Consider the following 72,089-nt stretch of genomic DNA (forward strand, 5'->3'; position numbering starts at 1 on the left):
GTCTCTCCTGGCAGTTTTCCAGCTCTCTGCTTCCAGAGGTGGGCAAATGTGGGAGTCTGAAGGACTCTACTGGCGTGACAAGGTGCCCCCATGACTATGTTGGGTGTCTGGAGGCTTTCATGCAAGAGGCAAGGTGGTAAAAGAGCAAATCCTCCTCACCTTATTCACACTAGCCCTGAGTGGAGAAAAATTTGGCTGAATATATTGCTTTGAAGTTACTGTCTGATCACGATTCACTGACTGGCTGCCCCAGTTATTAGAATGCTTCTGCCACCTCTTGCTTCTCTTCACGTTTCACACTTTAATTCCCTTCCTCCCTAAGCCTTTTGCTCCAGGTCAGGGTCTGGCAGGGATGGATTCAGTTGTGTAAGGGCTTTGCTGGTGCCCCTTAGTCAGGTTCTCACACCCTATAGCCACTGCTGCCCTTCAGAGCTCTGCCCAGGAGTTTTCCTCCAGGAACCTGCAGCCCTGAGGGTATGATTGGTAGGGAGATAATTGTGCTAGGTGTGTGTTTGTGCACAGAAATGATTGTCCTGGTGCAATGCTCAGTGCTTGCACGCTGGTGCTTCTGTGCCTTTTCCCATGCTGACTGATCCCTTGTCCAACCTGCATGTTTCTTTGTATCAATAAATCCAAATACCAGCCCAGAATTGTTCATGGGGGGAGTTTTCTACATGGATTACAAAGCTTTCAAACACAACCAGACTGCAGATCCTTGGAGAGAACCTGTGTTGTGGGTGTCCCCCTCCCACGGTCTCCACCCCTTGCCGGATGGATGTCCACTTGGTGTTCACTTACAGGAAAAAGCATTTGAACTGGAAGGATATGTTTGCTTTTTGTGTAAGGGAAAAGGGTAAGAAATCCCCTCTCCTAAACCATTAGCAGCTGTGGTCCCACTACCATGGGCTTGGGGGATAAACCCAGACTTTTCAGACAGGAGTGATATCTTACATACCTGTCCTGTAGGCCTGAAGCCTTGGCAGGTTGTCTTCACCTACATCAGTTTGTCTGATAAAATATACCCCCTGTACCTCTACAAAACTTCCTTTCTAGAAAGGTACTCTGCATGATTTCCAAGGGTTATGGGATGAATGGAGCAATCCCCAACCTTTGATGTGTGGAAAAGCAGCAAGTTGTTGCAACATCCTTTGTTACGTTCCTGGAGTTCCAGGGATGAAGATGGTTCTACAGCCCACACCTCTTCCTCCTCCTTTACAACTCCTGGAATCATGGAGCTGCATCTCTTTGGATTTCTTTGCAAGTTGCAGTGTGAAGAGAAAAAAAAAACCCCAAAGCCTCCATTTGAGAATCCTGCATCAGCCCCTCCCTGCAGCCCTGCTTCAAATGTCCATCTTCACACGCTCCCACGGAGCCAAGTTGTGGCAGCAGCTGAAGCAGCTCCACGTGTCAGGTGCTTAGGGATGAATATTCACAGTGCACTTCCCAGTGGAATGCCCAAAGAAAGAAATTAGAGCAAGACAGAGGAACAAGGAGAAGCCAGGTTAGGATTTTTTGCTCCTGATAGCCAGCACAAGCCTGCAGTTAGCTGAAATGTCTTCTTTTATCATGAATCACTGGGGTTGAGACAGGGAAAATATAAGGCAGGCTTGTATTTTTGTATTATTTTTGTAATTGTGACATTTTGCCCCTTGGAATTTAAGTAATGGGAATAATCTCTGATGAGTTTGCCAGCGTTCAAAACCTTGTCGAGCTCTGAGCTGTGCTGGCTTTCCATCCTACCTGTGAAGATTAAATATATTGAGTTAGAAATCAGTTTATTTTCCACCAAACAGCAGCATATCTGAGCTGATCATCATGTCATATGGGAATGCTCTGAGTGGTTTGTGGCTTTCAGGAGCTCATCTGCATACAAGATAAAAGTACATTTGTTTTCTTTTCTGTTATACATGATTATAATGTTTTAGCCAGTGGGATATGATGCTCTGCTTCAGAGCAGGCAGCAGTGACAGTTGTGTGGCTGTGACTGTGTAAGTACCTGGGAAATCTAACAAAACCTTTCGTGTTTCAGAGAGTCGAAACATAAAATGAGAACACAAGGTGAACTGGGAAAGAAAAGGGTTAACCATTTAGAGGACTGGGTTAAACAAAATATATCTGTGCAAGAGTCTCCCCAAGGAAGTGGCTGAGACCACATCGCTTGGATCATTTAAAATTGGACTGTACAAAGCAATAGAGAAAATTCTGCAGGGAACAATCCTTCACTGGCAGGTGGGATGGACTCAATGACCTAATAAGTGTTTTCCCTCTCTAAGTCTACAAGATGAGTCTATAACTAGTGCAATATGGTTTTGCCCAGAGTTCCCATGTGTTGGTTGTGAACAGAGCCAAGCTGCACCAAACTGTGTCTTGTTTAAGTTAACTGTTTACGTGGCTCTTTTGCCCCACGCTGGTTCCTTCCTCAGCAGACTCCCTCCCCAAGCAGATGATTCTTTTATGCTCACTTTGGTTTTGGTATGTAAAGCATGTTAAATCCCATTCTGTGCCATATATTTTTCCTTAAAATAGATTAGGAGGCAGAAAAAAAAAAGTGCAAGTGACGACCCCCCCTGACTCTTGGCTTGGGAAGGACTGGGAGCACCTGGATCCTTGACCCAGTTGTCCATCAGGCAGTTCTTAGCATCTCTGCAACCACATGGCAAAGCAATAGCCCTTTTTCTACTGATGTGAAGTGGCAGCAGCTGGAGCCTTGCATGTCCTGTGTGGCACACTGTCACCTGCCTCGGTAGTGACACTTGGGTCTCAGAGCTCAAAGGGCATTTACTTTTGATTGAGTTTAGCTGGATGAGTTCAGAGTTTGTGTTGTTTGTTCTCTGCTCTCAAAAAAATGGAATTCACTAAGTCAAAGGCACTGGAGTTGTGCAAATGACAAATTCTGGGCTTGCCAACTTACCTGCAGGCAGAAGATTCAGCCCTGCCTGCAGTCAAGGGGAGCTCTAGGAGCTCTCTGCCTCTCCAGGATCTTCTGAAGAAGTCCTGGCCCTGGCTAGCCCTGCCTGGCAGAGGGCCTGCTCCTAATCCCACACGAGAGCAAGTGCTCCAGACATTGCATTTGGTTCCAGGCTTTTATTCCCCACTCTGCCTCAGAAGCCTGTTGGCAGAAGACAGGCACTGGGTTTAGATGGGCTGCTGGATGATGGGCCTGACAGACGGGATCAAAAGGTTGCTGCTGCAGAACCTGGGCTGTGCTCAGCTTTCTGCTGCTCTCTGTGCTGGCTCTGGCTGGGAGAGGTTTGGGCAGAGGTGGCCAAGCTTGGGACTCCTGAGTCCTTCCCTGGCATAGAGATGTTCCACAAAAGAAACCAGTGTTAAGGAGAGAAATCATCTTAAGCCATGACAGAATTGGGGGGCTTCCCAGGTGCTCACAGGAAGGGGGAGGTAGGCATGGAGCTCAACAACCTGCAGTCACTCCTTTCTCCTGGGATGTCAGCTGCTTGAAGCCTCATTGCATCCCAAGGGATAAAAGCAACCTTCTCCTGCTTAACTAGGTGGCAGCCCTTTGGGAAGAGGGAAGAAGATGTGACCTTCTTCTGAGGTCTGACCTGTCTGTAATACCTGAACAATTCAGGGTGTGAAATCCTGTGTGTTTGCTGCTCCTGTCATAACTAAGGGTTGTACCCTCACCTCACAAACTTGAAACCTGGAGAAGCCAAGGGTTAGTTTGCTGGTTTTAAAGGGCAACCAGGCATTGAAGTCCTTCTCATTTCAGTGAGCCAGACCCCAGAGCTGCACGATGAAGGTCCACCTAAGCCCGTGAATACTCTTGGTTAAGGTTTATCTGAAAGTTTAGAGCTGGCCAAAAGGAAATATGGAAGTGAGATGGAAGTCACAGCTTACGGGCTTAGGCACGTTTAAAAAATGAGCTCTAACTGCTGGGTGAGAAGACACCCAGGGACTCTCTGGTCTAGCAGAAAATGGGTATCCTACGTCCCCTGGCCAAGCTGCCTGGGCAGGCCGTGGCACAGAGCCCTGAGGACAGAGGACCTCAGGAAATCTCCCTCCAGCAGGAGCCTGCAGCCCTCCTGCCCCGAGAAGGAGGTGGCTGGGTTAGATCAACAGCAAATTGTGGCGAGCTGAGATGGAGCAGGAAACTGGAGCAGGAGATAAACCAAAACCCCTTCAAACTCCCCACTCCCACTCACCCACCTGAACTGAGAAGTGAATCAGGACACAACATGCAGTTGCTTCTTGCCCAGAGCCACAGTCTGAATGGGTTTTGTGGGGTGACCAGCCTGTGTGTGGCATCTCTGCCTGATCACCATGAGACCCACGGGCCTTCCTGGCTGGAGTGTTCAGTGTGGCCATGGGAGGGATTGCCCCAGCAGGGTGTGGGACACAGGAACCCACCTGCTCCTTCCCAGACACCTGGGATCCCCTTGGTCCCATGCAGGGGGCGGCAGAGCTCCTGCCAGGAGGAAGGGTTTTCCACGGATGTGGTGGTTGCTGGAAGAGTCCACAAGGAGCAACATCAGATACTGCCAGGCTGCCTGTGCTGCCTTCATCACTGACACTATTCATTTCTCCTGCTTGCCCTCATGTGAAGCTGTTTTCATTTTTATCAACCCAAGCTAGTAAACGTCCCTGCCCCTTGCTTGGGTCACCAGCCTTTCTGCCTGGCCTTGTGCTCGTTTGCTGTGCGCTTCCAGGTCTGTTCTGGAAGGGTACTGGGAGCTCCTCTTCCACTGCTGAAGAGCGCAGCCCAGCCTTGGGGCTGCTGCACTGCTCCTGGGTCTTGAGCAGGAAAGCTTCAACCCTCTGCTGGTTGTTGCTGGTTTTACTGGTTTTGCCTTCTTGGAGAAAAACAACTTTCCTCCCATCCAGAGCTAAGGGAGAGATGGCGGTGACCGGAGCGCGCGGAGCACTGACAGGCCCCGCGTCTGGAAACGGTCCAGCCGTTGGAAAGGGCATGGTAACAGGACAAGGAAATTCGGATTTGGACCAAAATCTCCCCCTCCTGCCTCCATCCTCCAGCTCACGCCATGATTACAGAGCTCTGCAGTTGTGTGAAGTGTCTCCAACGTGAGTCATTCATGGCAGCACTCAGCTGTGCACGGAGCGCACGAGGCACGGGGCTCTCTCCTAGGAAAGCAAATTTCCCTTCACAGCTTTTTAGACCTTTTAAATATTTGTTGTGATTATGGTACTAATTAAATTCAGCTGTTGCAGGTAATATAACTCCTAACAGCTTTTTTTCTTTCTTTCTTTTTCTTTTTTTTGGTTATTTTCTCCCTTTTAGAGGGCAAGTGAGCAGCACTTAAAGGTATAGGGCCCCGTCCGCTGGGATGGCTGCTGGCAGCAAGGCAGGGCTTGGATTGAACTCTGAAATCATGGCTTGCACTCTGCCAGCTCTCCCTCGCCCAGTAGAGAGAGGGATGGAGGCTCAGGGCTGTGATGGGAAGACCTGACCACTCCCTGCCTGGATTGTCCATGCTTGAAATCCCAGCAGACTGAACTGCCAATGCATAAACGGGAAGGGGAAGTGTCCATCTGAGCTCTTCCCTAGCTTGCTTTGGATCTTCCTGGTCCTCAGCACCACCACTTCTCCAGCTTGCTGGTGCAGGCTGTACAAAGCAGAGGCTCCCCTGCCAACTCCTCTCCTTTGTGAGGGTCATCCAGCATCTAACCCTTGGGCAACGTGGCTCAGATTGGTGGGCAAATTGCATAGTCAGAAAGTCGGTGTCTTAGGAGAAAGCTGCATTGTTGTGGTCTTGTTCTGATGCTGCGGCCGCGTCGTGTGTGGGGTTCAGGGCTTCCTGGTGCTCACCTCTCAGGTTGTCAAGGAGAATTTCTGCATGTCAAAAATGATTCGAAACGCCCCCTCTGTGTGTCCTCCAATGTTTTGAATTTTAAAGAGTAGCCCCGGGGCAGTATATTTAAAACATGATCTCAGAGAAACTGGTTCATTGCATTTGTAAGCCTAGAGAGCTCAGAATGACAACGATAAATAGACATTAAGGTTTGTGGAGTCACACCGAGGTCAGGCGTCCCCCCTCTACCATCCCCCCTCCCCGCCCCATCCCCCATGATCTGGGCCAGTATTACATTTCCTAATCCAAAGCCAAGCCTGTTTCTTTGTGCTTTCCAACTGCTCATCCCTTCAGCTCTTCTGACACGGGCGCCGCGGTCGCTCCGGTTGCGGGAGGGCAGTGCCAGGGCTTTGAAAACTGGGTACCCCGACCCAGGCGCTGGGCGGTGTTTAACCATCTGTACAAAACCCCTTGATCTTCAGAAGGCTGGAGCACCTGTGAGCACTCCCCAGCCTTTGAAAAAACTCAAACTGCCGCGTGAGAGACGCGGAGATTGGGATGATAGTGAGTGATTGAGTTATTGCAAGTTAATGAGTTGCCGGGCATCTGCCAAGCCGCAGCAGCTCCGCGTGTGTGTGCGTGCACGCACGCTCCCATTCCGCTCAGCCCTAGGACTGCAACTAAAATAGTTCCTGTGGATTTGCACTGGTTTGGCAGCAGTCCTGACGCACTGATGATAAGCCTGAACCAGTGGGGTTTGGAGCACTGGAGTGTGACTGTCTCCTCTTGAAGCCCAGCTGGGTAGGGTGCGTCCCAAGAACAGAACTGGGTCAGGGGGATGCGGAGCGGATGCAGCTCATACATACATTAGGTGACCTGGCCCTGGCTTATTTGGAGTCTTGGAAAAATGCAATGAGCTCGGGGAGAGTTGGAGCCCCTCTGGAAATGTGAGTGGAGCTGCATTTGTATTTAGCAAAGAGCCAAACTGCCCGTGCAAATGTCACTGGAGAACTACACCTACAAACCCAGACCTTGGGCCTGCCTTCAGGTGCTCCTGGTGATGGTGTTTGCCCTTAGGGTTTTAATGACACTGATGAAGAGTGAGAGGCCTTTTGTGAGAGTCAGTCCTGGCTCCTTATTCCAGTTTTCTTCCAATGTGGCTCTGAGCTTTTGGTTGAAGTCCATCAACTAGTGAAACAGGAAGAAAAAAGCCTTCTGGTCTTGCTTTCAGATCCCCGCAGCTCTTGGCTTTCCAGCACTAGTCTCCTTATTTAACCATCCCATGAAGAGTCAGGGAAAGGAGGACCTGTCTGGATAATAAGTCATTTTGTCCCATGTTTAAAAGAAACTCTCTGTGCTGTGAAGAAGCCAAATAGCATTTTTCCCCCTATAATTTTTAAACTTTGGGCACCTTTGCAAATGACTCTGCTGGCTTGGATGGAGCCCGGGAGTGCCAGAACACCATGGGAAGAGGCTGCTCTGTGATACTGCCAACCTGAGGAGGAGGAAATGCTGGAAATCCCCTAAGCATGCCTGTTTTCTTGAGATTCCCAACTCAATTTTGCAAACTCAGAAGATTTTACATAATTTGGTTTAGTCGGTTCAGAGGTTTAAGGCACTTGGCTACACATCTGGATTGCATCTTGGGGGTGGGTTATCCAAAAAAGGTCTCAGACAGAACAGTTGGAAGTTCAGCCATTGCTTCAAAATTGGAGGAAAACAAGAGCACAGGAAAGGAATTTCTACCTTGTACCTGGGGTGCTGGACTCTGCCTTTAGACCCATGAACTGTCTCTGTAATTGCTGGAGCCACCAGGTAGTGAAGGAATGGCAGGGAGTGCATCGGCCAGCTTGATCTGCCAGAAGCCACCAGCATCTGGTCTGATACCCTGTTCAGGGCTGGTGAAGGAGACTTAAACTCCCTCTTTAATCACCTACCTATGCCACCCCAAGGTTTGTGGAGTAAAAACTCCACCAGCACCAAAATCTGACACAGAATTTCTCAATGTGCAAATAAATCTGCTGTCAGATGCAGCAGGGGAACCAGCACAGCTCTCTGGTGATGGCTCCTGCACAAGCACCAAAGGCCTTTATTCATGCTTCCCAGTCTGCAAACGCCGGCCTTAAAAAGCCCCTAAATGAAACGTTTCAAGTTGAAAAGTCCAAGTGGATTCAAAATAGAAACGAAGAAAGTTAATTTTAAGAGCCCTTTAATTTTTAGCCTGTAAAAGCCAAGAAAGTTGCGTATTGATGAGACAGTGCCTGGAGACAAATGAAACCCAGCTCAGCACCCCACCACTGCTGTTGACTATCCTTAGGTCTCGTTTTTTGTCTTCAAGAGCTGATAGAGATCAGCACCTCCGAGGTCTGAACCTTTAACCATTTGCCATGTTTTGCCTCACAGGCAGCTGCACTTCAGCGGTGGGTGAAACGATTCCTCTCTGTCTGAAAGGGCAAATTCTTCCCTTTAGATGTTTGTGCTCACCTCCCATTAACTTTGGTATGAGCTGAGCTCATGCTTTCAAGAGCAAAATTTGGCTTATAATTTCTGCATGCTTCGGGATCCTTTGGGTACCATATAAATGTAAGATACTGTGATTCAGTGCTAAAGAGCAGAGAAAATGCAAACCCCCAGGAGACCCTGTAAGAGAAAAGCACATAGAGCTTTTTTTAAAAAAACATAAAATACATTAAAAAAAAAAAAAAAAAAAAGAGAGAGAAAGATTAAATAAAAACCATTGATGTTGATTGCAAAGCTGATTTCCCTGCAAACCAAGGATGAGAGTGCACATCCCTTACTTAGGTGATGGCTTCTTTGACTCCGGTGAGTTACGGGCCATCGGATCGGGCTGCAGTTTTGAAGGCATTATTGAAAACGTCTTACCTCCTATATTTCCTGGTTTTTAATCAAACTCACTACGCTGCCAGAGGTGTTTCATTTACCAGGAGAGGGGTCAGCAAGGCAACCCTGAGCAGCAGGAAATCGCAAATGCAGAACAGTTCCTCCACGCTTGGAAGCTCTCCGAGGGCAGAGCACGCTTGGATGCTCGTTATTATCATCTCCCTTTGCTGCCCCCCTCCCAAAGCTGGGGCATCCTGCTCTCTGTCCTGAGGTGCCAGTGGGGTGTGTGTGGGGGAAATGAGAGGCTGCTGCATTTGGGGCTTTTGGTTATTATCTTCTGATTTCACTGACCAGCTCTGTGCCAGTGAAAAGAGCTAACAGTGCATGCCTGTTATAATTTTAGTTTCTATCTGCTGCCATTTTATAGTTTCTTGGCTTGTTACCACTGTCATAAAATTACTTTAATACATTTCCCCATCTGTTATATTTTTGCCTCTTTACAGGGGGACATTGCATGATGCACATAAGCTAATTTAGCTTTAAAGTTACTGTATGACTGTTGTTTATGGAAACGAACATCGTATCTGCAGAACAACATGTGGCTTCTCTGTCACACCGAGGAGAAAGCATGAAGTCAGCAAACACAAACATCAGCAGATGGACATGGCTGCCCCCTCCTTTGCCCATACCTTTGGTATGTAGGTTCACTTACCTAAATTAGAGCTGTAATTGCTCATTAATTTAGCCATCCACTGCCCAGTTGAGGGGTCCCCCTCTCCACTGCAGAGGTGCATCATGTCTGCTGGTGAAGCCACCCAAGCTCTGTGTGCAAACCAAGCCACAGAGAACTGATTTCCCCCCCAAAAAATGTCCTGCTCCCACCACAGAATCTGGGCTGTGACACAACAGTTTGAGTAGCAGAAAGGTCTGGGGGTGTTCTGAGCAGCTTTAACAAAGCTTTCTGAAACTCCTCCTCGTTGGTTTTTTCCCACTTTTTTACCCCCATTTTTAACTGCAATTTGTGCTGCCACTTGTGGCACCAGCAGTCCACGTTTTTCAGTGCATAAGAGATGCATATTAAAGACTTGGTACTGTAAATGATTCATATCATTAAATTGGGCATTTCACCTGTGGTTTGGCAATGCCAAGGGGATTTCTAAAGACACAAAGTCTTGTTTTAAGAAAGTGATGTTTCAGAGTCTTATTTGTGTAAAGTTTCTCCTGCCCCTTCACCTCCCCTTCCCACCCCCATTATAATACACTGTACTTTTTAAACATCATTTTACCTCTACAGGAGGGAAAAATGATTGCTCTTAACATTGGGCCAGAGCCTGTTTCCCCCAGAAAAGCCTGGGCATGGGACATGAGGCAAAGGTCTTCTGCCCACCTGCAATCACCAGTGGCTGTGATGGAAACCATGAGAACATTTATGGAAGGAACCAAATGCACTGTAAGACTTCAAGGAATGATATGAATGCGCTGCCTCTGTCAGGATCTCTGAATAACATGGAAAGCAATTACATGAATTGTACATTTTCTGTTCAACCTCAGTACATAACTAAAAAGTATGGATGTAGACACTAAGCTGTATTTTGATTACAGATGTCTAACTGGAAAGCCTGCGTGGATTTTCAGGCTCTACAGTTGCCCAGCTACTTAATGGCAACAGTTTTGGAAAAGGAACTCCAGGAATTCCCTATTTAAAATTATTCTCATATCTGTTGATTGTAGTAAAAAGACTAAAAAACCCATCAGAGAAGACATGTCAGTATTGCTTCTGACCACAGCAGTGCAAGATCCCTCCTGTGTCACCTCTCCCATGGCTTCATTTCTCTGGCTGTAGGTGCTGCTCTAGTTGATGCTGCCTTTCAGGTTTCTCTCCAGGAAAGGGAACAAACAGAATCAGACATAAAATCATGGCTTGTAGTGGAATTTAGCTTGATGAAGACCTCAGACTGAACTGGCAAGTAGGTTTTGCTTGAACTCTGCAGCCCCTATGTTCAATTCCTTAGTAACTTTTTCAATATGTTCTATTACAGTCAGGCAACAATATGGGAGTTATCTTGCAGCTAATTTAACACCTGTAAATTCCCATGACTGGTAATGAAACATTGTATAGGCTAGTGGATGAAGCATTTGCTTCATATATCAAAGGTCGTTAGTTCAGGATTTCTTAACTCTGTAGCTTTTACTATTTTTATTTTATGGTTTTTTTAGCTTTTTTTGCATTTGTGTACTTACAACCCGATTGATTCTTCTGCTTTCCAACACTGAACACACACACGCAAAAAAGAGTATCATCTGACTTGGGACATTGAGACTGAACTCCTTATTGAAATCTTGAGTTAACCTGCTTGAAATTCTACTTTCAAAGCTTCCTCTCCCATTTAGTCACATCAGACTGGGAGGCAGTGTAAGAACAGGGAAACAGGGAGGTGAGCATCACCCTGCTGAGCCTGGGTCCCACGGGAGGGGACAGTTGTGCTCAGCTTAGCACTTATGTCACCTCTAGACCAGACAACCTGGTGTTTTTCTATATCTGAATTAGTCTCTACTTAGTTGATACATCTCCTTACTGTGCATACTTTGCTGCCCTGCTGGGACCACCTCTGCAGGAAAGAGTAATGGCTTTAGGCAAGCTGTGTCTCCCAACATTTAAATTATTCCCTCTGTGGCATGTTCAACATGTAGACACCTCTTTAGTATCATGTATTTTTTTTTTCCTGGATTTCCTAGGTTTTCTTGGGTTTTGTTACTGTAGTTTACAAGTGTTGGCTGTTTGCAGGCAGTCATTGGAAGGCAGGCTGTAGTGAAGAGGAGACACAATCCACCACAACCAAACCACCTGCCAGTGAGGGACGTCCTTCCTCACCACCCTTGGCTGCCACTTGGTGGAGCTGGATGGAGACACAAATGCCCCTGATTTATGGCTGGTCTCCACCAGTGGCTTTCTTTGGTCAGCTGGTCACAGTTACACAAGCACCACCACTCACCCTGCTCAGCTGCTGAAGGTGCCCTTTCCCTCTGCTAAGACCAGGCTGTGTCATCACTGTTGCACTGTCTAGGCTAGAAAGAGCAGACTTAGGGAGTGCTGAGCCCCACAGCCAGTTCTTCTGGATGTTTTGTATCGAAAGTGACCTTTTCTCATGGTCATGGCTCAGGTCCACCCCAGTAGCCAACTTTTCAAAACACAACCAGCACAAAGCAACACTATAAGGAAACCAAGCAGCTTCTGGAGGTGAAATCACATGAACTCTGCATCCAAATGTGATGCTGCAGCTTCTGGGAAATGCTGAGCATGCTCTTCTTCACCTTGAAAGGTCTTGGCATGGAAGCTGTTTATCAAAATAACCAGGCACTGAAATACAGCTGAAGGTATTGCCAGAAATGTTGAATGAACCACTGTTGTTTCCAGTCTGCCTTGGTCTCTACTGGCTTTTCCAGACAAGGGCAACCAGTGGGCTCAAAGAACAAGCCCTGTACACAGGTATCACCCAATTGTAGCTGCAGCTCCTGTTAGGTTGCAACAAGCACTGCCCCACCACCAGTACACTTCAAGCAGAGTTTGGACATGTGCAGCTCACCACAAGAGTGGGACCTTCCCCTTGATTTCCCTTGACAGTGATTTTAGACAATGTCTTTAGTAGTAGGTGCCACCTATCAAGGCTCCCTTCCTGGGACATGGCGTTTAATGATTCTGGTTATCAACAGAGAGAAGGAATTCTGGGTGTATTCCTGAGACTCACTATTCATTTAATCTGAAATAAGCTGTGCTTTTTATTAACATCTTTTTGCTGTAGCATTTTATAAGATATTGGGTTCTTTGTAAGACACACATGCTGTTTTATATTCATATCTGCGTCTGCCTCAGAGCTGGCTTTGTGATGCAACTCATTAATTCAAGATTGAAATGTCTTTCTCATTCTGCAACCCTTAGATGCCAGATATTTTCTGCAAAGCTGATTAAAAACGCAGTTTTGTGCTTCATCATTCACTGCACCACCACACAGGCACATCAATGCATTCCTGTTGCTTGTATATTCCACAGGAGAAGGCCTTACACAGCTTGCAGAGTGAGAAAAACACCCCCTGAGGCACAGGTCTTTTTTAGACAAAGGGAAAAAAAATAATTGTTAGCAGGTCAGAGGTGCTCCAAAATTAACAGCAGCTTCTCTCTGTATTCTGAATATATGCAAGAGCATCTATGCACAGATAATGTCCAGTAATCCAGCCTCAAATAATAAAAAATATGCCAGAAACAAGACTGCTACAAACACTTCATGCCAAATGGCAATAAAGCCTGGTTGTGTGACGGGCTCAGCTTTTTGATGGTGTGAGCTACTGCACCCATTGCCTTAGGAAGAACCATCCTCCATGCCCAAGCTATGGCTCACCAGGCTCAGACACTTTTGTGGCTGCACTGGTGGTGTCAACAGGATGGTGGTGTCCCCAAAGGATGCAGCACCAGCCAGGCAGGGACCTGGCATCTGAGTATGCCCTCAGCTGGGAACATTGCCCTCTCCTCCCCTTCCTCTCCTCTGGGAGATACATTTGGATGTCCAACACCATGACTCCAAGAGCAGCATGAGTGCCTGGGCACGCTAGGGGGAACCTTGCTGCCCCAGGCTTTGGCATCAGGCAGGGGTCCCAGCAGACATGGGGAGGAATGGAGGAACTCCCAACATCCACTAGCTGGGAGCCTGTTTCACCTCCTCAAGTACCACCATCTCCATTTTCCCAGCCTGCCTGCTGCTGCCATAGGAAGAAATGATAGTGATAGCCCTGGTTAGCACAAAGCTGTTGGCTAGTGGATACAAATTACCTTTATTAAAAAAACCCAAACAATTAATTGCAATAATGAGACTTCAAACCATCTCAACAAGGTCCCTTCTGGGCTCGACTCAACCCAGTGGCTCAGCCCCAGGATCAGGCTCTGACAACCACAGCTGCAATGAATGGTGGTTTGAGGTTCTCTTTTATTGAGTTAATCTTGTTTTTGTTGCCATTTCCTCAGATATGTTATAAAAAAGCCTGAAACAATAGAGGGCAGCCCTGCCACCCCTCCAGCAGCAGAGCCAAGGCTGTGCCAGGGCTGGCCTGAGCATCCCGCTGGAATTCAGACGGTGCCTCCCCTTGCAAAGCTTTGATCTGTGGTTTTCAAAGCGTTTAAACCGAGATAGAAAAACTGGTATTTGACAATGTTTCTGTCTGTTTGATTGAACTTCTCAAATCTCTCCATTCCTCTTCAGCCGTCCCGAGCCCAGGAGCTAAAAGCCAAGCTTTTTCCACAGCTTATGTTCTTGTAAAAACAGCTCCAAGTACACACATTCTGCTCCTCGCTCTAGTCGGGCTCCACATGCCAAGTCAAGTATTTATTTTCATTACTTTCGAGACCACCAAAATTAATGTATCTTTCAGACAGGAAGAATTTTATTTATTATGGTGGATGGGAATCCAAGAGATGAAAGAAGAGCAACGTGCACCTCGCAAGCGGCCGAGGAGATGGCCCGACCTGAGCTCTCTTCCCTCCCCAGCACCAGCCCCCACCTGCCCTGACATGTTGCTGTAGGGATGGACCACAGCACTGGGAATCCCCCCCCCCCAACCCCACCATAAATCCTTCCTCAGTAATAGTAGTGAGGGCAAATTCTCATGTTTTTTTTGAAAGGCTTCCCTGTTTTCCTAAGTTGCTGGTGTAGCTGCTGGGGGATGGTACAGCTGGGTGGGGTGGGAGGCTGCCAGAGGGAATCTGCTTGTCCCTGGGGAGCAGCACCCAGAGAGAAAACAGATTATTTTTCCCCTTTTCCATGTGCTGTTCCTTGAACTCTACACCACGAGCATTTCCTCTGAGGTGGCAGGTGAAATGGCCAAGCCAAGCCGTGTCTCTTCAGTGCTGGCTACAGCCCCACTGGTTGGTCCCTTTGATAAACTTCACTCAAACTGCTTCAACTGGGATTGCAGCATCACTCTGGGATGTTGATGGATGTGTGATGGATCCCAGCATGTGTTTCAAGTCATTTCCAACCCAACCTGCTCCACCTGCCCTGGGCTGTCCCAGGGTGTGCATGTCCCTCCAGGGTTGGCTGCAACTGGGAGGACACATGCCCGGGTGCTTCCTTTGCAATGCATGAAAGGAAAGTGTGGTGAAACTGAAAGGAAACCAAAACCCATGAGAAACTAGGCTTGGAAGTTCAACATCTCATACAACAGCTTGTTGCTTCCTCCATGAAGCTGATGGAAGCTTCAGCCAGGTCCTCAATGCATTAACAAAGCCCCCAGCCTTCAATATACTGGCCTGAAATAATGCCAGTTTGGAAGACCTTGAGATACTGGATCATCAGTGTCAGATCTTTTCCAGGCTGTATTTGTTACTACTTCTTATTGCAAAATATTCAGTGGCACTGTAATTTTTATTTGCTTTCATCATCTCTGATAACACCCCAAGCCTGGGTCCCAGTTCTTCAAGAGTGCAAAGGAAAAAGAGATGGATTGGACACCCAATAAAAGAGAATTTGGGCTCCACAGTCAGTTTGAATTCAACTTAATTGTTTATTATTCTGAGGTCTCTGAAGGATAAAGGATAGGGAATAAAATATTTCTACCACCTCAGCCTTTGTGAGAACATTCACAACCTGTCAAACACTAAGCTCAGTCACTTTGAAATGATCTCACAATTTGATTTCATTCTATTTCAGTTGTGAATTGTATATTCCAGGTCTCACAGAGGGTGAGAAGCTGGGACCAAGGGAACATTAAACCCCCGTGTTGTTTGTTGTTGTTTTTCGTTTTATTTTTCCTGAGCTCTCCAGCCAGCTGTGCTGCAGGCAGGTGCAACACAGGCTCCCAAACACCCTGCTAACATCAGGCCCGACCTGGAGGGATGGATCTGAACGGGCTTTTCAGCCTGCACGCTTATTCAATTCGCTCTGCGGAAACGCTGCCAACGGGGGGACGTGGTGCCAGAAACGTGGTGGGTTGTTGTTTGTTTTTGTTTTTTTTTAATGCAAAGTTGCAAAACCACAAAACTCATTTTTACTGGTGACCTTTTTACCACTAATTGTCAGGGTACTTTTAAAAAAAAAGTTACTTTGGTCAGGACTGAAACGACGTCCCAGAAACGCTGCTCCGGCAGCTGCTCCTTAACCCCGCGCTGTTTTCCCAGTGTTTGCATCCAAACTAGACTGGATCCTGCTTGGATGAGTCAGGCAGCTTTTTGGGTTGTTGTTTGGTTTTTGTTGTGGTTTGTTTGGTTTTTTTTCTTGCAGAAACAGCTTATAGGTTATGAAATAGATTCCCAAAAATGTAGATGGCAGTAGGAAAGAGGGAGCTAAGAGCAGGGGTGGGGGTACGGACAAGGAGAGGCTCCAGGGCTGTGTCTGCACCAAATCCTGCAGGAAGGTGGCTGGTTTTTTCCCCACTGCTTTTGCTGTTTTTTCCCTCTAAGAACACACAGGTCTATTTTATTTTTTTTCTGCAGCTTTTTTAGACATGGACTAGTCAGTAGCTACAGCTGGACTCCCTCTCCCTATGAGAGTTTCGCTAAGTTTCGATCTCCTTTGCCCAGGTTTTAATATTGATTTATTCCCTAATTTCATTCAAATTGGTGACCTGTAAGAGGTGTATTTGTGAGCAGAGCTTGACCTACTTTTTCCACCTCCTCTGCTGACTGTTTTATGAAGGGATTTAGCCAAGGCTCAGCTGGGGGCAGTGGGACTCTCAGCTGGGCGACCTTTCAAGCCCATCCAGTTCTGCTCTCTCCATACAGCTCCATGGAGAATCCCAATTTCAAGGTAAGAAAGAAGACCAGTCTACTTTAACAAGTCCCAAGAAATTAAAACAACTTCATGCTACTCTATAATTTTTGCCATGTTGCAGTTTCAGCTAAATGGTGTAAAAGCTGGTCTTCTTAAATAGCTTCTATGCACTGAAATACTTTTATACTCTGGAAATGCCTAAAAATCTAGACACTATTTACATAATAATGTAGAAAAAAATCAGCCAAGCTGCCCCGTGGCACAAGCTGTGGTCTGCTGAGATTTATGGTGAATCTCTCACCACTGTCAATGGGCCCAGATTGTCACAACAGGTTTCTGGTGCTTTTGCAGGCAACAAACTGAGACATTTCCAGCCAAAATGAGAAAGAATCACAGTTTGCAATAAAGCATCTGATGACCAGGAGCTTGAAGGTTGTGTTTGATCACATCCACAGGAATCCCTCAGAAGGAAGGAAATGTCCCTTCCATGAGGGATTTTTTTATTGCTGGGTTTTTTTGTTACTCTCAGCCTTTGTGTCTAAATAAATAGTCATGTGGCTCAAAATTCCTAAGGTGATTTCCTCTCCCACTGCAAAGCCACGTCTTTGCTAAGCTGCTGCAGGAGGACTTGTTTGTAAACAGGGGGAGAAAGCACTCTGCTCTGCTTTTAATTTCTGGCAGCACATCCCAGTTTTCTCTTTTTCTTTTTTCCTCACTTCCCAGTATCTTTAATTACCTCTGGAAAACAGTCTTGGCCTCTGTCTTGTGCAGGCTAGACTATAACAGTGTTCAACACTCAAACCCAGCCCTGCTGATGGGACAGTGGCTGGGCCACACGTCAGCTCTCCCATTGGCATCTTGGCCAATCTCATCTTCATCCCCGTCCCATCATGCTGTGTCCTCACACCCTTGTCTTGGAAAGCTCTCTGCTTTCAGACACATGATTTTAGCAGTAAACAGTTTATGGAGTTATTTACAGCTCAATTTACCAAGCATCCTACTGGAACACCAAAGGAATGCTGCGGCTGTCGGGTGTGGGCAGCAGGAGAGATGTCTCCTCTGATGCATTCTGAACCCCTCTACTCCACAACCATCTAACCAGTCACAAGACAAGCCTTACACACAGGAAAACTGAACGTAGGAAACAACAGGAATCCAGAAATGCAATAAAAAAAAAAAGCCCCAAATGGGTAACCTATAATTTTCAGGGTGTTTGGTTTTGTGGGGTTTTTTTCTTCATTATCCGAAAGATCTACCCTTGAGCTCTGCCAGAAGCCTGGGTAGGTGGGCAGTTTGTCAGGGGAAAAAAGCACTGTGCCACCACTGCCCTGTGCAGAGGGAGATGCTAACAGGGCAGGCTCCTCAGCCCACACCAGTGTCTGGTTGTGCTTGGACTGGATTTTGAATTTCCCTTTGAGTCTGAAATTTTTCAAGGAAGATCTCCAAAATCTTTGACATTTTGCTCTCCTTTGAATGCAGGGAAGGTTTCACCCTCAACGTGAGTAGATACAAGAGAGCCCAAGGCAACCTGGAAACATGTAACAGGTCTCATATGATCTCTGTCACAGAATGGGACTGCTCAGCATTTTCAGGACAACTTTGTTAATTCTGAGGTTTAATTCATTAAGGGTCAGGATGTGGAGCTCCTCAGCTGGCAGTTTCTAGAAAAGTGCCAATGGCCTCTGCCACTGGCAGAACACTTGACAGATACTTAACAAAGCACCGGTTCTGTCAGAAGTAAAGACGGAAATTGCTTTTCAGGGAATAGCTTTAAAAATGAGCTCCCCAAAGCTTCAGCAGCACCAGTGTTGGGATCGTTTCTGTTTAACATCTTTATTGATGATCTCAATAAGGACAAAGAGTGTATGATCACTGAGTTTGCAGATGCCACCAAGCTAGGAGAGAGTGTTGATCTGCATGAGGATAGGGAGGCTCTACAGAGAGACTTGGATAGATTGGATCATTGGGCTAATGTCAATCGTCTGGGCTTCAAGAAGGCCAAGTGCCAGGTCCTGCACTTGGGCCACAGCAACCCCAGGCAATGCTCCAGGCCTGGGGAAGTGTGGCTGGGAAGGGTCTGGCAGAAAAGGACCTGGGGGTTCTCATTGACAAGGGGCTGAACATGAGCCAGCACTGTGCCCAGGTGGCCAAGAAAGCCCATGGAATCCTGGCTTGTATTAGAAATAGTGTGACCAGCAGAAGCAGAGAGGTGATTGTCCCCCTGTGCTCAGCACTGGTGAGGCCACACCTGGAGTGCTGTGTCCAGTTTTGGGCACCTCAATTCCAGAGAGATCTCGAGGTGCTGGAGCAAGGACAGAGGAGGGCAATGAAGCTGGTGAAGGGCCTGGAGAATCAATCTGATGAAGAACCCTTGAAGGAGCTGGGAATGTTTAGTCTGAGAAAGAGGAGGCTGAGGAGAGACCTCATCAGTCTCTACAACCACCTGAAAGGTCATTGTAGAGAGGTTGGTGCTGGTCTCTTCTGACAGGTAATTACTGATAGAACAAGAGGGAAGGGCTTCAAGCTGCAACAGGGCAGGTTTAGACTGGACATTGGGAACAATTTTTTCACAGCAAGAGTGGTCAGACTGGAACAGGCTGCCCAGGGAGATGGTGGAGTCACCATCCTTGGGTGTGTTTGAGGGTCGTTTGGATGTGTTGTTGGTGGATGTGCCTTAGGGGAGAACTTTGTAGAGCAGGGATGACGGTTGGACTCAGTGATCCCAAGGGGCTTCTCCAACCTAAGCAGTTCTATGATTCTATGGCCTCATCTGTGGAGCTCCTCTAGGCACTGGTTCCTCCAGAGACACAGCAGTGACCCTGTACCCACAGAAGAGGGACAATCACCCCCATCAAGACCTAAGGCAGAGCACTGCCTCTCCAAATCACAACCGTTTTCACAGACCTAGTGAACAGATGTTCTCTTGATGGTGTGACAGGAGCCCCAGGATAGATGGTTGGACTGGGTGAATTTGCAAAGAAGGGCCCTTTAGGCAAAGCCCAACACTGGCTGTAGAGTGTTGGGGCAGCACCATGCTGGTCCTGAGCTCCACATACAGCTCAAAGTTCAGCAAAAGCAGACCCTGGGTGCTGGCACAGCAGCTGAGGAGCAGCAACGGCAGCCAAATGGATGAGGTCTTCAGGCTGCAGCTGCCCAGGCTCTGCTGCCTTTCCCTGCCCTGGGAGGGGCCATGGGGCTGTTCATCTTCTCCACTTGTTACGTCACTCTGATCAGCATGGACCTCTCCTGGACTCTGGTTCACTCTAAAACCATTCCAGCAAGAGCGTGGTTCTGCCCAGCTCTGCCTGGATTTTAGTACAACACGCCAGTGGCACCAAGGAAGTCTGACACCCACTGCACACACACAGCCCGTGCATCCAGCTGCTCTGTGTGCATCTGGCTCCTGCTATGCTCTTAGAGACGTGCTTGCTTAGCAGCCTCCTGGGTGAGATCCTTGGCATCCCAGAGCCAGGCAGAACCACCAGCCCACCTCCCTGTTGGGCTGGGATCCTGCCCCCTGACATTAGGAGGGTTGCATCAGGTTTTGCCAGCTGTGGATACCGCCCACAGCTGTTGTGTGTGACCTCTCCTCCCTACACTGTCTGAATTTTCTGGGCTTTGAGAAAGCATGTACTCACATAAACAAAACCAGACACAGGAGGAGAGGAACCTGTTTAAGATTTGAGATGACAATCCTGCCCTCAGTTACACTTTCTTGAACAAGAGCAGATTTGGTTAGTAACAAGATACAGACCTAATTCTGATTATTTTTACACCAGCAAAGCCAGTGGCTCTGGGAGAATGAGAAGTGCTTTACACTGGCACTGGTGCAACACCAACCACCGCTGCTGTTCAGTGCCCTGGACATTTGCTCTGCAATGTGGTTTCAAACACTTGTGAGAGCTGAAAACAAAGAAAGAAAATACCAGCCTCGTGCAGACTTGAGAAATGAAAAATAAAATGTCCAGGAAATCCCTGCAAGGTTTTGGACTGAACAGGAAGATCCATTACAGAACTTTTTCAACTTCTCTTTTTTTTCCCCCCAGCTTCCAAGCAGCACAACTCCAAAATGTTAACAGGCAGGGCAAATTGAGCAAAAATAAAATATTCTGTGGACTGGGTTAGAAATTAAGACAGTGTTTATTTTTTTTTTTTTATGCTTTACACTTTGGCCAGCATTTATCCCGAATGAAGGCAGCAAATGTTATTAGATTTCATGGAATGTAAATAAACAGTTATTGGTAAATACATTTTGGTGGTCTGCTTGTTACACTGCATGTCAGGGAAACTATAGGGAACTGGCAGGAGTTCAGACGTCTTCAAGGAACACAGAAAACAGACATATTTTACTAATTATAGCTAACAAAAACACTCTGAGATTACAGTTAAATTACATTAAAACATAACTTGTTGGCAAGGGCTGTGAGCATAATGCTCTGCCTGTATCTTTCTGTATAATGTTTCATCGGAACAGAGCAGTAACATCAGGAAAGCCTGGCACAGACCAAGCCCCTGCAGCCCTTGGGGGCTGGGCCAGCTGGTCACTTGGGTTCCTGTAATAGTTTCTGCAGGTCTGATGCAGTTTTGGAGGGGGCTGAGTCCTGGGTTTGCCTCCAGCAGGTTGTGCAGAGAGGTGACCTGGTGTCTGCACAGATGGAAGGGGAAAAGAGGCACCTGCTGAATGCAAGAGGCTGTGGGGTCCCAGGGAGGGCAGAAGCAGTGGGAGCTGGAGGGCTGCAGGGATGTAGCTTCCAGCAAGAGCTTTTGTAGCCACACCACCTTACTTGGGTGATGGGAGCCACCTCTGGCTGAGTCTTTGGTGAGGCAGCTGTTGCGGCTGCACTTTTTGCTTCTGGCTGCTGGGACACTCTGCAACACATCTATGGGACAAGGAGAGAAAGAAGTGATATCTCTGGTCTAGAGTCTTCTGTGGGGCACAGAGTCCCGTTCCAGCTGTGTCAGGACATGGGGACCTCCAGGAATTGACCACGTAGCTAAAATTAGAGCCATGCCTTGACAAAAGCCAGGACTTCCCACGTGCATTTCAACTAACCTATTTACCTCCTTACAGACATGGGACTGGGCAGGTCATCCCCATGCATGAGATGCCCAGGCAGCCTTTGTAGCACAGCTGCTAAGGGCTTGGGCAGCCTTGGTCATCCCCCAGGAGAGTCTCAGGCATGTATCCCTCACTGCTCCCCAAGTTCCCTCCCACCAGTGGACCTGGCCCACAGCCCTTCTACCTCACCATTTCTACAAGAGCAGACCCTTCCCAGCCACAGGAGGCAAAGGAGACCTTTCTGCAGAAATCATTCTCTTCTAACAATATCCAGGGTTTTCACAACAAATGAGCTGTAGTGAAAGCTGTCCCCTCTGTCCCCCCCTCTGTCCCCTCCAGAAACCCACAGCAAATGACTCACTGCCTGGGGGGGGGGGGGGGTGTGCAAATGAGCTGCAGAGATATGTGTACTATGCTCAATTAGATTTTAAACTATTCATTTTTTTTAATGCAGGTCACCTGACGTAACTTGAAGACCTTAGGGCACCTTCCAGCACCTGAAGTGGCTACGGGAAAGCTAGAGAAGGATGTTTTACAAGGGCTTGGAGTGATAGGACAAAGGGGAATGGTTTTAAGCTGAGAGTAGATTTAGATGATGTATTAGGAGGAATTCTTTGCTGTGAGGGTGGTGAGGCAGTGGCCCAAGTTGCCCAGGGAAGCTGTGGCTGCCACATCCCTGGAGGTGTTCAAGGCCAGGTCAGATGGGGCTTGGAGCAACCTGGGCTGGTGGGAGGTGTCCCTGCCCATGCAGGGGGGTTGGAACTAGATGATTTTTAAGGTCCCTATGATAAACAAAGATGCATGTGAGCAGTATTTGAGACACAGAAAAACAGGTGCAAAGTGTGATTCTGTTCTCCCATGGTTGTAGATCAGGAGAGGCCAATATTGTTACTTTACAGAAAGTCTCTAACCTGGAACAATTTCCTTCCTTCTGCTGGTGGGAGGTGAGCACCGAGTGGTCCCTGGCACGGTGATGCAGTGGGGCTGGTAGCTCTGCTGTGCCACTTGGATTGTCCATTTTAAGCCCAGATAAATCAAGGTGGTCATTTAATCCGACCATTTCATCTGACCACAGTTTAGACTACAAGAAAGGCGTGTATCATTTTGTCTGCCAAGTAAACGAAAGGGGAATATACAGGCTTATCTCCCCAGAATATTAATAAGACTCCAGCCCCTGTGCCCCACTTCAGAAACAGAGGGTTCCCGGGGCTGGGTTATTCTTGCATCCTCATGTAAAGAAATCCTCTAATGAAATCGTGCTTCATGATTACCTCATGGTAATCTCTTCCCTTGGACTGTCTTTGTGTCACATTTATGGCCCATTCTTTGCTGGGAAGATTTTTACAGGGGATCTGAAGTTTAAAAGAAGACAGATGACAAGCTGTGATCGCGAGGAGGAGAGGCTCACCATATGGAACCAGAAAGCCCTGGCTGCCTCCAGCCCTCCTCCCCCCTCCCCTGCCGAGCTTCTCTACTTCACATGGTGCTGTTGGGATTTGAAGATCAGAATACAAATTAAATTATTAAATGAGGAACAAAAAAAAAAAAAAAAACAACCCAAAACCAAACACACCAAAACTCAGGCTTTTCCTCTCTATCCTCCCATGTGATCAGTAATTATAAATCAAAGTGGGAGAACAAGCCTGTTGGAAGCTGGCATTTGGGATACAGCCCAGTTGCCCACAGAAGGATATAATGCTCTGGTGACACGTATGTGCCTTTGCATTCTATGGGGGTTCATACATGAGCTGGTTCTATAGAGAAATCATTTTAATGGCATATTTATTATATCATTTATTAGTCACTTACTGGCAGGAGCAGAAGCATCACTCCTCAATTCACTGCAGTTCTCCAACGTCGGACTCCCAGTCATCCAAGACCATGGGGTGTTCTCCAAAACAGCCCAACGACCATCTGATCCTTTTTGGTCATGAAGCACTGCAACTTCAGTGTGTCAGCCTCACCTACAGCCTAGGCAGTCAAAGAGAAAGGAATTCATGCAGCTCAGCCAGGCAAAACCTGAGATGTGCTCCTCTGGGGGTTTATTTTGGTGCGGCTGAGGCCGTCCTGGGGCAGGAAATGCACTGTGATCCCTGAGGGGACTTGCTGCTCATGGTCCAGCTGTCAGCCCTCACACCTGCACCCTCTGAGAGCTGTGGGGGTTTTGCACTTTCAAAAAACCCCAGGAACACACTGCTGGTCCCCAGTTTTGAAAACATTTGGCCCTGTTTTCAACATTGGCCTTGCAAAGCTCAGGTTCAGCTGCTGACCTCAGTAGCCAGACTTAGAAAACAAGCACTTAGGCCCCTTAGTTCAGCTTTGGGCTATGGACATCCCATTAAGGCACCCATGTTGGAACACGGGCTCTTTGTAGCCAAAACAAATATCTGAATCAATGCTACACAGGCTTTAATCTAAACATATAATGGAGCCTAACTCAGCTATACACTGTATTCCATCGACAGGTCCTGGAGATGGCAAACTGAAGCCTGCTTTTATAGTGTGCCAGCTCAGGGACCTGTTCCCAATTTGCAGATTTGGCCTGTTGCATTGTAAAAGATGTTTAATATACTTGATGCCTGTTTGTGTTAATGTTTACCATTGAAGTTTTTCATTATTTGATGTTATATTTGGCCATAGCATTAAAATTCCATTGGACCGACTGAAACCTGGTGTCAAACCAAAGCCAAAGAAGCGTCTTTGTGATAGACCTTCAGCTCCCATCCAACCATGGTTAAAAAAAATAATCTATTGTAGGTGTTTTCTTTGTAGCTTTTCTTCCTCATGCCAAAGAAATAGCAAACACTTTATTTATTAGCTGTTGTTTTTATACAGGCAGTTCTGGAAGAGTTGAGCCCAGAGCCGTGGACTAGCAGGGAGGCACAGGTCCACCCTGTGCCAGGGTCAAGGGTGAGTGAGGATGGCTGCAACCTCCCTCTGCACCCTTCTCCAGGCCTCCTCATTTGGGAAAAACAGGACTCCCTGCAGCCCTTACTTACAAATCGTGCACCCTGGGGACAGCTGAGGGACTCCACTGCTTTTTCTGCTGCTTACAAATTGCTTATTGCGACTTGGCTCATGATCAACCTTTGAAACCCAAACAAAAACCAATTGCCCACTGTCCTGAGAAGCCTAAAGCCCTGATTCACAGAATTCCTGAAGCACATGCCTAAAATGTGATCGTTACGCTAGGACAGGCTTAAAATGAAGTGCTTGCATTGACTCTGCACCTAATGGGAGCTGGTCTGACCTGGGGGTCTGGCTCTTGGTCCTGCCCTCCCCTCTCTCAGCATGCCTGCCTCACCTCCCAGGCTGAGGGTAGGATTTTTTCATGGAAACTCAGTGATACAGGATCAACAGTCGATCCCCAAGTGCCGTGGGGAGTCACAAGCCCTGGGGGGATGCTGAGGACTCTCAGCACTCCCAGACTCAGAGCCTGGAAATCAAGCACACGCTCACAGAAAGCCTGGCATGGCTCAGCGAGCCCGGCGTGAAAATAAATGAAGGAGGTTTGCCTGAGTCCAGATGTGTCTGAAATTCAAAGAGACCTGGAAAATATGATGGCCTGGCCGAAAAACTGGGAAACAGCATTTGCACATAAAGCCATGAGGGTAGTTTTGAGACAAAAAAAAAAAAAAAAAAAACAAAAAAAAAGGCAACAGATACTCTCTCAGCTAGTTGAAAGGGGAGCTCTGCAAACAACCCATTTTTTGGTCCTCCAAAGAGCTGCCGAAGCAGACAACAAGGGTTCACACTGTGTCCCCGTCCCAGAGTATTTTCTCCAACCTTCTCATCAAAATTATGACTATATTCCAGTGAACTTTACTGTGGGTTTTCTTGAGGATGGTGTTTTTTGATTGTAAAGATTATAAATTAAATTATGTAGATGCCCTCTCCATACATAAGAGCATTTATTTTGACAGTTTTAAAACGGCCTGTTTTGATTAACGAAGCCTTCCCACTTAGGTCCAAACTGGATTTCTTTCTGAAATGGGAAACAAAAATCTCTGCCTGCAAAAAATTGTTCAGCTTTAGTTCAATGCTGAGGCACTAAGAAAAAAGCTCTGCAGCATTATACTGAAATAAATGATATATACTTATAATATATAGCAGCAGTTCTGAAAAGCACGCTCAAGCCTGGGATTACTCACATGAAAATATTCTCTTGAAGGGGTACACCAGAAGTTTGACACTTTGGGGAAAATGAAGCCACACTCCCAAGAAGTCCCAGTGGTCACAAGCCACTAAGACACCCCTGGTTAGGGCCAGATGGAGATTTTAGCATTAGCCCATTAGCACAACTTACCAGACTGTCTATAGCTCTGAGTATGGATCTCTTAATCCTGAATGGTGTCATCTTAGTATTTCACTCTTGAAGGAGCTGATTTACTGAAAGCCTCTGAGATGCCAGGGTTGTTGGCTGAAGTGCTACTGGTGCAAAAATGAAGTAAACCAACTTTCTCCCAGTATTAGTATTAACGGTAGTAATTGGGTGATGCTTTACTAGCTCCTCCCACACCAGCCTCCAGTTTTTTACTGTTCATGCTGAAATATACTGTTCAAAGGGGTGAAGAGTTAAAGGTTTGCTTTGTGACTTGCTGCTTCTCCTGGCTATGAGCTGCAAAAAATATCTATTAATATTTGGAATTTTGATAAATTGTTCCCTTTAGGTAAAAACCAAACGAAACCAACACCTTCAACACTGTAGGTGATGAAGTGTACAAAGCTGCTAAAGCTAGTGCTTCTCTTCTCTCCATCACTGGTGGCTTCTCCTCTCAGCAGGCACCTCATTTAGGGCACCTCCTGCCTAGAGGTACCTCTAGGTTCTGGAGTCACCCATTGTCTCCTGGTGCAGCTGGTGACCACCTGCACTTGGGTGAGTTTGAAACCACAGAGGCTGAACATCATTTTCCTCTCACTCTTCTGTACTTACCGGGCATTGGTTTCAGGAATGAACAACTTGCTTACTACAGAATTAACAGACCATCCACTTCCAGTAAGGCTTGGAAAAAATCAAGTGATGGGAAGTTCATTTGCAGCAAGGAGATGTCTTCACACTCTGCTAATGCCCACTCCTTTTGCAGAACCACAAGAAGTGCAGGCTGGGGACAACAGGCTTTTGCAGCCATAGCAAACTGCCTTGACCACCAACCAAGGAGCTTCTGTCCTCTTGAGCTGAAAAGCCCACCCTTCATCCAGGTCTGACCCCCAAGAGGCTGTTCCTTGCATGATACAGGCAAGAAGAGAAGGGTCCACACTTCTTTACAAGTAGCAGGCACTACGTTCCCCTTCTCATCAAACTGTCCTTACAAAGGGTTTGAAGAGTCTTCTAGCTTAAGTCAAGAGAAGGACTTAGGGACTTGCATCTGGCCATTATACAGCAAGAGCACAATAGCTGGGCCAGGCTCTTACATATAAATTGGACTGCTCTGGTGGCTCCATGGAGCAAACCCAGTCTTATTAGCAGTGGCTCTAGTCCACACAGAGTGTCTGAGCTCTCTGCAGCTATCCCGAGGAGGATCAGCCATGAAGCTGGCCTCCAGACACAGCTGTCACATCTGCCACTTCCAAATAAAATGGGCTTGTAGCATCAATGAAATGGCATCAGAGGAAGCTCACAGCAAACGTAAGATGTTAAACATTAACCACAATGCTCACAGTCCTAGAAAGGTCTGATAAGCAATGATTAAACTTAATTATGGATTATTTTATATTACCTACCTCCAAGCACTGTGGAAAATTGCTTCCTTTTAACTGCCTTGGCTGGCTTTCTCTGACCACACACATACTGGGGGATATTTTCCCATGATTGATGTATTTGTTTACTGAGCTCCTTGCTCAGATACTGGCTGAGTCTCCCTTTAATCAGAGGTGTGAATACCTTAATAGTTGTCAGAGCCCGCATTAACCTCTTGATTAAAAGACATCCTCACACCTGCCATTAAAGACATATATGTCACAAAGCAAATTAATATTCTCAGCATAAAACTCATGATGGTCAAACAGTTCTTTTTTGTCAGTGTGTTTGGCCTATTGGCATTTCATGAGGTTGTATCTTACAACAGAATCTTTCTTTGTTTTCCTTTTACCAATGAGTAGATGGAAGGGTTTTGCTGGGGTGGGGTTTTTTTTGCCTTTGCCTGAGGGTGAAAAGCTCCATGAACATCAGCTTTCACTCAACTTCCTTTGGCTACTTACCTACACTGGCTATTCTGCTCCTTCATTGCAGCAATACTGGCAATGAAATAAACACGTCAAGATTCAGAAGCACAAACAAGTTCATCTGTGACAATAATTTTGCCTGGCAAATAATTCTCCTTGTTTCTGCAAGGGCTTCCATTTCTTGTGGATTCAAAGCAAATTCGTCTTTAATTTGATGCCTCAGTCTTATTTTTCTTTCCCAATCTCATTAGAGTAAAAATAGCAAGGATATCCATATGATTAAAGACTTCATGTGCAAGAAAGCAATCTGGTCATAGTGCTCCTTAGCTTTATGTACTTCTTTCTATTTGACAACATTAATTTGCCATCTGTCAGCTCAGTTACATAGTTTACTTGCTGCTTGCTTGGTGTTCACCTCCCCCTTTTTCGTTGTCAGCTGTTTTTAATAGTTGGGCCTCCTTGAGTGGGCCATTTATGCAGATTTGAAACAGGAGAAATCCTAAAAACTGACCATATGGGAACCTACTTTGTACTCCCCAGGCTGACATAGCCATGCACAGACCTCCTCCCCCTCCCATGTATCCCCAGCACTTGAAAAGAAATCAATTTTTTCCCTACCTCTGTAGCACCTTTCACCCAGGGGACTCCAGAACATCAGGCAGCAGATACCAACAGCCAAATGTTGCTCTCTTGGGCAGGTCTGCTTGCTTGTACAAGATGTCCTGGGAGCTACATATAGCCCAAAGCATGCCATGAAAAAAGTGGAAGAGATTGCTAAGACCACATAAGGAAGGTGGCCAGTACAAAAGAAGGATGGCCAGCAGCTCTTAACACAGCCCTCTGCCATCAAGGTTATCCTCTGGAGCCACGTGCTTTGTTGTCTGGTCCCATGGGCAACTCAGGTGGAACATGCAGCTGGTATTCATCTCCCATAGGCATCTGCACTAAGGGTTAGGGATAGATCCCATCATTGATGTTTCAGTCTTTTCTGATCACTCTCTGAATGTCTTAAAATGTTCCTTTCTCCTCTAAAAGCCTTCGTTCTAGGGAAAACAAAACAAACCCAACAGAACACACCCAACAAACCTAACTGGGAGATGGTGAAGAGAATTGGGGGATGATGTTTGACTACCAAAGCATGTGGTGTTTTGGAGAGGAAGGGGAGCATCTAGTTCCAACCTCCAACTCCAACCAGGCACCCCATGGAGCTGCAGAATAAAAGCAGGCTCTCATCTGGGAAACCTGGTTTTTCAGAAATTCTCCTCTAAACTCTGAAAATGTAACCCCACCAAGATATCCAAACCTGTTTACAAGTTGGCAAAGCTCATCCCATCATTACGTGGCAAAGATACTTGTTTAAAACTGGTACCAAAGACATAACTGTATAATTGCAAACCATAACCACTGCTCCAAACTTTTCCCAGCATCAGCACATATTGGATTCAGATATCCAAATCTTTAAGAGCACCTTTTGGGGCTGTAAGCTCTGCCACACTGGCCAAACCCTGCCTTGTGTTGGCAACATGCTGGTATAGATGACAGGAGCTAAAATGGCAAAACAAATGCATCAACACTTAGACCAAAACAGAAATAGTGGAGCAGAAGAACATCAAGGTGATGCTGTTGGCAGAAATGTTCAGTTGAAGATAGCTGAGCCTTTGACATTCACAATAAGGGCTGACAATTTTTGGGACACATCATCTTTACAGAGGCTGGATTCACTTGAGAAGCTCATTCTTTTGCGCAGGGTTTTAGTGAACCAACCAGTCCTCCTCCTTGTCCTCTCTGGGAAGACTCATTAGCTACAGGGCAATTCAGTGTGAATGGGAGGTGTGTGTGGGGGGGTACTGGTAATTACACAGCCACCTTAGAAATAGATCACAAACCTACTGTTGATATGACTGCAAACCTGGAACTGATCCTCATTTTAGCCTGGGAGAAGGTCTTCAGCAACACTCCATAAACTACAAAGAAAAGAAAAGGAAATTGACTTTAAGAACAACATTTTAATAATACTGAGGTGTTGACAAAACCCTCAGAGAGCAAAGGAGCTCCATCACCTGGGATGGACTCGCTGCTTGGGAAGTGGCTCCTGGTACTGCTAGGGCTGTTGTCAGGGCCAGTGTTTGGTAACTCCTGCTATCATCATGCACTTGGAGAGGATGCTGTTGTGGACAACAGGCTGCAGGAAAACAGAAGCTGGTAGTGGCTCCCACACTGACTATCTCCAACTGCTGGTCCCCAGCAGAAGCAGTGGCAGAGACAGGACCTCTCTCAGCCAAATGGGAACTTAGAGAGCTTCACAGCACCATGAGATGTGACCTGGAAGCTCAGAGCTGCTGTATTTCTTAACAGGGAATCCCAAAGAGGGGGAAGGGGGCTGTGTGCAGTTAGCCACACATGTCTGGGATGGAAATGTGAGTACAAACTGCAGAGCTGCTGTCTAGCACACAGGCTGTGAGTCTGTACCAGCTGAGAGGCACTGGCCTTGTGGTGCACTCACTGCACTGCTCAGTTTGTGCATCCAGTGACTACCTACCCTGGAAAGGCATAATCCAGCCTCTTGGCCACACTACATATCCTAAATTGCACTCCAAGTCCCAGCCTGGCTTTCAGCAGGGCCACCTGACATCCAGATGTTCTACAGATGCAACGCAGTGTCAGTGCTGATAGGGACATGGCAATGCTGGAGGAAAGGATGGACCTGCGAAATTCCTCCAGGTTACACCAGAAAAAGTAACATTTGTGAGGTTCAGGATGCTCTTCTGAGAGCCTGGTTACATTAATTCAATGTCCAGAGAACATCTGAGCTATCCCCAGTCGTAGGAGTCATGCTTGCCTGAAAATCTCAGTTATTTCTAGAGCTCTGTTCTCTTTCCTTCAACTGGGGTGATAGTTTTGACTGCCCTTTCAGCAACAACTGCCTCCTGCACTGCAGACATGCAGTGTCTCAGTCAGCAGATCTGGAACCTGCACAGAAGCCAGGCTGACAGTAACATAACCAAAATCATGATTGTGCTTTAGACTGTGGTGCTGAGTGCTCACACTGACACTCTGCTCCCTGCAGCAACACACACAGTCAGACCCAAAACCACCACGGAGAAGCACTGGAGTCCCCAGGTGAAAACCTGTGTGATGCAATAAAAAAATAACCACAGAAGAACCCAGAGCAGAGTGGCCTGGCCTCACAGCTGATGCACCTTTGCTACCTCTTGACTGTTTTTTGTTTTTTTTTTTTCCAGCCAGCTGAGATTCTCTCCCTGGTCTGTGGCTCAGGTAGAGGTTTTTGGAAGCACACAATAACCTCAGTCATTTTACACAGAAGGGCTGCTGAGCTGAGCACCCTGAGCAGAGAGGACAAGCAGTGATGGCTCCAGGTGGCCACCTCACTATTTGTCATGTCAGTCATGCTTAGGTGGCTCAAAGGAATGATTTTTCCATTCAATTTGGGAATTTTTCCCAGAAAGTCTCGACTCCTGAACACAAACAAGAGTCACTTAGAAACTTGTTCGTTACACTTGGCTACTTTTTGACCCAAGGCTGAGTTAGAGCAGCAGCTCCTGGGCAGCCCAGCCTGGTTCACTGCTGCTGCTGCCACTTCTCTGACCTTACCCATGGCCAGCCAGGAGCTCAGCTGGTGAGGAGCCAAACAGGCTAGAGGTCTTTCGCAGGTGTCTGCTAATTACGATCATGTTTCCTACTCCTGACATTTTCTCTGTGCCAGACTCTTTGAGCATGGGATATGAGGCATTCTGTGATTTACCAACAGCATTGGTATCATTCAAGGAAGGAATTGCTGCACAGACAATTCTTAAATCGTTGCTGCCTCTCACCTAAGCAGCCTGATCACAGAATCACAGAAGTTATTGGGGCTGGAAAAGACCTCTGAGCTCATCAAGTCCAACCTATGACCTAACACCACCACATGGGCTAGACCATGGCACCAAGTGCCACATCCAGTCTTTCCTTAAACACCTCCAGGGATGGTGGATGTGTTCTGCTATACAGCCCCAGGGCAGCTCACCCACAGGGTAGTTAGCAGTGATCTCACAAACAGAAATGTGACTTCAGGCCTTGCAGGATAATAGGTCAGCTCACAGTCTAGCAGCTGAGGTAACGTTTAAACCCAGTCTCCAGAGTCACTGGATATGCAGTGGATTATGACCAAGCCATAATGTCATGGATTTCTTGCAGATAAACCAGGCTTTGCAGTGGATATGTGCTATTAATAATGAAGAATTCTGCAGGGGTGATGAGTATGTAGGTGCTGTTTCAACCTCTGCTGTTTGCAGCTGTGCAGCTTTATGGCAACTGAATGCACTGACCCCTCCAGCCTCCTGAACACAGAGAGTCCAGTAAAACACACCATCAATGCTCCACACGTGCACATCCTACAGAATTCCACAGGTGCTTCTGTTCACCTCTCTCCAGCTACAATCCACCACCAGGTACAGCACAGGACACACTCCAGTCCCTGCCCTCCACCTCTACCCACCTCAGTGACCTTCACAGCATCAGAACTCTCTTTAACTGGAAGGACACAGGAGCTACATTTAGACATATTTTGGTCATGTCCTGCTATGTCACCCTGCCAAATGGGATTAAAAACCATCAAATAATTGAGTTCTACAGATACCCCATGCATAAGACAAGCTGCATGCCTAGGTCACCTGCAGAGCCAGGGCCTGGCTGGGGCTGCAGGAGAACAGCCTGGCTCCCATGATCTGCTCCTCCCTGCCCTGCTCCCCTCCCCACCTCTCCCTCTCAGCTTTGCTTTCCTTACAAACTTGGAAGCTTCTTTTGCAGTGTGGTTGGTTTTCAGATGCACCATAAAAATCCACAGCCTGGGAATACTGTGGTTAAGACACGGGAATGCAAACATTGTGGCAATAACACGGGTTTTGTTTTCCTTTTCCTTCCCCTTTTTTCCTTTCTGTAAACTAACTTTTCCACTTCTTTGGCGTGTTGGCACTTAGAACTTGATTGGCCTGTTAACAGAAACAAGGACTGGAGGGGTCAAGCAAAAGATCTGTTTTGAAAAACGAGCAAAAGTCCATGGCAAGCTCTCAGGCAGGATTTGAGCAGGTAATCTCAGGTGGAAGCCCCTGCACACCTCAGCATTCAGCTGCTGGGAACTCAGGTGGCTGTGGCTCACAACCCTCTATTCCCCAGCTGAGCTGACACTGTCCTCACACCTTGCTTGTCCCATTTTCCTCTCCCCCAGAAGCCTGTCCTTGATCCTTCCTAAGGCTTTTTACTGTCTCTTCTCCAAGAGCCCTCTCCAGACCATCCCATGTCATGTCCTTCTCCCAGCTTTGAGAAGATGCCCATTAGATCTTATTGCTGTTCACAGTCTTACCCTCTGAGGTCCTCATTGCTGTCTCCCTGCATAGCTGATGCCAAGTCTGCTTTTGTGTCCTAACAGCACCTTGTAACTGCCACCGGAGAGTCAGAGTTGCTGTAGATCTCTGCACAGGTTGAGCCACCTCCTGATGTACCATCACAGGGAGCCAACCCACCCTGCTCAATGCTGAAGACTCAGGGTAGGACCAGCAGGTTCACCGTGCTGGCTCCACAGCAGCTGCGCGTTCACTCTCACATACGTTGTGTTCTTTGAAAAAAATCACAAGTATTTTCATTTCATTAGGGTTCGGGGGTTTTTCAGGGGCTCTTATAGATCTTTTCTAGACCAGATCACAGACCAATTTCTTTCTGAAAGAGCAAATTATTTGCATCTCATAACAAAAAGACAACAAGCATCTTCTTAGGAATGCGTCTTCCCATCAATGGCGCCTCCTGTCACATCATCAACCTCCACACAGTCTTCACCCCACCACATCCTGCCTTCATCTCCACACAAGTTGAAGGAAGAAAAGGCTAATGTTCCCATCTGATCACCTGGAGACCTAAGACCCAGGGAGCCTACACAGAAGACACACTGCTAAGGGCCAAGCCAAGTCCCCAGCCTCTCTCCCTATCCCAAAGTCTCGCTCTGCTTCCTAGAAGCAGGTTTCAGAAAATGGTACTTTGGTTTTTACCTTCCTAGGAGTTTTTTTAACTGGAAAATCTTACTTAAAAATCTTACTTCTTAATGCTTTTGACCTACCTCTCCTAAATGCTTTGGTTTGGTGGTACTGTGTTGCTCTGCAGCTTTTCACTCATCTGTGTCTCAGAGTCACCTGCACGCAGCCTGTTTCTAAAGGGCTTTGGACACTGATGCCTATTCCAAAGAACCTTTTGAAACCAGAACAACACGAGGGTGATTTGAGCTCCTGGTCTCTGGCCTGTCTACAAAGTTCCTGATGAAGTGCTGTCGTAGGCAGATCATAATTAATAATTAACATTGTTTATAGTGAGGCCTGCAGAACAGAATTGAAAGTGTCATCAGATTTTACATCCAAAATATTGTCTAAGTTAGTCCTTTCTAATTCCCAGGCATTGTTGTGGGAAGATACAACTGCAGATGTAAATACTTTCCCAGGCCTCCTCACCATGTGTGTATTTTGCATGTGTAAAGCAGATGGGAATGTAGGTAGGGCCTCGTTGGAAATGTGGTGTGTGTGTAAATTGTTGCTTGTCTACATCTGTGTATCTAATTGCATGTGAAAATCACTACTTTAGTTGCATCAATGAAATACAACTTTCTGAAAATACAGCTTGCATGTGTTTCTCATTCGTTTTAGTGAGGCACAAGATGATCCAGTTGAAAAACAGTAGCTAAGACCAGATGTTCTTCTGTTCCTCCAGCGTGAGAGAAGCAGCTCAGCCTTAAGAAACTCCAAGCTGCTTAGCTTAGGATACTTGCAGTACCATGGGAGAGAAAGATCATAGAATGGTTTGGGTTGGAAGGGACTTCAAAGATCATCTAGTTCCAACCCCCCTGCATGGGCAGGGACACCTTCCACCAGCCCAGGCTGCTCCAAGCCCCATCCAACCTGCCCTTCAACACTGCCAGGGATGGGGCAGCCACAGCTTCCCTGGGCAACCTGGGCCAGGGTCTCACCACCCTCACACTAAAGTATTGATTCCTAATGTCTCACCTAAATCTCCCCTCTTCCAGTTTTAATCCATTCCCCCTTGTCCTCTCACTACAAAACCCTGTAAAAAGATCATCTCCTTCAGTGACCTCCCTTTTCAAGGACTCAGACCTACTCCCAAACAACATAAATGGCAGAAGTTCACCTTTCCTTTCCACTAATTCAGAATCAAGCACCAAGTCTTCTCCAAGTGCTGATGAGCAACGGCTGGAAATGCTGCACTGGGGTCATTCCCTGGGTTTTGTGGTGACCAGGGGACACTCCTAGGGACACTCCTGGCTAGCTGAGTCTGGACATATGGCAAAGGTTTAATGTAATATGGGATGGGAAGGGTAACACACTCACCTTTGCCAAAACATCATTTTAAAGCTATGTGCCTAATTTCTCAACAATTGAGTTTTAAAGATTTTAATCACTCCTGAATTTTTCCACAGCTCTGCTGTGGCTATGGTCACATTTCCAAATTCAATGTACCTCTTGCTCCTCCACTTAAAACATTCACTTTTCATTTAAACCTGCAGGAAAAACAAAATCTGGATAACTTTCAAATTATTGGCCAAGCTCAAAGAGCCATCCCAGCCCTTTATGGGGTGCAGATAAAAGGGCTCACAGTCCCCACTCTGCCAGGAAAAATGTTCACTTTCTGTGAAAAACATTAAGAAATCAACTGAAGAGCTTATTAAACTTTAAGATGCAAGAATTTGCGAGTTGGACAACAACTCATGTATATGTCAGACCCTTGAGATGAGATGGTGCCTGTCATGAGCTGCTGCTGGATGCATCAATAAGACTCACTGTGCTCTCCCCCAGCTGTCGAATATTGGAGCAGGAGCTCGGGCTGAAAGCTCTCTTTGTGAGGATCAGCTCCAAAGATTTATGTGGAAGAACCTCTTCTTTATTTACCAGCTTACTGAGACTGACAAAGTATTTGGTAGCTTGTAGTCTCCAGCCTGAGAGCCTGGCTTGTCAGTTTGTCAGTGATTGTACCTTCTTTGCTATTTGTTTTTCAGTCCCCCAACATGCAAGTTCCCTCCTTCCTCTTTGATGAAGAACCTTACAAGAAAGGAATCTGCTCCCCACACTCTTCCCTTCCACCTCTACCAAAAGCCTCCAACAAAACCATTTTGGGTGTTTTATTCTAGGACATACGAACCTAATTCCTCCACTTTTCAAGAAGCATTAGTTATTCTAATAGTTATTCTGAAGTATTAAGTTATTCTTCTGCAGAGAGGTGTTTTAGTTGGCAGAGGTGCTCCCTGGCTATTGCAGGTGTTGGAAGTGTAGTTGTACCCAAGGGAGAGATGACTATTAAAAAGTCCTCCTTCTTACCCATCAGCTCTATATGGTTACTTTCACAAATAGCTGTAGGTTGTGCAGGGAAGACAAGTCATCTCTATCCTTATCAACCTGATGGACCTTTATTGCTACTACTAATAAATGCACGAGCAGCTTTGGCTTGTGGAGCCCACTCTGAGTTTGCAGAGTTAGCAGCCACAGAAAGCTTTTCACTTCTGACTAGTAAACTTACTGCATTTGATCTGTAATTGGAGACAGATCAATGTCTCAATTTATAAATGTAAATATGTGAACCAGGCTGCTGCAAATAAGGGTGTGCATGACCCCAGGTTTACACCCAAAGATGCAGCAGACATCTGCCAACTTACCCTGGGAGTTGAGTCAGAAAAGCAGTTTGTATTTTCTCTTTGATCAGGCAAATAAAACACATGCACAGCTAGAGGATATTTAAAAAAAAAGTATCTATTTGTAACTCTTCCTAAATAACCACACTAAGCAGAGATCTTGGCTAAGCATTCATCTGAGAGGTCATGTTGTTTGTCCTCAAACTGAAGTACATGGTTAAGAAGACTGATTGACCACTTATCTTGGAATATGTTGCTTCTGATATTGCATGTTTTATTCTTCCTTTCTCCTAGCAAGATCATATCCAGCTTACTGATGAATTCAGTTCTAAATACAACTTGCACAGAGCATTTCAAGTATTTGGAAACCTTATCATTTTTGTGCATATGTTTTTATACTACACTGGATTTCACCCAGCGTGCAGGCAGCCAGACTGTGAACAAGTGAGATATTAAAGTGTTTGAGTGAGACCACAGGGGATCTCAGATACTCCATAACCACCTGATATGAACCCTAGAACACCACAGACCAGACTGCTCCATTCACATCAGACTCACACCTCTGCAGATTCAGTCAGACTCTTGTCAGCAGCTTTGGTCCTGCAGCATAACTGACTGTTCCTGGAGCTCCCACTGCTCCTTGGGACAAGCTGCTGTCCTCCTCACCTGGAGTGTTTCAGTGTTCCCATCCTGTACAGCTATGCTTGATGAGATGACTGAGTCTCACCTTTGCTCAAGGATTTTCCTTCTGACACATTCCTCAAGCCCTGAACTCCACGACCTGCTGATGTTAGAGAGCAGGGTCCCAGGGAAGAGAGGGCTTGGGCCATGGATCTGTCCAAAGCAGCTCTAGGTAAAAGATCTTCTTGGATAGCATCATGTGATCTATTTAGGTATCTCTAGGAACCTTCTGATAGCACAGAAAGGATTTCAAGGCACTGTGCTTCCAAACTGCAGGCAGCAGTACTTTAGGGTGACCCTAGTTAGTCTCCCTCATCTCCTTTAGAAGAAGAGAGCAGCTGAATCCAACAGAGGACTCTGGATGAAGGACAGTGTCCATGTCAAGCTTCCGTGTTCCTGCATACCATCCAAGTGTTTTGCCACAGATTTCTTTCCTCAGTTTTACATGGCAGTTCACATCACCTAAAACAATCTTTAAACATCCTGGGACATTTTCCACTTGCAGTGTGTGACTCAGCAATCCCACAATCTCAAGAAAAAAACACCTTACAAGTCAGGTTTCTCCAGATGTCCACCTGGCTGACTCCATCTCGAGTGCTCCAAGTGCAAAGCTGACCATGCCACATACCTCAAAACAGTGTATTAATCTATTTCAAAGTCATTTCCTAAGACTCAGCTGCCTTCAACCAAGAACCAAGTAGGCTCTGGCAGAATGGTGGTCAGAGTCTCCCTCCACTCATTCAGAATATGTTATTGCTGGTGCAGGAAGGAAATCCAGCCAACCAGCAATGCCTGCTTCCAAAGAAAACACTCACTGCACTGTATCTGGTGTTTTGAAATGTATGAAAATAAATAATTTATTATCATGACTTTTGGGCTGAACCTGTTTATATGGGCTTGCATCTGTCTGATCTGAAGACTGAGTCACTGACTGACACTCAGCCTGTTGGCTGGTCCAGTGACTTACATGATGTTCATACTGTTCCAGCAGCTTCAATAAAAATAGCAAGCTTGACACTTCTCCTCTGTTGGCATTTCTTCATACAGACGGGGTGTTGCTTAAAGAAACATCAAATCACTCTTGAAGAGGTCAGATCTGCAGGGTGAAATGGTAGAATTAATGGTGAGACTCCCTGGCTGCACATTTCCAGCCCACGTTCAGAGCCCTCAGCAGCTGTACTGGGTGCCAAGGGAAGGGGTGAGGAGGTTTGGAGCATGGCTGAACAGCTTTGGAGCTTCCCACTAAATATCAGTCGATGAGAATTAAAAAGCTGCTGCAGCCCAAACCCTGCAGCTCTTCTCCTGCCATTTCCACATCTGGCAGTTAGTTTGTAACCTACAAATCTACATTTTCTGAGTTTATTTTTCATCTCTATCATTACATCAGCAACGTTACTTGAGATAACCTGACACCAATGCAGATCCTCAGGTGTGAGCTACAGAAAGGCCATCTGGATGGGCAGAGAAGGCAAAAAGCCTGAGGCTAAAAAGGTCTGAAGTAAAATGTTGGCCTTCCTCCTCATTTTCTTCATTAGGTAGGAACTGAAAGTGACTGACAGCAAATGCTGCATCCTATAAACAAGCAGAAAGTCCTGGCACAACTGGCAGACAGCATTCCCATGGGGCCTGGTCCCCCAGATGGTTTTTCTGGGATATACTGTAGCCATAAATGCTGTCAATCCCACTAGTGCTGCAGCCAGGAGCAAACAAGAAGAGCTTTGGACATTTTGAAGTTCAGAGGCAACACTGCCATTGCAGTGCAGAGGTCTGGTGTGAGAAGGGGCATTAGCCCTCTCATCACCTCTTCCAGAGGTTGTAGTACAGACACTAATGATGCCATGATAAGAAAAAAGATAGTCCAGTCAGGACTGTGAAGACCACCATTCCTTACCTGGCTTGCCCATTTGATAACTACTTTGCAGTATCTTGAGGCCACATGGAATTAACCTTCATATTTCTGCTGCAATACACACCTGAGTGTCTGCCTGCCAGGAACCGAGCAAGACAACAATCAGCCTTGCTAGTTTTGGTTTGAATTGCTCAGCATTTTTATTCAAAACACTCTGATCAGGAGCCCAAATATATCTGCAGTGAACACCATGACTTGTCCTCTGTCTTAGAAGAGCTCTTAATTCAGTGAGTACAGCCACTAGATCTACATGTGATCAGACAGGTTTTTCCACCTGAGGGTGACATTTGTTTTTATGTAACTGAAACAAGGGCCCAATCACACTTTCACCCTTGATTTCACATGTTTTTAAAGAGGAGGAAATAATTCAGTCCAGTCTTGACTTCTGTGACCGAGAAGAACATGCAAAGATGATCTCCTACTTAGCACACATACCTTGGAGCAACAGCCAACATCTAAGTGAAGTCTAATGTTCTCCACTCTCTCTGCACTTGCAAGCATGGAAGACCATGAGTAGGATGTGTGTTTGTGGTCGAGGAGGTATGCAAGTTATGCTCTGTGTGGATGGAATATGCCTGGTGCTGAAAGCTGTGGGATGGAAGAATGAATGCTGTTGTATTGGGAGAAGCAGGAATGCTTGCAGTATTTGGTGTCCTCAAACGTGGATTAGCTTGGACAGGGATGTAAGGTGGGAAAGACATATCCTGAACACCTGTTTCTACATCTGTATTTTTTTTTTTTTTTTAATCATTTTGGAGACAGAATGCTTTGCTGCACACTCTCTGTCCTCATTCTGCACTCAGGTCCTTTCAACTTCATGCAAAAATCGTTTCTCCTCTCATGAAAGTCAGTTGTGTTTCTGGGAGGGATGCCAGGTGCATGTGTTAGGACTGAAGGACACTGGGCACACATCTGTCTATGGAAGCACCAGGGAAGTGGAGCAAAGAGAAGCACCAACCCTGGGACCGAACCCTGCTGCTGCATGTCTCCATGTCTGCTCATTTCCTTCACCCTGGTGTTTGCTGCTGCTTTCCTTCCACAGCTCCAGCTGTCACTGGAGTCAGTGGGAATCTGGTCAAGTCAAGCTATTCAGGATGGACTCCTTGGGGAATGCAATTAAGGCAGCCACATTCTCAGCTCCACTCAAAATGTTCATGCAACGAGACAACAAACAGTGTTATTCTCACTTCTGTCAGCAAAGGGAGATTTAATTGATTTATCAAGAAGCTAAGGCTAAAAATCTCTCTAGAGGCAATGGAAATATATGGACTTTCACTGACCTCTGAAAAGACATGATTTATGGGAATACCCATTTATTTACCTAAATTCCCACAAACTGACCTGAAAAAATTAGCCCTTGATCTGTGATGGCAAGGGACTCCACAGAGGTAAAGTCACTGAAGGGGAAAGAAGCAAAAACAGAATCAAAAGAACAAATATTCTTTAAAACTCAAAATACATGGAAGGAATAGAAAATAATTTGCACTAAGTAGTGTAACAGAATCCTGCTTGGCAATGCTGTTAGGCTGTAGATGGACAGAGAGGCTTAGGGCTTCCAGCTAGTTTGGTTTGGCTGTTGGTAATTAGGAACTTGAAATTTGAAAACATAGCAATAATAATTTCAGCTCGGAAATGCTACAGTTCCACAGACCTACAGCCACACTCCTGAACTCTGTTCCCTGGGAACCTCCAATGCACCTCCCCACAGAGCTGCTGGGCTTGGTGAAGTCACACTCCACTTGGGAAGTGGATGTTTTACAGGAGGGCTACCACTCCTCGAGGCTGTGCTGGGTGTCTGGGTGCCAGTACTTTCTGAGGGATCACAGAAACCTTTAGCCTGCAGACCTTAAGACAATCCTCATGTGAAAAGCTCTGTGTTCTCTTATGATATTTCTACAAAGATGACTGGACCTTGACTCTCAGGAAGTCTCATGAAGCAGTTGAATGCACTGGGCTGTGTGATATGTAGTGCCTCTGCCTTGGAAAGATGAAGAGTTGTTTGAACCTGAGAGTTGCTTGAACCTGAGATCCAGAGGGTGCAAATGAGATACACAGGCCTGCCTATCAGCCCTCATAGCAAATGCTAGTTCTTAAATTTTCTAAGAAAAAAAGGCTTGTTGAAATTTAACCTGCCTCCTTACAGTCCCAGCACAGCCAGCTCCCCTGAATTCAGTCGAGAAATATGAAGAAAATGAGCTATTTCAGATGTCAGATCCAGAAGGCATGCTGCTCTACGTGTAAAGAAAGCACTGTGAAAATAAGATGGACCACCACCAGATTTGATGTGCAATGCTTGAATTGATCTGGGCTCTTGTCTGGATGTGGGAACTGAGGAAATGAAAAGTAAAAGCCCAGAAGTCATCACAAGTGTATCAGACCAGAATCTGCACATTCATTTTTCTAGCGAGTGAGAAGGTGGCTAGGCCATACCCTGGGGTGGCTCTGAACCAGGACTGGAGGTTCTGTCATGCCTCAGAGGTTGAATCTGAAGATACTCTCTGATCTCCTCACTGTGCTTTAAGTTAAGAAGCCACGGAGTCCATCAGAACCAGACCATGAGAGCCTGAAGCCAGATTTGGATCTGGACTTTGTGGGTTTGGCTCATTTCTAGGAGTAAGTGAAAATGCATTTGGTGGTCTGATTCAAGTCTCCAGCAAACAGGTGAGTTGGCTTTGTTGAAAACCACTGTATAATTCTGCATGATTGGCACCTTTCGCTTTAAAGAAGCCTGAGCTGCATTAGCCAGCAATGAATTAAATTGGCAAAGGCCTGGGGAGGTTTGTAAAGCAGTTGGCTGTGTTCAAGACATAGATTCTTGGGTTCATTTTCATGAACCCAGACCCAGACTGGAATAGAAAACAAAAGAATAAACTACCTACCCAGCATCTGATAGCAAGAAGAATGCCATTCTTCTTAAAATAAACAAACAAACAAAAAAAAATCCCTCTTACTGTGATAATCTAACAATGACTAATTGTTTCAATGAACAAATGACACCAAGGCAAGATGTATCCTGGAGTCAGAGGCATGAACTTTTAGCTGGTAGGTCAATGGCAACATATCTTGTTTGAACAAGCCTGACAAAGATCTGCTGAGCAATATCCATGGGGGCCAACAGTGCTTGGCTGTCTGCATTGTGGTGGAGAGATAGACTTGGATAACAGCATCCCCTGTTCCTCTGCTGACACCAGCCAAGCATAATGAAGCATGGCCAAAGCCTTCTTCAGCATGACAGCAAGAGTGAAATGCTGAAAGACTGAAAAGTGGTTGATATGGATGAATTAGAATGAAATGGTTGCAGTAAGATGATCTGAGACAACACGGCCAACGTTGAAGCCAACACAACCCCGGTCCAACCCCCTCCTTCCTCTCTAACAAGCTTCAAGCTGCATTTTCATGGATGCTGCAAAAATAATCATGCAGGGACGTCCAGGCCACAGTGGTGTCAAGGGATGTTTACACCACAGGCTGCAGCATAACACCCAGGAATCTGGATCAGCTGCAAATGAGCTAAGGGGAGCACCTCAGGCCACCTAACTGCAGCTTCAGGATTTGGTTTAACTAGTTGCTATTGTTATTTTTAATGCTGGGTTAAAGGTGTTAGCAGAGTTAAGGTGTCTGAGGCCAGAAAGTTGCTGATTTGAACCCAGAGAACATCTGCCCCCCAAACTTCTGAAGAAAGATCAGACACAGCATGTGGGTATGGAGAGATGAGCAGGCTGAGCACAGAGACACACTGAAGATTTACATGAGCTTAATTCTTGCAGGAAAACCTTGTTCCTGTTGCATCCAAGTTTAGCTGAAAATGAAGACAAAAAGCAGAACAGTAAATGACTTTTTCTTTTTTTTTCTATTTTGAAGGGGAGTTTTGACTGGCTCTCATCCTAAGATTGTAGAATTAAACTTCCACTTTATGCATCCTGTAAATTCTAAACTTCATTAGAAACTAAGCTACGATGAGGTGTCCTCTCTTGTGCATAAAAATCCAGCCTGAATTTTTCAGCAGTAATTGGTATTTGAGCCATTTCACAAACCTGACCTAGAGAGTGTGACTTTTTTTTTTTTTTTTTTTCCAGTAAAAGGGAGATCCACAATGCCCCTCAGAACACCTCAGTTTGTTTTCAGAGAAAGCTCAGAGCATCAGGTCAGCATCAAATTTCTGGGACTGGACACTCTTCTAGACCATATTCTTCCTGCAAACTCACTAACTATGAAGTTGTGAGAGGCAACAATCAGACTGGCTTTGGCCCATGTTTGTGAGCAGGGTCAGCCCAAGGGAAGGGCAGCCCAGCTGTTGTTGAAATGGGAAGAGAAAGTTCAATGTGAGGAATCTGGGTCACCTGTAGGCCACTGGATATCTTTTAAACCAGTTAAGAATATCTCTTCCTCAGCCAGGAGAAAGAACTAAAATAAAATAAAAAAAGGCAAAATGGATTGTTGTTTATTTATTTTTGCAAGCAAATTGAGAAAATACAAGACCATCATCATCACAGGCCAGGACAAGGAGGATGTGATGACTGAGGATGCCTTCCAAGTGTAACTAAAGAAGAGAAGGGAAGGAGTATTGTGTGGTACAGCTCAGTGATGATAACAAATTAGTGCAGATTAACACCCTGCTCAGTTCCCAGGTGTTGGTTTGGCACTTTGAACGACCCAAGAAAGAAATCTTCACATGTTATGAGAGTGGAATGTAGTCAGAAGCTGAAGGAAGCCACAAAATATAGAGAACCACTTCTCTATTTGTAACACTAGCTGATGGCTCTTTCCAGTCCTTCTCTTTCTCCAATGAATCTTAGAAAATAGCTTTTAAATTCATCAGATCTTGGACATGCAGCACGGGGAACGTTCCAGCAAGTAGCCGTTTATTTTATAAGGGGATTTAAATATTGTAAAACTGAATAAAATGCAGGTGTTTGCAAGTGACCCTTGTGTAAACTCTACAAAGACGTGGCCTGCAGATTAAAAGGACTTTGCACTGTTTGTGCTGCCTCAGTGGAGATGGTGGGTTATTGGGGCAGCTAGTGCAGCATCTTCCTTTGCATTACAAGGTTCCAGGCTCAAAGCTCTGCTCTGTTTGCACACCAGGGAAACTCATGTGGCCAGACACGTGGTGGCCATATTTACATCTGCACAGTTTTATTAACTTTGAAATTTGGCTGAGTTCAACCATCAGATTGCCCAAATATGAATCTTTGCCATCTAGTGCCTGGAGCTGCCATGCTTTCTGAGCAGGCTGGACACTTCCCCCGGATCGTGCTGCTGTTCAGATGGCCCAGGCTGTGACCAGGGAGTGCTGGGTTAACCACAGCAGAAGCAGAAATACATTTGAAAAATAGATCCACTGATTTTCATGCTGGATTTTGGTGGCAAGGAAAGAATTGCAGCTACCTCTTGGAAAGCTTCCCCAGTGATCAAACCCAAAGCTTCTGCTCCATACAGGATCAGCCTCCTCAAGGAGATTATAAGGAAAACCTTACAACAAGGTTTAGAACAACTGAACTCTACCTGTGTCAGTCCATTGACTACTATTTACTCCAGTAAAAGTGAAGAGATAGCCAAGGTAATACTAGTTAATTATTAAATATATAATCAGTGTAACCATGCCCTCTAGAGGACTAAGTTTACCTTCATAGAGTCAAAACCAGCCCTTGGGTCTAAACACTCTTTACATTTTTGGGAATGGCATCTTGGATGTTTGTCTTTTCCTTCCACATCTGAATCTAGACATGAATCATTACTTCCTCACCAGCACCAAACCCTACAGCGGGTTGAACCAGCCTCCCCAAGGGGCTCTGATAAGGGAGTCGTAACTTTTGCACCCATCTGGTGTCTCTGCCAAACAGTTCACTCAGTTAATCCTCACCCAGAGACTGAAGGACTGATCCAAGGTCTTATTCTCTACCAAAGGGTAAGTCACTTCTGCAGACATCTGACCACTTTGTGAGGCCTGACCCAAATCAACACGTTGAGTATTAAATAATGTTTGTTTTCTTAACTCCTGCTTTCCACATCTTCCTTCCTTTTCTTTTTTTTTTTTTTTGCATTTGCTGGCAATTTCCCCAACTTTCTTTGGTCAGTGTGGTTTACATTCCCAGTTGGCTTGAGCTGCCTAAATGAAAGTGAAATCTAACTGTGCAGTTTATTTGCAGCGGCTGTGACTGCCCGAGGTAGATGGGATGCTGGTGGCAGGATCAGCTACCTGTGTTCATGGGTACTCAGTGCAGGCCATAACATGGTCCTGAAGGAGGCCATAAATGCTTGTGAAGTTCAGTCTGAAACGTTCTTGGCCTGGAACATCCACATTTTGGAATCAGGAACCCACTGCTGTGAGCGTGAGCCACACACCACCAGCTGTGTGGGCAGTAACTTCGAAAAACAAAATCCAGAAGGGAACAAGGAGAGTGTCAGATTTTGAGCTAACGGGAGGCCACAAAGAGGAAGTTCATCCTCATCACTTCAGGAGGTTTCTTCTGGTCAGAATGGTCTGTGCAGAACTGCAGATGTCCCTTTGGAAGTCCTGCAGACCAGCCTAGAGACACAGGACTGCAGTGGTGGGCTCTGTTAAGGCTGTTGAGGGACAAGCACACAACGGGGGGGGGACACCCACTTGTGTTCTACTGGAGAATATTTTGACATCTTTTCCATGGCACATCAGCTTGTGCCTCAAGTTAGGCTGTTCCCTGTTGGTTGAAGGGACAAACATAACTAGAGCACAACTATTTTTAACAGCTCTGTTGAGTAAACCCAAAATAGCTTGGACATGAGCTTTTGAGAGCTTTGCTTTTCTCTTGGAGCTGTTGGGATGTCAGACACTGAGTGTAGCCCAGCTGTCACACATCAGCTTTCACATCCATTCCATGGATGGCGTTTTGGGTTGTGGTTTTTTTTACATCCCACTTTACTGTGTTCATTATTTTTCTGACTTTTTTCCCCAATACATGAATATGTGTTTTTTTTCCTTGGTTACTTCCACTCTGCTGACCTGGTTTCTTGCCTTCCTTTGGAAATGTTTAGGTGTCTCAGCAATGGAGAGGATGAATCAGTGAACACACAGCAGGTCTGGGAAAACCCCAGCTGAGAGGAGCACAGAGGATTGCAGAGCCTTTGGAAACAGCTCAGCAACCAAGGTGCTACCATTTCCCTCTTCTCTCCAAATTTTCATTATCAGCCAGTCTTCCTGCTCTGAGCAGATGCTGCCCTTACTCTTACTTCAGGAAGACCTTTCTGCCCAGTTTAGAGGACAAGGCTCAAAACACTTGAGTGGCAACTGAAAACCACATCACCTACTGCAAACTTTCCAGCAGTAGGAAGGTTTTGGCATGTTGGAAACTGAAGGATGATTTGTTGGGAAGGTGCAGATCTTGCCCTCACAGAGGGCTAAGCACAGAAGCACTTACTGAGGTTTTAGTTCATTCTCAGGAACATCAACTGCCTCATCTCTGGATCACATCTCCACGGTTCAGTGCTTGATCACAGCCTGCTGGAGATCCAGCCATTTGCTTGATCAGCAACAAACACACCTGAGAAACAGGCAGAGACTTGGAGATAGTTCATTAACAGAAAAAAATAAGCTAGCTTTGTCAAGTAAATTATATGATACAAAGGACACTGAAAATTTGACCCACAAATATGGAATAAATACAGAATAATATAACATGATTTTCTAATTATTGAAATTTTAAATTAAAATGGAGATGGAATCCTCAGACACTCTCCCTAACCAAGGATAAGAGCAATATTCCAACATATTGCTGTTCTTAAAGAGACTTCCAAATAAAATACTGAATGCACTGTAATTTAGGCAATAAAAAAGTGCTCCCCCAGCATTAGAAGTCCTGTGTCTTGGCCCTGGGGCAGGGATGCAGACAATTTAAAGCATTTTGAGTCATCTCCCTGATTTCAGCCAGATTAGTCATATGCTCAGTCTAAGCACAGCATTAAGCACCACGTGCCATCAGGCTTTTGCTCTCAAGAAAAGAAGAGATGGTTCCTGCTCAGATTTACTGGAGCTCCCTCCATCAAACCAATCACACGTGCCTGTACCCTGAACCTCTGCAAATTGCTTCAGAAAAATGCATATTGACTTCTTGAAAACAAATACTTGTTGTTTTTTGCCTAGAATCAGTTGAATCCGAATCAAATGGATGGGTGTGTTGAAATGAAGACTGAAAAACAAGGGTGAGTTGCGTAAACTGATAATACTATTATTAGGGTTGAGTAACATGCTAGACCTTTTTCTGCAAGTGGTAAATATTTTTCAACATCTGAGTGTTTGATACAGCTACAGTGCCCGACACGCTGGTTTTACAGTGTGACTAAAACACATCATAAATGAAATTTAAAGGTAGTTAACAAAATAATTTCGATGTCAAAGGGGTGAAATGTGGGTTCACCATTTGAAAATGTCATTCTGGGGTTTTGGAGTGTCCCTGAAAGGCTAATCTAAAAGAAAATTAAATTAATGTCATGCTCACCACCTTGAAATTGCAGCAGTGAAAACCTTTCAGGACTTGCCAATTACTAAGGAAACTTCATAGCTGGATTATTCCCAAATTGCACACCCTTTATTTTAACCACTAAAGGCAAACACATGGTTTTGATGGGTCGTAAAAGAACAGGTTGCTTTTTCAGTACTGAAAGAAGCTGTAATTACTTCCCTTGTTCAGTGACTTCCTGATTTACTTAGGCTGTTATGGGTGATACTATTTTGCTGAGGTAATTGGAGCTGCCCCAGTGAAGCCCATGACCTGAGGGAATGACCAGCAGCTTTTCAGTCTAGGTGACTTGCACCTAATGAGTAGAGTCCTACTTCCCAGGAAAAGAGGACACTATAACTGCTTTAAATGCTTGGTATGTGTACTTTAAAGGCTTATGTTTCACAGTCCAAGCAAATTCTGTCTCTGTATGATATTCAGAAACCAAACTAAGTCAGTCCCAGACACAGATAAAATAAAAGTGTTTTCCTCAGAAAGTAATATGGGATATAGATCATCCCAGGAAGGTGAGCTTCAGATATTTGTCTAGACCACCAAATTCCAACATATTAACACAAGGAGATAACCAACAGTCCCTGAAATCAGCTCCTGCCTGTAGCACCAGCTATAAAAAAACATGACTGCAATGAGTGGCAACAGGTCATTCCAGGATGAATTAAACTGCTTAACTCAAAAGTTAGGAATGAGAGCACAGAAGTCTTCAAGGCTAGCACAGACTTAGGGAGGGCATCATCCCTGAGCTGTCCTTGGAGGATAGAGACAAAGCTGCGTGCAGTGAGACTCTTGAGGGGACTGGCCACCCCTCAGCAGAGGTCCCTTCCTTCCCCAGCAGATGAGAGAAGCAGCCAAGCAACAGCTTAGCAGTGATCCCCAGAAAAGTTACTTTTCTCAGCTGGCAAAAGGAATGTCTAGGTTTAGCTGTAACTGTTGCTTCGGTGCTTGGACACTTTTCTGTTCAGGACACACTTTGACTTGCTGCATGTTGCCTGAAGTTGAGATACATGATTTAAATCTGTGCTTCCTGATTCAAAGTATCCTCGATCTCATGTGTTCTGAAACTAGTGCTGGCTTGGCTTACTGTGCAATCAGCTACTTGCTCCAAGGAAACCAGTGAGAAGAGGTTAAATCAGCCAACTCTGAGAATTAAAGTCCTGTACCATAGATGGCTTTTCCCTTCATCTCCCCTGTATCGTCTGCCAGATCCATCCAGGTATGAAATCTTACAAGGAGTGTGGGTACATAAAGAAGCTCCACTGAGATAAACACAATTTACACCATTGTGTACATTCAATTTACAGCACCTTAGAGCTGTCTGTCTCTAAGAACAAAACCTCATGTACTTGTACTCCAGGGGAAAAGCAAGCATGGGCAAAGACTGAGGAGTAGCTGAGATTTTTATAATTAACACCTAAATTAATCTCACAGTAACTCAACCTTGTCCACAGAGTCAGGCTCTGCTAAGAAGGCAATGCATAGAGGTGTAAGATAGCAAAGACAGCCCCAAACCCAGGTCTCTAAGACACTCAGCATCTGTGCCCTCATGATAAACAACAACCAAGGAAGAGTCTGGCTATGGCACCTCTTCAAAGTGCCCAGGATATACTAACACTCAAAGCACCCAAATCTTACAGCATCTTAACTTCAGAATGTATTTCAACAGACATCTTGCCTCTTCATGCAAGAGACTGCAGACAAGTACATTTACAGCTAAGATTCTTCCACACCTGCAGGCACCACCAGCAAGTCTCACATACGGTATCCAGATGTCCTGCACGGCTGGAAAAGGCATCGAGAGCACAACATCCTCCAGAAGTGGCCATGGAGGGTGCTCCTCGGAGAGGCAGGTGGCCAGTTCATGGTTGCAAAGGCTCACTCCCCCATCTTTTCTTTCCCAAATGCAACTGAAAACCTATTCAAAGTATTAAAAAACCTGGGAATTGCTTTAAAGTGTCCTAACAGTTTAAGCCTTCCTTGTGGAACAGTCAAATCACATTTCCACGTAGCTGGTATACAAATTGGATGCCCAAATAGCATTTTACTTGAACACCATGTTGAAATTAAGTGATTGAGAAGAGGTTTCATAAGGTGGGGAGCACCAGGAGCTTTTGTGAAGCTTATCAGTTGAATAATATCATCATCAAGGACTCATAATGATTTATTCTTCAGATCATTTTTTTAATTCATTCTGGATTCTGAAATAGCAGAAGCAGAGCTACCACTGAAGATACCAGAATAACATCTGTGGAAGAGAAGGAGTTAAAGCTGGAAACCTGAGCCTGAGCTTGGGAGGGCACGGGTGCCTCTGCACACACAGTTGAATGACAGAGGGAATCTAGAAAAGTGGTAGTGCAGAGACAGATCATAAATTACAGTTTGCAGTGCTGTGTGTCAGGAAAATTAAAAAAATCCTATCTCTTCATTGGACCAGATAAAATTTCTTTCCTGTGTGAAGTAAAACGTCATGTCCAGATGCTCTGTCCACCTGGGACTGTCATCACTGCCAGGGCCAACAGCACACCCAAGCTACAGCATGTGTGGGCAAGTGGTGGTGAGTTCATGGGATAAGATGCCACCCACATACTCTAGTTTTTTCAAAGCAGTGATCACCATCCTACATTGGTCAGACTCTCAGAGCTCATTCCTATCAAAGCTCCCAGCCTGGCCAGGAGCTAGGGAAGCAAGTCCATCTGAGTCTCCAGGATGGACTATGGGACACCAGAGCTCTGGGTCAATGATCTGCTGTCATTACACCTAGAAACATCCTCACTTTTCCCCTTCCCAGGTCAAACAGCCCTATGAAACAGCAATGCCCAACAGAACCTGGTGAGGAACAACACCAGCCTCAGCTGGGTGAAAAATTAAAGGAGAAGTGGAGCATTTTTTTTATTAACTCATGTGGTTGATGTAGAATTAACTGCTGAATTTATCAGCTCACGTCATCAACAGTGTTAAAAGTTACTGCAAAATCACACTCAGTTACCTGACAACTTTGTGTCCTTCAAGGAGAAAACTGTCACCAGCCAGGCCAGCTGGGACTTGGGCTGTGCCCAGAAGTGGTCTAGAGATGACCAGAGGCACAGAGAGGCCAGAGACAACACAGCCTGAGCCCTCAAGGACAGTCACGGGTTCTTCCCCCCTTTCACAAACCTCCCTGAAGGAAAGGCTCTGATCAGCATAGAATCAATCACAGAATCATAGAATGGTTAAGGTTGGAAGGGACATTAAAGATCATCAGGTTCCAAACTCCCTGCTATGAGCAGGGACACCTCCCACTAGACCAGGTTGCACAAGCCTCATCCAACCCTGGCCCCCAGCATCCCTGGGGGAGTTCCCGAGAGCATCCGAGCAGATGCTCTCTGCTTCTCTGCCCACCTCCTCTCCAAAACAGGCTGACATGCCCAGGAAGCAGAGGATGGGAGAGGATGATTAATGGCTTTGTTTACTCTTTTCTGATATGATACGACAGCCAAGGAGATCATGTTTGTTGAAATATAGATCTGTCATAAAAACAAGCAACCAAAAACACAAGTAAAACAAAACACTCTTTGCCTCTTAACTTTCCAGATGTAAGTTTCTGAGTTCCCACTTGGGTGGTTGTTATTATTATTATTATTACTACTATTACTGTAACAATAGGATTCCCCCTCATGGAGCAGAACCAGCACACACCTAGAAATGTACAGGCAGAGGTGAGCACAGGCAGCCAGGGAAGCAGAGGGGGCCTCACCTGCTTTTCTCCAGCCGAGCTAAGGGCTTGTAACCACCACATCCCCAGGGGAGCCTCAGCAAGGCAGGCAAGCTGGGGAGAGACCTCACCTGACAGAGGGGACTCCAAATCCTTTTACAGTCACAGGTAAGGAAAATATTGGCCACAGCTGTTAGAAAGGAGGAGGAGGAGGTTCAGGAGCAGCCTCAAACCTCTTCAAGAAATGTCCCATCCCTCTGTTGCGTTACCTTCAAACATGGTTTCCAGCTGCAAGGTTTGAAACGAGGCTCAGGTGGTTTGGGGCTCAGCTTTCTCCCAAACCTGGGTCGGTTTGGATTGAGGGATTTGTCCTTTGATTGTCAAGGAGAGAAGGGATAGGTGCAGACTTTGGATTTAAATCCAACCCTTCCCAAACTTACGTGGGAACGTTCAGACCCATCTCTATTTGTCTTGGGTAGGGGAGTTGCTGTGATGCTATCTGCAGTGGAACTTTCCATGAGCAACAACATGAGAGACAAAGAGCTCAGGCTCTGACCTTTATAAAACTATTCCTTAAAAAAATTTACTCAAGTCAAAAATCCACAGTCCTCTTTGGTTTTACTCATTTAATTGATACGGACATAACATATTTTGCGTTGTTTTAATAATAGTTTGGTTTTCTGCTATTTAAAAAAAAAAAAAAAAAAGCTCATTTCTCTGAACATATTTTTAGCAAAAATATTTTGCTTGAACTTTTTTCCTCTGCCTTCAAAAGCTGCTGCACAGTTCTGGGGTGCTAAATACTAAACTCACATTCTACCACTCCATCTCCTCCCATTTGGATGGTAATCACAGGATCTTGATGCCAAACTCTGGAAGATATTTTTTCCAGCAGCAGCATCTGGCTTCTTGGCAGTCCCTGCGAGCAGTTGTGTTGGCAGCAGTGGGAGCTGCTTGAGTCTGTCATGTGTTTAGGCTGCAGCAGAGCTGTCTGAACCGCCTTGTTGCCTTAGACAGTATGTTCTCTTGACTTCCATTTCGTTTTGATACATTTGTACTTTCTCCGTCGTACGCCAGGTAACGCAAGCCCGGCCATCCTGAAAGGGTCTCTCTACGGTTGCTCTAAGCAAGAACAACAAGGGATGTTGGCAGGGTGCTTGTTCAGCCCAGCTCCTGCTTGGCAGACGGGAACTGCTCCGTGACCTCTGCAGAGGGATCGGTTTGCACAGCCGCTGAGCTGCAGCCACCTCCAGAAGGGGTGGTGGGAGCCATCAGACTCACAGGAGACCCTCCAAGCTCCAGGCCCTCTCTCCACTGTCCTGCCACATGCCAAGAACACTCTGACTAATGCTTGTCACGGGAAGACCAAGACTCCAGCCTGCACACTGACTCACACAGCTTGTTTGAGAAGCCCCTTTGTGCCTCCTGAGGCACCTAAAGCTTTGTGTTCTGCTGAAGGCACATCAGGAGAGATCTCCCGCTCCTGCTTTACAGACCAGCAGTGGAATAACTTTGAACTTGACTTCCTTTCAGTCAAAATGAAGATAGAAGTAAAGAATGGATTTATTTCCTACAATGCAATACTAAATACTAAAGTCCCTGTTCTGGAGAAAGATGCATGTGAAAAAAGAAAGCTCTGCTTAGCTATATATTCCCTTGTTAAGCTTGAATTTCTCTCTCTTTTTCACTCAGTGAAAACCCACCAGGGTGCTCGTACAGTTCTCCAGGCTTTGATTCAGTGGAAGACTTCACCCTCCTGCTCCCATTGCTGGAAATCACTGGTTTAGGAGACATATTTCCATAGACAGGCACTTTTTCTCCCAAGGCACAATATGCGCCTGAGGCTCAAAATCACTTTGATTTAAAAGATCAGTATTTTGTTGTGATTTTAACACTTATTCCAGAAGCTTACTGGCTGTCCCTGCTTAGCTCTAGGAACACAGATGTCTCTGTATGACCAGGTAAGGTTCTCTCATGACCAGAGCACAAACAGAACCTGCTGACACCTTTCCAGTGAGCCCCTCTGTTCTCCCTAAACATGAAAATAACAATGACCCATGCAGTTTATTATGCCAGGTCTTGATCAAGAGTATAGAAGGATCTGGTGAGTCCTGATCTCAGAGGACCTAGTGTCTCCGGGCTGAAGACCCCAGACTTCAGCTCTGAGGCATAATGATGCTCCATGACACCAGCTGCAGACTGTTGGGACAGGACACTCAGAGTGCTGCATGCTGTTGAAATACAACTGGAAGTTGCCATTTAGACATTTTTCCTTAAAATTACTATTTATCCAAGATCTCTAATTAAGTACCTGAGATTTTTAGAGAAGTACTTTTTAATGTGTCTCAGAGGAATTAGGTTTTAAGTTGAAAGCAGCACTTCTGAGAGCTGTGGGTTCCCTGAAAATTCTCCCATTAAGGAAGTGTGTTAGAGCAGCTTCTGACCAGTCTTCAGGTGCACCTCTCAGACTCTCAGCTTCTCCTACAGCTGTCCTGAGGAGTAAGGGCCAGAACCACCAAACACCCAAGCATATTCAAAACCCTCTTTCCTGCCTTTCCCCCTACAGCATCCTCTGGAGGTACAACCAGGAGACGTGTAAAATGGCTGCATACCTAGTTCAGGTTTCACAGGGTATCTGCAGCAGGAAGAAAACACAACAGGTCCTCTGATGCTTCAATAGTGGCCTTCATCACTGAGCCATCCCTTCTGTGCACCTGCAGCACACACAGCACCCATCTCTTGAGGGTTTCTGTCTCCCTCCTGCTCCCACTGCAAGGATGGATGAGCTTCTTCCCAACAAAATGCTTCTGCAAGTATGACAGTGACCACATGGGCCTCTGATGGAGAAAACACTGAACAAAAGTGAGAGAGCTTGATAGCCTTAAAATATTTGAAATAAAAATCCTTTCAGGCACATAAGGTGGATCCTACTGCACACAGGGACACTGAGCAACAGATACTATCAAACCACTGAATCACCAAAAAAACAGCTTAAAACCAACTTCTGTAAATCAAGTAGTTTTTTCTCCTGTGCTGCTATAAAACTGTTCTTTGCAGGAGTTAACCTGAGGCCCAGTTGCACACAGGATTATTATTGCAGGTCATTGTGGGATACCTCAGAGATGCATTTTTGTAACAAGATGGAGGTCCACCAGACACAGCCTTCAGTTGCTGGAACCAATGACTTGCCAGCTTGTGTAATATTTTTGCTTTGATTCCAGGTATAAGCCACCCTCTAAGCCCACTGCCATCAGGGGGATGGTCAGGGGAGAGCTCTGCAAGGGAAGGGGGTAGGGGGGGACCCGTGAGCTGTTCCAGCAATGGGCCCTAGGGATTCAGTGGTGTCTGTGAAGAGAGGTCACCTGGGTGCTTGAAAGGAAAGGGACTCTCTTCCCTCAATTCCTGTCCAAGGGGATGCAGCAGCCTCTAAGTCCTCCCCATCCAGGATCCAACTATGTAGTAACTTGCCCTCTCCTGGGCTGCCTCTCCTGCCTGTACTTCCATGGTATATCAGGGCCAGGCAGGAGAGCCATGTGTACCTCCTCTCTGAGGTGGATCCTTCAATCTTAAGGTCAAATGAGAAGCTGAAATTAAGAGTTCAGAGCTGTGAGAGCCCTGTCTGGTCAAGGATCAGATCACGAGGACCTCTGGCTTCATCTTCCTCAGGAGAAATACTGTGGCCTAGCATGTGAAGAGAATATCTATTCCCAAAATTTCCTACAAAATCAAAATAAAATCATGCTACTCCAGCCTCCAAGCTGATTTCTATACAGACACATTTGAAAAAGCTACTTGTGGTTTGACAGAGTATTTAAGAAGAAAACAAAACAAAAGTTTGGAAAGGACTTGCATTGTTTATTTGTTAAGTCTGAATTGGGAACTAATTTTGTTTCCCCTGTTTTTATATTCCCTTCTGCAGCTTTGGCATGGTTGAGGGATTTGTGTGACTATCCAAAAGATCACAATCATATAAAATTTAGGAACGAGTTTGTTCTTGTTTATTTACCAGTTCAATTCACCATCCCTAATTTCTTAGCACTTGCTGAGATGTGCCTCTATCCAACCTTATAAATCTGGAGGTTTCAGAAGTATGTCTGAAGGAGAGCCCTGACTCAGACTTACTTCCAGGCAGTTTTGCTGACATACAGATTCAGAGAGACCTGATCGGGTTTCAGACTTTTTGAGTTCTTTTTCTGAGATCAACATGCATGCCAGACACTTTGTGATTCACTCATCACTAATAAACCATCATTTTACTATTGCAAAACCTCATTCGACTGCTATTTCCAATCCCTATCAGAAATGCTCCTTTAATAAACTCAATTCATGCATTTCGTCTGAATTCCCAGGAGTTACCCCAGGGGTGATTTTGGATCAATGTATTTAATTTGTTTTGTGGGATGGAGGAACATTCCTTCCTCATACATGTGGTTTATTTGTGTCTATGCATTTTGCAAAGGAGAACATAAGTCATTTAAGGAGCCAGCTTAGGAAATGTAAGGAACCACATTAAGAAATTAGGGAGATGGATTATTTGGAGGGGCTCTTTTAAGCCCCAGTAGAAGCTATTTTGTTGAAAGCCCTATGAAGAACTAGCTTATGCAGCATCTCAGTGCATTCCCAGAAATTCCAGAAATGAATAATCAGATTTTTAGAATTTCCAGTATTAACCAGAAGTGCTGCCAGTGGAAAGTTAGACTTCTGGCAGAAGACTTTGGTCTTATTAAGGCAGATTTGCCTGTTGTTAAAAGGTGTTACTTCCCGGAATTTTAGTATGGAAGGGATGGAGAAGGAATGGCTCATGGCACTTGTGGGTTTTATAGACAGCCAGTAGTTAAATGCAAATCCCAGTTTTCTACTTAATGACAGAAAAGTGCAAAGATAAGGTTCTAAAAGGAACTTGAGGGGTTCATGCCAATCTCATTGAGTCCAGCCAGGATACAGACTGATCCATGCCTCTCCAAACATCTTTTGGAAATCCCAGTTTAGATCTCAGCATTTGAAATGCCTCCAGTGAAGCAACTGGGTCTGGTCTGATAAATTTGCTAAGAGCCATAAAGGGTTGAATGCTTTCTACTGCCTTTTTTTAATTTGGGAGTGAAGCAAGGTCACCTCTTTCCAAGAGCTGCTTAAGTACTCGCAGGGTTAGGTGAAAGAAACAGTTTTTGCAATGAGTCTGGCCTGGAGAGAAGAAGGGGAAAGAACCCAAGTGAAATCTTCACTCCACTGACATTAATCAATATCCTTCTGTGCCTTCAACAGGACCAACCTTCTGTGCAAATATCTGCAAATTTCATAACCTCATAAACTGCCCCAGTTCCTTTCATGCAGTTGACACAGGTTCAAGGTTGAAGCTTTACTTAGCTGGGCAGGTTCCCTCCTTCCACTCAGTCAGTTCTTTGGGTCACCAGATATTCTTTGCAAATTGAGGGAAAAGTCTTTCTGGATACTTCTGCCTTTCTAAGTGGGCCTGAATTGTTCTGGCAATGCACCTTTCCATATGTATGTTCAGAAAAGGCTTAGTGCAATGAATCAAGACCAAGTATAGGATAGGGAGGCATCTACTACCTATAAATACAAGCAATTGTATTTATACAGTTCCTGTATTTCTTGTCTGTGCTGTGATCAGGTGGTATTGTAGCCTTGCTAGGAAGATTCACTGGGATATAAAATGGATCATGACTGAGGGATGGGACACAAAGCCAAAGGGATGCTGGAAAAGAAAAAGGGCACAAGCAGACAAACAGAGCCCTTTGGAAATGTAATCACCATCATCACATATATTTTTTTATATTGCTCTTTTCATGTGATGATCCCTGAGCACATTACATCCTCTCATGGTATAAATCAGCACAGCTTCACGTAATTCATACTGACTCAGCTCAGAGACCTGACCCATGTCATTTTTCTCTTCTCCACCAAACCTTGGTTTTGGCTCTGTCCTACCTCCAGAAACAGAGCTATCCAAGACTGTCACCAGAGCTGAAAACATTGCTCCAGCTGAACACCTACCCCAAGGGCTGGCACGGCCAGGTCCATGGCAGCAGCAGAGCAGAGAGTGGCTGCGGTTCCCCTCTGGAGCCTGTCCCAGCTGCAGTGTCAGCCCCGAGCAGGCACCCGTGGCAGCCAGCCCTGCCTCACCTTCCAAGTGACTGCAGCTACAGCTCAGAAGGAGCAAAAGTAGGCAGAGAAAAGTGCTTTTTAGATATTCACAAACATCCCCGGGCCACCCATAGTCAGCAGAGGATATTTCAGATATATCAGAAAACATTTTTTACTGTGAGAGTGACAGAGCACTGGAACAGGCTGCCCGGGGAGGTTGTGGAGTCTTCTTCACTGGAGACATTCAAAATCTGCCTGGATGCCTTCCTGTGTGATGTACTCTAGGTGACCCTACTCTGGCAGGGGGATTGGACTAGATGATCTTTTGAGGTCCCTTCCAACCCCTAGGATTCTATGATTCTATGATTTCCAGGCAGCAAAGCTTGGGTGAGAGCAGGGCGGGGCGGCGAGGTGCTCAGGCAGTCAGCACCTTTCTCACAGGCTGCTGTGTGCATCCAGCAACCTAGAGAGCTTGGAGCATCATCCCAGGAGGTCTGCAGAAAACTGTGAGCTCCCTGCACACTGCTGCTATTTTCCTTCACCCAGACAGTGTGAAAACAGCCTAAATTAAATTCTCTGGTGGCTGGGAGAGACCTGTGATTGTATGGCAGTCAATTAACAAGAGTTTTTATGTATCCTGCCTGTGACTTTCATGCTGTCATGAGATACGAAGCAAAAAATACCTCTTGAAGGCCAAACCAAAACCCTCCTCATGCTACTTTTGCCCTGCAATCTGAGCTGCCTATCACAGAGCCCTCGGAAAAAAAAACACCCTTCTAGAATTAGTTCAAATACATTACTCAGGTAGTTTCCACAGAGGGTTATGAGGAAGTTCAGAGGCACTCTGTTATCTTCTCATTAAGTGAAAGTGTCTTCTACCTGCCATATTATAGGCTATGAATATCTCAGCTGAGATGTCTGTAAGTATGAATCTAACCTTTTGTAAACACGTTTATCTAGTGTGTGTCATCTGTCAGCCAGTTTGCATCATTGAACCAGGAGAGGTCAACAGCCCCAGAACCAACACAGCAAGCCACAATTAGTCAGATAAAGAACAGAAAAGCATTACAGAATGTTTCTATGTTTTGCTGACTACCTGCTGGCTGAGAATCTTGTCAAGGGTTGGACAGTAGCAGTTGGCTTACAAGACCTGCAAATTATTTTTTGATAAAGTGGTGTGGTTTAGACCTCCTGGTACCCCATTGTTGGCAATTACTCTTTCCTATTTTTACTGCACCTATTGCTGTGCACAGTTCATTTATTCAGAAAGGTGCCTGTAACTTGATGCTTGTCTGCAAAGACTGTGCAGGAAGGTACAGAGCTATTTTGCTGATTTATCTCTCAGCTAAAGCCTTAGGTGTCCAGGGTCCCAAATTACCAACATGAAAACCTGTGTGATAAAAGGGACAAGGACAAGATGCCCACTTGGTATCTGGTGGGGTAATTTGCTGGTCTTTGTTACGATTCTGTGAATGTTTGGACAATGTATATAACCAAGCATAACTGAGAGAGATCTGGCCTCTGAAAACTAACCAGCTGCTCATCTGGGCAAGAGCCCTGGGACAGGCTTTTAGTTTGCTTAAAGCCCTCTCCTACGTGTCGTTCACTTTTGGCCATCCCCAGACACCAGCTCGAAGCAAACAGCTCTGCAATGTGGGGCCACAGTGACAAACATACACCAAAAGGTAACATATGGCACTGAAGCAGAGAAGGCTTTCACTCCCTGGAGGTGAAAGATTTGCAGCTTTTGCAGAAGGACATGGACATAGAGGTAGAAATTAAGACTTCTTTTTAAAAAACAATTTAGTTGAAAGCAGAACAAATATTCTTGCAGTAACCTGTTCATAGGCACTGGCTAATTCAGCATTAAATCACATACTCTCCCTGGCACTGGTGCAGAGGAAGGTATTTCCTGAACAGCTCGTTTCAAGTTTCATTCATAGGTACTGTCTAAAATTAGATCCACCACTTTCATTTGGGTCCAAATCCTTTGCCTAGTGTAACATTTCTTAGAAACAGAAATCCAGTTAAATGTGCTCCATCATCTCCACTATTCCCCAGAGTTGGCTGAGAGCTCCCAGTCCCACCAAGTGAAGCATGAGAGCTGGCAGCAGAGGCTCATAAACCTGTGGCTAAATGCAAAGTACCTGTTTTTATGGGTGATTGCAAACTCAAAAAAGAAACAAATGTTCCCTTTGACTCCGGACAAAGCACATCCTGTATCACAGAGATAAACAAATTTTTGTTGGCCAGAGTCTCACCAGTGAGCCAGGTTCTGACCATGGAGCCCTGAAATGTGGCCATAGGATGCTCTTGCCTTGACCACATGAAGCTGTGAGCTTCAGGAAGCCTTGAACTACACATCCAAAATATCTTATTACATGTGATCTGGTTTGCTGGTTGAAGCAAACAGCAAAATCCCTTAGAGGGAAGGGGCTCACCAACAAACTGCAGAGTGGCTTGGAATTACTTGGATCCCAGCTCATGAACTTAACTCACGGCCTTCAAGCTTGCAGATGGTTTTCATTTCAGAGTCTGTCCCATGGCTATCAGCAGCAATGTCTCCATACTCTGTCCCCAGGCTGGTGGCTGTGGGTGACCCCATGAGAACTGCAGAGCACAGTGCAGCCTCTGGGCACAGCTTTCCCCATCCCAGGTGGTGTCTTCTCACTGGCCACACCACAGAAAAGAAGAACCAAAACCTGGGTCCTTCAGAGCTGTTTTGGTGCTCCCAGAGAGTGAAGCCTCCAGGTCCCTTCAATGCTGGGCCTTTAATGGCTCTCATTGTTACCAGCCCAGCACAGGGCAGTGAAATCCAGCCACCCAAGGAGGGTGACCCAGCATGCCTATCTCCCAGAATTGCAATAACAACACCACTAATGCAAAAAAATGACACTGGGGGGTTCCAAGTCCCTGCCCAGAACAGCTGTCCCCAAACACAGGCAGCCAACACTCGCTGAGGGGGAAACACACCCTGAGGCCCTGATCCTGCTGAAGGCCCCGCCGACCACAGGAGCAGGGGGCACAAACTGCTGGCCAGCAAACAGCAAACAGATGCTTTTTTGGCAAAATCCAAGAGAGAGAGCAAGCTGCCTATTTTTAGCACTTGCTAATTGCTTTTAAATCCATTTGGCAACAGCTGCTAAATAATTTAGCATTTTGACCCCTCTGTCTGAAGCAGTAAGTAGCATAATGCCTTGCAATGGCTGACTCCGAGAGATATGGTGGTGGGAAGCACCAGCACTTCACTGAGGACACAGGAGCCACCCTGAGCTCTCTGTAGGTAGAGATAGCACCAAGGGAAAGGTCCTCTCAGATGCCTAGGGTTGGATTCCTCTCACTTGACCCTTGTAACTAGGAGTAAAACAATTAGTCAAGCCAGCTGGTCCAAAGGACATGGGGAATGAGGTGCCTCCAGTGGTGGGTTTATCCTACCTAGTGTGAACACCTTCAAGGATGGGACACTTGCTCAGGGGTACACTTACACCACAGATAACAGAGGCAGACAAAATTATTAGTGCAGATAAGAAGCTTAAATATTACCTATTCAAAGTCATTTGAGGTTTTTGACCTGAGTGTTAGGTCAAAGCCCTCCGTATCAGCTCCAAAGCACACCCAAGTAGGACATTCCCAGGGAAATCCCAGAGCCAGAACGGATGGAGCACACAAGGATAAGACGTCAGGCACTATTCCTGTTTCTACACTCGAGACCTTCCAAACCACGGAGTTGGGCAAGGTGCAGCCCGTGGCACGGCTCGCCTCGGGAGCCTCGCCCTGCGTCACGCCAGGACTCCTGCCCTGGCTTTGTGTGGGTATTCATGCACCAATTGGACACAGTCGAGAGTCTGCTTTTTGGGGAATGTGTTTCTCTCACATTTAACTTCAGATCTGAAAAGCATTCACCTCCCTCCTCCCTTCCTCCTGGCCGCTCATGAATCACAGAGCCGCCAGACGAATGAGTCACCCAGCCAGTTTTTGGTCAAGCATGCCAGTCTGAGAGGCTCTTCTGTGATCAAATGTGAGCAGGGCTGGCTTTGTCAGTGACTGGCCATGTGTTGAGTCCTGTAAACCACTCCCGGGGGTCATCCCCACTCTCTTTGTGACTTGTCTCTGTCAGGTTGTAATTGCTCTTTTGTCAGGAAAACTTGTGAACGTATTAAGGGAGGGAGGCAGGGGAGAGGGTGGGGGGTTTCTTAGGAAGGAGAGCTTCAGAGGGCTTCCCAGGACGGCGGTGGCAGCCGGAGGAATTGTTCTCCAAAGTCTCAGTTCATTGAGCTTGAACTTCCAAGCAAACCCAGCCCATCCCTTGTGCCTGTGAACCAACCCGGAGGACTCGGCTCACGGAGCCTGTGAGGATCCCACCGGCCCTGTCAAAGGCTTCCTCCGCTCCCCAGCAGCTCCCCACGAGCTGCACGCTCTGCAGGTGACCCCAGCCCAGCCCAGCCAACTGAAATGAGGGGTTCTCCAGTGGTGATGAATCTTTAGGACTGATACGGACCTCACGCACATCAATAACTGGAAATACAACACGCTAAGACACAGTTGCCTCAATTTATTCCTCAGGGGGAAACTTCAAATCTGCCACCGGCTTGTAAAAAATATTTTCTTTTCTTTTTTTTTTTTCTTTTTTTTTCAAAAAGGGAGACAGAATAGCTGAGGTTCCAGCCCTCCCATGTTAAAATGCATAGTGGGGTCCTTTTCGGGCATTCAAAGTGAGTTTGATCTCCCTAGGAACTACCTATTTCATTATTACTAAATTAGGCACGGACTGAGCTCCCCTGGGAAGCTGGCTTTGCCCCCTCTCACACTGCCTGTCTCTTCTGCTCCAGGGCCAGCCATGATGGGCAGGTGACCCATCAGAGCCACTCAGCTTCCTTCTCTTTTTAATTTGGTTGCTCAGGTCTGCTTGTGGAAGACTGGAAAGGATTCTCTTACTGCTTTGTCTAGGCTGGAGAAAGGATGGCATATTAAATACCACCTCTGGGTGAAGTGGGTGAACACACAGTAGTAATTTACTTTTTGCAGAAGGGGTGTGATACAGAGAGGGATCAAGGGAACTGGAAGAGGAGGCAAAGGATCATATTCTAGGTCACAGCATTAGTATGTGGTCTCACACTTCATACTACAGAGATCTGCCCAGCAGTAAAGGAGGATCATTGTGTTCCTAGTCTTGTGGTTCTGTGAAACCCCTGGATATCTAGACAGGTTTCAGTGAGCCAGGGTGGATGTGTGCAGCTTTCCCAAAAAGCCATTTGCAGCCTAATTTTCAAAAATTGCCAGCAATTATAATCCTATCCTCCAACAATTTGGGATACAGGAAAATGTTGCCTCTCTGACACCCGGTCCTTAGCAGAAGGATCCAGTCTTTGGGATATGACCCCTCAAAGAAGCAGCTCCAGCTTTGCAGCAAACTCAGCACAGGTCCTGCCTGAAATCTCCAATATTCTCCTTGTCCTTTGCTTTCAGGGAAACAGGAATGGTGTGGAGCTTCTGGTTTTACTTAGGTAGCTTCAACCAAGTATAATTTCAAGTACTAAACTTGCTTAGGGTGAAAAATAAGGGGAGTTTATTCCAGCAAGGGCAAAGATGACATTCTTGGTAAAAAACTTAAGAATACCTCTACACAAGCACAGAATAATGAAATAAAACTGCCTGAATTGGTTGCACTGAACTTCTTTGTTCACTATCACTGAGGACCTTCTGAACATCACTCAGTTATAGGAGCCAAGGGTAGACTCACCTTCCCTGGCATCCTGAATGTGGCTGTGCAGGTTGTACCTCAGGGCTTACTCTTCAGTCTTGCTCCTTTGCCCAACTTTTCTTCTCATTGACCCCCTCCCCCCATCAAGAACATTCTTTAGCTCCTTCTTGCACATTTTGTTTAACACTGTTCCCTTTCCTCTTTTCATATTCACTTGATTCATGCTGTCATTCCTGGGCTTTCTCCCTCCTCTTTATGATTTTTTTTTTTAATTCCTTACCACCTTCTAGCTTAAACCTTCCTTTTCCAAACAGCATTTTAAAGACATTAAAAAACTTATGTCCTAACCAACAATCCCTCTGTATACAACTTATCTAACCCACAATCTCTAATTTGCTTTTAGCACATCCCAGAGAGAGCACATAAAGAATTATTCATCTGGACAGGAGATTTGATACCCAGAAGTGCTTTGCCTAAATCCTCTTGCTCTTTGTCCCTCCCTGCTGCCTTTTGTCAGCTTTATGATCTCTGCCTATTACCTAGCCCTGAACTAAGCTGGAATGGATTTTCGAAACTGTTCAAATGCTGGTTATCTGTGTTCCTGCCTGCTCCAAAAATGTACAGCAGTGATTCTGGGTCTCCCACAAAGCTACTCTTGCCATTACTACCCATCACACCTCTTTGTTATCTACCAGATACATTCACTTACTCAAGGGCTGAAATTAAACATATACCCACATAAATAAAATTATTAAATATACCTCAATGTGTATATTTTTCAGTCTTGGGACTATGCAGAGCTGGTGAGGCTGCACTGAACATATTTTTCACAGGCACCCAAAAGAAAAAGCTAAAACATGTTCTGGCTCTCAGGTATTGCATTGTGCAGATTAGGCAGTTAAGAACCCATAGCTAGGACAAAAGAACATGGCATGATCAGTATGTTCCTATCTAGAAAGAAGAGTTGCAGTTTTATCACTTTCTTAATTTGCTTCTTTCCACAGATCCATTTTCTGCCTGAGTCTTTTACCTAAAATGACTCGATTTCACCCAGGAAACACTGCAGCTGTGGAATCTGCTGCTCCAAACAAGAAGTGGCAGAGAGCATTTGCAGTAACACGGAAGGACTAGTGGGGTCAGAAAACCTTCCCCTGCTTCCTGACCTCCCCTGAAGCATCTGCTGAGAAGCGAATCCTTCCTGGCTTCCTTCTGCCAGGCCAAACCAAGCTCATTAATCAGTCGGTCCACTTCTCTGACCATTGTAGAGTGTCTCACCACCAACCTACATCTTTCCATGTTTTGTCTATAATAGAAAGAAATACTGAAAAACCTGATCCCAACTACAGGACTGAATGTTGTTCATTGCTCAGGATGAAGTATAGGATGAAGTTGAGCTAATAGTGCTGAGGTACCTAACAAAAATCAGCAATTTTGCATGAGAAATTAATTTTTTTTTTAAGCTTCCTGCATTTGCTTTCTGTCAATATTAAAGTGAGTGAGTTTTACTGGCCACAAGGCATATAAAAAGATTGTTTCAAAATAATGCACAGGAGTATTCACAGAAAATGAAGTTTGAATTGCAAACAACAGATGCATCTTGTAAGCAGGAGTGCACTCCTCTAACCAAGCCAAACGAAGGACATCTTGTGACTAAGGTGTCCAATCACCACAAAACAACATAGCAAAGACATTTATGAATAATCTACCTGGATTAATTCAAGAATGTATCCTCCAAATAGTTTATAGAAATCAAAAGATCTTTGCAAACATTTCACCGACAGAAAAAAGTGACCACATTCTCTAGACAAACTACTGCTGCACATCATCCCCTCTCTTCTGTGATCTGATGGTGTGTCCCCATGTTACACAAGTCAGAAGTTCCCTGATCACCATTCAAAGAAGTTCAAGGGTTGGTCCCTGTTTCAGGAACTTCCCTGAACATTTATGGTAGCAGTTTTTAGCACCTACTCTGCAGCAGCTGGCAAAAGTGGAAGAGGCAGCAAGAATAATCAGCATAAAGAGCATATCAACATATACTAAGCATCATCAGCATATATCACTGAATGTTTTCCTGAGGAAAAAACTAACTTCTGAGTCTTAGAAATTCAAATAAGCAAATGAGAGTTTGTTTCTTTTTTAAAAAATTGCTCCTGTTAATGGATCTCACCAGCAACCAACCCCTGGCACCTCCAGGGATTTCAGCTGCTTGTGTGAGGTGAGGATCCATGTGAGGTTATTTTCACTGTAAAATGAGACTGCATAAGCTGACATGTTTAACAGAAACAAGGGAAGCTCTGTTTGTTTGTTTGTCTGGAAATGTAATGAAACTGTGGACTTTCAAGAGAGCTGTATGAAGGCCAAAACATATAAATAAATTAGAAAGGATATGATAACATAGTTCCTAAAGATTATAACTTCAGCCACTGCTAGTAATCTGGAGTACAGCTAACACTTCTAGGTCAGCCCCTCGAATGAAAAGAAATGCCTTAAGCACCTTGCATTGTCACAGGAATTATTTTCCACCCCTTAACCTTTGAATCTTGACCTCTGTAATAGTGGGAGAACGGTCAAGCCTGGAGTCCTAGCACACATCTCATGCCATTGATTATTGCTGCATAACATCCACTGACCACGACTCTCCTGTCACCCACCCATTCAAAATAACACTTTAAAATGCACAGCTTGGTCATCACCCAAACCTCAGACAGACTCAAACACCTGTGAACACTACCTCTACATTGCTTCTCATGCCCAAGAGAAAACACCCCCAAAACCTTACAAAACACTCTGCTAATGTCACCACGGGGTATCTGACATCTGCACCCCTCCAATCACTCTGAAGGTGCAATGCAGAAACTCATTAACACCTGCCTCCCACAGCCACACTTCTGTGCATTTACACAAGGGAGCTCAACTCTTGAGGGGGGTCACAGACAAGAGCAAAATTACCAGTGAGATTTCTTTTGCTTCTTAGCAGAGATATCAGCTGTCAGCAGGGCTCCGTGTGGCTACAGGCATGTTGAACACATGCAAAGGTGCTGTTTATGCCAGAAAGATCACCTGATTGGTAACAAATGCTAATGAATGCTAAGGTGGTGGATGAAAACTCGAGGTGCTGGAGATGGAGAAGCAAGCTTGGGAGCAGCACAGTAAGCCCATGTAAACAGAGGCACAATCCAGGGAACATGGTTGCAGGACAGAGTTGGAAGGACAAACCAGATCCATTTCACCCCCCTTTACATCACAATCATGTGCAAAACATGAGAAGAGGTTAACAAGAAAATGTTAACATGAACTGATCTACTTAAAGCATAATTCTGTGCAGGATGTGACACAGATGAGCTTCACACATCACTGTGTCTCTTGCACAACTCCACTTGCTTGTTTTTACTTTCACTCCACATTACAGAGGCCATTATCATTATCAATATTACTACTACTACTACTACTACTACTATTATTACTGAGCTCAGAGTTGGCAAAGCATCTCCGTAGCTTTGTGCATGAAAGTAAAGCAGGATGTTGTGGGGGAGAAGACAGAAAACACTTAGCAACCCTCAGCTGATAGCCTTCTTGCAACTGTTAACAGAGGCACTGAAACTGTTCCCTGAGAAGAGACACAGATGACCTGTTACAAAATTAAAGTGCTCCTGCTGACTGAGCTGGATCCCTTCAGGAGGTAAGAGAAGCAGCTCCAGAATCTTTCTATCAGACACAAGCTCTTCACTGCTCATCCAGCACTAGATTCTCCTTTTTCTTTGCTCATTATTGAATCCCCCAGATGAAAACAGGCTCAGTCATTTTTGCTGGTGCACTGCACCAGTGACCAAAAATTTATCTGCATTCAGACTGTGCTCAAAAGCACTCAGGACACAAACTTCACCATCCAACAGGTGCTCGTTAATGTAATTTCTAGTGAATTAATTTTCAACTCCTTGGTCTTTACCTTTCTGCTAAGTCTTCATCTGATTGTGGGACTTTGATGCTCAGATCCTTAACCCAAACTTCCTAAAACTGCCTAGCAGACTTTAAAATGTGCTGAATATATCTTCCTTTTCTGTTCCTTTTCTGGTTTATTTTTCAAAGTGGAAAAAGAAACAACAAGAAAAAAAAAGGCTGGATAGTTTTTATTGGAATCTTCTTAGCATTAAATACTGCAATTAAATAATCTTCCAGTGTCAATATACAAAGGGTAAAATCCTGACTTCAGGGGAATGATGTCTTTGATTGTGGTGAGACCAGCTGGTTTTTTTCCTTAGACTTTATAATCTCCCCTCACAGGGTGTATACCCAGGAGGAGAGGGAAGATCTGACTGTATGTTTGGGAAGAACTCTTCAAATGTGCACCACTTAGCAAATCAGTTTTCTTAAACAATTTTTGTTGTTGAGTCACTTTATTCCTAAGTGAGATGTTAGGGAGAACAGGAAAGCTCTTCCCCTGAGAAGGCATGACTGCCTGACAGCAGCCTCATGTGGACAAAAATCATTTGAATGTGGGATTTTTTCTCTCTTGATAGTATTACCAGGTACTTTATCTTTTGATATTTGGACACTAGAAACTAAAGTAACTTCATGCCCTTAAGTCAGAGGTGAATCAGATGGAAGGCAGTAATTTGAAACGCTTCAGCTTTTTCTTCTAGCTTCCACTGCTCTTTCAGACCACTCATAACTCAGATTATATGGCCAGAGTAAATGTACACTACCTGGCAGGGAAATACAGAACAGCAAACAATTTCTAGGGGAGCTACTTGACCTTATGCTTAACTGGAGTTAACAATGTGCAAGTAACTGAACGGGTGCAATTTGTAAATCAGGTGCTTATTGCTGATAGACCTGGGGGATTCAGCTACCCCTTTGGTGTGGCTGACGTCCCATCTACCTCTTCTTCAGTGGTCTTGCACCATCTGTCTAATCTCATACGTCTACATCTCTCTCATGTGTTTTGCTGGGTATGTGCCAACACCCCAAGCTCACTGCACATTTTCAATCACTCCACTCTCTCCTCTGTACCTTACCAGGTGGCTGGAAACTGTGCCCTTTCCCATCACACAAGTTACTGTCTCTGCTGTCTTTAGCACCTTTCCTTCCTATTCCTGTCACCCAGAAACATCTTCAACAACATGACTATGAGCAAGCCTGTTCTCTCTCCTCTGGTAAAACTCCACCAAATGGTATGACTGCCCTCTCCTCTCAGACACAGGTCATGGCTTGGCTGCTGAAGTGAATACTTATCCCCACCACACACATTGCCCACCACATGCACTGCCCACCACGTGGTCTGGCTCCACCTGAGTCCCTGCCCAAAGAACTCGTGCAATGCCCTTCCAGCAAACACTGCACTAAAACAACTTAGGGATTCAATGAGAAAAAGGCAGGACTGTCCTTCCCCATGAGGTGGTTCAGCTGGGACTGCCAGGGCTATTCTGCATCTCATTACTGCAATTACTCACCTGAGAACTGAGTAAATGAAATCAACCTGAGACCCAGGAGGAACCTACTTGTAAAAGCACTGGGAATCCTATCTGAAGTATTAGCCTTCTACACACTTTGGAGAATGTGTGTCCATTCCTCCTATCTCCTATGCAGGTAACACCAACTAAAGCAGGATGAGATACTCAAACCTGACATTGCAGACAGAACAATGTCCATATCAGTCTTGCATCTTAAAACAAATACTGCTCAGTATTCCTGTTCTTGTCAATAGAAAGGAAAAGGTTATATTCACATGTTTTATAGAATGATTAATTACTAAATAGGATTTTTTAAAATTCTGATTTGCTCAAGTACCAAGCTTTGGTGACATGGGGAAAGGTATCCAGAAATATTTGCAAAACAGAAAATGTACATTTGAACAGTACTAAAAAGCTAAAAAATCTACTGCCTCTCCCCCAGTGTAAATTACAGAGAGTTTGTAGGTTGGAAAATGCACCTGTCAACACTCAGCACATGTAACAATATTCTAGGACCAAGCATGGGGTTAGGCTGACTGCAACCTTCCAGTCCTTCTACAGCATTCACTGCCCCAGTCTTCTCAGTCACCACCCTACATTTCAAAGCTCAGCTTTTCACCAAAGCTAAGCTGAGCCAACAGAGAAACACTTATTGACACCTCTGAACTCTCAAACCTTATGTTCCTAAGGAGTTTTGCTCTTACAAAGTAGTTTATTGAGTAACTAGCTTGAAGCACTGGTAAAGGACACAAATTGTAAGTAGTGTCATCCACCCATGACACCAGACTGGTGAAGCTGTGTTACAAATATTACAATCAGTTTAAAAATAAGACTCCTTGAATGGTTGTCAAGGGTTGAAAGAAGAAGGTGTGGGTTGTTTGTTTGTCATTTGTTTTCTGTCATTACTGTCACAAAAATTAGTAAGAGACTGGAAGAAAAATAGATAGAAATGAAGAAGAGCCATCCTGGTTCAGATCTGGAAGCCAGCCCAGTCCACACTCATTTCAGAAGCAGCAAATTAGCAGGCACAGAGAGAATATAAAAAGGGGATTCCTGCAGAATAAGCTTTTCCTGCTGTATGAATTTGTGTTAATGCCTGAAACAAAACGTACACAGAGCATTTGATAATTTGAGAAACTGTTCAACAACCAGTTCTTGCACACAAGTGGCTCTGTAGGGCTTCAGAGGGCAGTGCAAATTGGAGGATTTGCAGCTGAAGTGCCAGCCAGGCCATCAGAAGGCATCTTCCAACACACTCATTTTGGGGAAGTTTTCACTTTTTCTGCTTTGTGGCAGAGCCTTCCTGGCTGCATTCCAAAACTGGTGAAAAAACACCTGCCCTCTCCCTATTTCCTACTAAACACAGTTTTAAAAAACCAAAAACAAAATTAAAAAAAAAACAAACAACAACAACCAAAAAAATCAATCAAACAAACAAACAAATCCCCAGCCAAATCTAGTGGCAACCATCACTTCACTGCAAAATACCTGTGGATGTAGGTTAAATTTTAAAGTTTATTTATGTTCTCTTCTTGTACATTACAAACCCACCCACCTACATTTTAATGTACATGAAAAGCACTGGGCTATAAATTCTGGAGCACTGGGAATGCAGATAAAGCATACAGTCATTTAATATATGCATTCAGAAGCTGAATTAGTATCTACTTTCATTTAAAACTCCCTTCACTCAGGGAACAGGTGAGAGCAAGGCAGAGGGTGAAGCACCACTTCTGATGAGCTGGCAACGAGTGCAAAGCCTGGGATGGTCCTTGGGAGCTGATGAGAGCTCAGCTCTGGATAGTATCTGCCAAACAACCCCAGTCCAGCAGATCTTATGGAATGGAAAGACAATTCCCCCGGGAGGGTTATATCTCTGCCCTCACACCCAGGGGACAGACGTGTAGTTTCAGCTCATCCCTTCAGCTCTGCTGGTAGTCACAGACACCAGCGGGTGCCCCTCAGGAAGTGATTTAACCCACATACCCTGAGACAAGCTGAATCACCTCCTGGAGGTGCCAGCTCTGGAGGGAAACCAAACAGCTAGTTCAGGCTAGTTCCCTAACTTTCAGATTTCTGAAGTGAGGGGAGGTGAATCCCACCCTTTTTCTCTTTCTGCATTGAAAACTGGAAAGGGAGACAAACAAAACATGCTCTGGGAGGGAGGGGTGTGAGTGAAGAGCTGGCTTGGAAGGCACAACACCTGGGCTTTGTTTCTGGCTCTGCCACCACCTCCTTTCAACAAGCTGTGTCCTCATGGTACCTAAACATTATGTAAATGGAATAAAGAGAATTGTCTTCTCTGTTTGGATTATAAGGTCTTCACTGTAAGGTTATGTATAATACCCTGGAAATCTTAGCTTAAGAAGAAGAAAACACACTTAAGAAAAAGATTACATGACTGTGGGAATCAGGGTAGAACAGATAAGGAACAAAAGGTGCTTAATGAAAAATTGCCAAGTCTTGTCCTTGTTGGAGCAGGTCCACAGGAAGCCACAAAAATGATCAGAGGGTTGGAGCACCCCTCCTGTGAGGACAGACCAAGAGAGTTGGAGTTTTTCAGCCTGGAGACAAGAAGGGTCTGGGGGGACATTGTAGCAGCCTTTCAGTACTTAAAGGGGGCCTATAAGAAACATGGGGATAGAGTAAAAACTACTAAAGAGTAGGGCCTGTAGCAATAAGTCTAGGGGTAACGATTTTAAACTAAAAGAGGGGAGATTTACACTAGATATAAGTAAGAAATTTCCTACAATGAGGGTGGTGAAACACTGGAAGAGGTTGCCCAGAGAGGTGGTAAATGCTCCATCCCTGGAAACATCCAAGGCCAGGTTGGACTGGGCTCTGAGCAACCTGATCTAGCTGATGATATCCCTGCTTATTGCAGGGGGGGTTGGACCAGATGGTCTTTAAAGGTCCTTTCCTACCCAAACCATTCTGGGATTCTATCATTCTAAATCAGCAGCTCACAAATAAGTGGCAAAAGGAAATGAAGCCCATCACTGTTCAACCATGTAAGCTCTGTACACAGCCCAACATGAGCTAGCTGTAAGGTAACCCTCACATGGTTCTTTCAAGTCCACAATATCATTTGTAGTTAATAATTTGTTTTTTTGTTAAGATCTTTGTTGCCTTGGGCTTCTCCGTTTCTGAAAAGAAACTATGAGCAAGAAATAAATGAGAACAGCGTGTGTGAGAAGAGCAGGAATGAGACACTTGACACTGGAAGAACTGAGACAACCAGCTGACCCATAGATGCACTATGGACAGAGATGGACCATGTGTCTGCTGCACGTGTCCTTCCACCAGGTAACTGTGATTTAAGAAGTCTTGTGAAACCAGAGAATTCTGCCTGTAAAAGCAGTTGTGATGGGCAACTGGTTTAAATTAAAAAATGAGCCAATCCAAATTTCTCTTTGAGGAAAAGGAAAAGGATGAAGCCCAGCTATCTGAGAGCAGTGTTTGGGATTGCTGGACTCCAAACAAAGCACTTGCAGGTGCTGGAGTGCAGGATATTATGCACTGTGCTGACTTATCATACCACATGAATTACAGGGATGTGGCTCAGACACTTCTTGAGCCATCTCAAGTTTAACTGGGCTGGGCCCATCCCTTTTATCTGCTGAACAAACTCGAGCTTGGAGTTTCATTCCTTACTAGACATGACTTACACCCTGTGGAAAAAAAGGATGGATCCTGTCTGTTCCATTTGAGCTTGTTCATAACCATCACTTCAGTCAACTGGATGCCTCTGGCTGTGCTGGGATACAGCCTGGTTCTGGAAACAGGTGTGGGAAGGAAGGAGTGTGAG

General features: G+C 45.4%; 1 long non-coding RNA gene across 1 annotated transcript; it reads right to left on the reverse strand.

The window, feature by feature from the left end:
* Positions 1–20,538: 20,538 nt before the first annotated feature.
* LOC127390026 (uncharacterized) lies at positions 20,539–23,591 on the reverse strand. Its single transcript, XR_007890794.1, has 3 exons — positions 23,229–23,591; positions 22,331–22,500; positions 20,539–21,240 (listed from the first exon to the last, which is right to left on the reverse strand). It is a non-coding gene; the product is annotated as an uncharacterized LOC127390026 (long non-coding RNA).
* Between the last annotated feature and the right edge of the window lie 48,498 nt (positions 23,592–72,089).

This window comes from Apus apus, chromosome 13, assembly GCF_020740795.1.
Source record: "Apus apus isolate bApuApu2 chromosome 13, bApuApu2.pri.cur, whole genome shotgun sequence".
In the NCBI taxonomy this organism is placed as follows: domain Eukaryota; kingdom Metazoa; phylum Chordata; class Aves; order Apodiformes; family Apodidae; genus Apus; species Apus apus.